Below are 72089 nucleotides of genomic sequence, written 5' to 3'. Positions count from 1 at the left end.
GTGTGTGTGTGTCTGTGGGGAACTATTCCTTTTTTAAGGTGGGGGAGGGCGGGGAAGGCAGAGTGATCAGGGGTCGTAATCCGAGGCCTGGTCACAGTGTCCCCCTCGTCCGTCAAGGAATCAAGGAATCAGGGATGGGAAGGTGAAATCTTTTGTGGGAATCATTATTTCTTTATTTATTTTTATTTACTGTTTTTTTTAATACAAAGTTAATGTGGTTTTACTTTATACCACAACAAAAATAAATGTATCTAGCCCCGCATTGTGCTCTGAGTAAAAAAAACCTCGGCACGTTCCTACACCGAGGTAATGTATACGGGGAAAACGAAAAAAAGAGTGCTTCATACAGGATGTAGAAGGGTGTGTCGCTACTCTCCTTACGCTTCATTATCCAGGTACGTCTTCATGTATATCATGTTATTCCACCGAGAATCGAACTTAGTCTTGTCAGCTCACTCAATGGGTGTCTTCTCCTACCTCTTGATGATCCAGCTGCGTGGAGGGTCGCGTAGGGCACTCCTTAAGTAATTAGAAAAATACTGTCTGTATTTTGGGTTCCGTACGATCTTGCAATGACGTTCTTGTAGGTAGTTCCAAAAGTCGAATACATCTTTAGGTCCATCGTGAAATACGTAGTGTACCGCATGCGCACGGATCCACGTAACAGCGTTGGTCTTGGCGCGCGGGAAATACTGTTGATCCGGAAATAGTAGAAACCGAGGTGTAATGTGTTCCGGAGTCACTCATTGAAAATACGACAAAATTTATCGCACCAAGTGCCATACGTCTTCTGACGCGCCACATGTGAGACGGTGTTCGTCCGTGTCTGGTATCCCGCAGTCTACGCAGAGGCGATTCCGCCATGTTTATCTTGTGGAGGCGTGATCGGGTGATCTGTTTACCATTGACTGAGATATACCATGTGGATCGGACGGCTGTGTCCAGTGTAACCGCGTGAATCGTCTTCCACACCACCTTCCAATTAATCTGAGGGCTTTTGGTCTCCACGATGTTTGGTGGGCGCCTCTGCTGGAGGACATGATACATATCCCGCGCCGACGCCTGTTTCATCAGTGCTACTGCGATACGGACATAGCTGTGCTCAATGTAAAAGTTCCCGAAGTAATAGAAGGGTGGGGGTATGTCTTGCGTCGTCAGTGGGGGCATAAGGGAGGGCAGAGCTAAGGACTCCAACAGCAAACCTGTCAAACTTTCCGGGTGGTGGCACCACAGCTTGATGTGTGAGCTGACATACAGGGCCACAGCTCTGTCGTGGACATGGACTAGACCAAGACCTCCCCTTTCTGGGGGAAGGGTCAGTGACTCATAACTGACTTTGAAGAGCATGCCTGTACTGACGTAGGCTCCGAATGCCGCTAATAGACGTCGGGCCATGAGTAACGGTATTGGGAGAACACGCGCTATATGTGGAAGGCGCGATGCGAGGTAAACATTGACGAAGTGTGTCCTTTGGAGAATGTCTAGGGTCCGCAGACGAAGGTTCAAGATCTGGACCCGAATTTGTTGTAATAAGCGGCGGTAGTTAAGAGCCGCAGTGCGCCGTATGTCGTTGTGAAACTCTATTCCGAGACATTTGATAGTGCCACGAAGCTGTAGGGGTTCGACACACGCTGGGGTCAACCCGTCTCCTATGGCCATGGGGACGGATTTGGCGACGTTGAGACAGCTGCCGGAAGCCACACCGTACGTGGTAATCCATTCTAGTGCTCTGTTGACATCTTCGCGATTGCGGAACACGAGGACCAGGTCGTCTGCATATGCTGTGCAGCGAAATGTGACGTCATGTAGGGTAAGACCGGTGAGGCGTTGACGGAGGCCACAGAGGAGCGGTTCCAGTGTCAGAGCATATAGTAACGTCGACAAGGGGCAGCCTTGACGCACGGAGCGGTAAATCGCGAGGGACTGCGAGAGACGCCCGTTAACGAGTACTTTGGAAGTCGCCCCTCTGAGGAGGCGCATCACGACGTCTGTGAATTACTGTGGGTACTGCATATACTGGAGAACAGACGTTAGGTACGCGTGATCCACTCGATCAAAACCTTGGCTAAAATCTAGTGATGCCAGCGCTCCCGGGATGCGGCGTACCCTGGCTAGGGCTATTAAGTCACAGTATCGACACAGTGCTGTGTGGATGTTGTTGATACCCCCTAGGGAAGTCTGATCTGGCGAGATGACGTAAGGTAGTGTCGGTCGTAGACGGTTTGCTAACAGTATGGTGAATATCTCCATGTCGCAGTTGACGAGTGTTAGCGGGCGGTAATCTTGTATTCGAGACCCAACTTTAGGTTTGTGAAACTGTATAATTATTCCTTCTGCGAAGGTCGCAGGGAGCGGCACCGCGGGGGACATAAGTTCCCGACAAATGTCTGTTAACTTGGAAGCCAGTAAATAATGGAAACTTCTATAAAACTCCACAGGGAGCCTGTCCGGGCAAGGAGATTTATTCGCCGCTCCTTTACCGATGGCGTCGATAACTTCGTCTTCCGTAATGTCGTTCAATAATTCAGTTTGTAAATCCTGTGGGACAACGCCGTAAACCAATTGTGAGACTGCTGTCACCGTCGTTGGGTCGGAACATTGAGCAGAATAAAGTCGTGCCTAATGGTCGAAGAAGGCTGCAGCAATATCGCGTTGTGTGGTGTGACGACGGCCGTCCTCAGTGGTGACGGCATGTATCAGCGCCCGTCTTCGCAGTGTACGTTCTCGGATGACGTGGAACATGGTGGGTCGTTCCGTTGCGAGTCTGTCTTGTGTTCGCGCTCGGACGATCGTCCCTTCGAGGTGGCGGCGCATATGGGCTATGATCTGTGCTTTCGCACGCTAAACGGTCAACTGTCGTTCCGGTGTGGGTGGCAAGGAGGCGCATTCGCGAAGGACGGTGAAATAAAAATCAAGGGTCTGCCGCCTCCAAGCTGCAGTCTCACGACCATACGTAATAAAGGTTCGCCGTAGGGCCGGCTTGGCGCTGGTTAACCACCAACTAATTGACGTAGGATACGTTGGGAGGCGGCGGACGCACAAACTCCACGTGTCTTCGATGGCGCGTCGACAATCCGGAGAAGCGAGGTGAGCAAGGTTTAATTTCCAGGGATGTCGGCTACGCCACACCCGTTGGCGACGAAGGGTGACGGCACATATATAGGCCTCGTGATCAGAAAAGGCTACTGGTCACACCTCCGCGTCACTCACCGTTGCCGCGTGAGAACGGGAGACGTAAATCCTATCGATGCGACTAGACGAGTGACTCGTAAAATTGGTGTATCCAGGTCCATTTCCTCGAACATGTTCCCATGTATCTACCAGCTGGAGATCGTCGATGAGTGTCCCAAGTTCGGGGCACGGTGAATGGCGTGGCAGCTGATCTTTAGGTGCTTGGGTGCAATTGAAATCGCTCCCTAATATCAAGTCATCGTGCCTGCCCTGAAAAAGGGGTGCTATTCCTTCTGCGAAGAATAGCGATCGGTCACGACGGCGATTCGTTCCGGAAGGGCGTATGCATTGATAAAGCGGACGCCTTGCACCGTTACGGCCATTCCTCTAGCGTCGGGGAGATATCGGACTTCGTCCGCCTCGAGGCCCTCTCTGAGGAGAATTGCGACTCCACTGTTAGTTGGCGAGGCGTGGGACACATGAGCCGTATAACCATACATCCCCGGGAAATCGGCGACGAAGACTTCTTGGAGAAAGACAATGTCAACGTCTGCTGCATTGAGCATGTCTTGGAGCAGCGACAACTTCGTACGTGTCCGAATGGTGTTAATGTTGATGGTCGTTAAGCGATAGGTCTGTAGATCGTCTCCTGCAGTGGGGGCCGCCGTCAGTGTCGCCGTTAAAGGTGGGGCCTGTGATCTGCTGGCCGCGTCCGCGCCGTCATCTGTTGCTACTCGGGAGGGGCCGAGTTGTGGGAGGAGAGACCCCTCTCCTCATCCACCACAGCGGCCGTAGAATCGTCTTCAATGTCATCCGCCCAAGGTCCGTAAGTTAACGGTGGCTGCGGTGGAACACTTGTGGGCTGAGTGACTAAGGGTGAATTCGCAGTTGTTTCCGGTTGTGTACCAACGGCGGGTAATGTGTTGGCCATCCGTTTGCCCGAGAGAGCGGAATCGGGTTTGTCAAAATCAGACAAAGTGACCAGTGAGGGCGATCTCGTGTCATCCATTTTCCTCGTCGTTTCGTCGGCCGTCCGGTCGTTAACTGGAGAAGACGTTCGCTGGAGGCAATCGTCTGAGGGTGTGCGACGTCGCTTTTTATGTTTTCTCGGTGACCTTTGTTTGCGGACGTGGGTTTCTGTGTCCGAAAGAGCTTGTGGCTCCCGTATAGCATCCCCCTCAGGTAGAAAGGCAGAGGTTGGTACAACCCTAGCGCCGAGTTCCATCCTCTCGTCCGAATCTTCATGTGGAGTCGATGGGCGGCGTTCTGCAACCTCTGCAGACACCGTAATGGTGTTGGTCAATCCAGGACCGGCGACAGGCGCGCATTCTAACGCTTCCTGTCTTCCTGGGGGGTTGTCGTCTGTCATGACAGTCGATCGTGTCACCTCTGCGTAATTGAGGGGGAGGGCCGTGAGCGTAGGAGGTGGTGTCGTGTCATGCAATGGAAGTTGTGTAACCCGACGTTGAATACACGCCGAGCGCACATGACCCTCCTGGCCACAACCAGAACAAGTACGAGGTTGTTCGTCGTACATTACTATTGCTCGACAGCCACCTATGACTAAGTAGGACGGCACATGTTTCTTTAATTCAATTTTCACTTGACGGACGCCGTTGAGGACCTGGTACGTCTCGAAGGTGTTCCATTTTTCGGCCACGTGACTAATTACCGTCCCATAAGGGCGGAAAGCTGAGGTAACGACGTCCGGTGGTACTTCGAAAGGGAGTTCGAAGACTCTTAGTGTGCGTAATCCTAGTCCAGCATGGTCAACAGTAACCTCTCCGATGTGACCATCGGAGTGTTTGAACTTGAGAGTATTCGCTCATCTGTTCACAACTGCGTGACATAACTCGTCATCGACCATCTTGACGTAAACGACTCTACTTGTGATGGATAGATGGATACCGATGATGTGCTGTGTTGGTATTTGAACTTCGTCACGGATGAATCGTTCGACTTCAAAGGCTCGTGGTCGTGCGTAGTCGGGCTGGAAGGTGATCTTGATGGTAGCTTTTCTGTACGAATGAGCCATGGCGACTCAGTGTTACCGGACGCGAGTATTAGCTGCGGCGACGAAGTAAACAAACTAGGCGCGCTCGCGACTCTGCGGACGGGACGTAAACAAGGCGTCCTCGCCGCTCACCGGTCGAAAGCAGACTGGTTACCTTCCAAACTTTACAGAAGCTCTTCTGCGAAACCTTGCAGAACTGGCACTCCTGAAAGAAAGGATATAGTGGAGACATGGCTTAGCCACAGCCTGGGGGATGTTTCCAGAATGAGATTTTCACTCTGCAGCGGAGTGTGTGCTGATATGAAACTTCCTGGCAGATTAAAACTGTGTGCCCGACCGAGACACGAACTCGGGACCTTGGCCTTTCGCAGGCAAGTGCTCTACCATCTGAGCTACCGAAGAACGACTCACGCCCGGTACTCACAGCTTTACTTCTGCCTGTATCTCGTCTCCTACCTTCCAAACTTTACAGAAGCTCTTCTGCGAACCTTGCAGAACTAGCACTCCTGAAAGAAAGGATATAGCGGAGACATGGCTTAGCCACATCCTGGGGGATGTTTCCAGAATGGGATTTTCACTCTGCAGCGGAGTGTGCGCTGATATGAAACTTCCTGGGAGATTAAAACTGTGTGCCCGACCGAGACTCGAACTCGGGACCTGGCAGAAGTAAAGCTGTGAGTAGCAGGCGTGAGTCGTGCTTCGGTAGCTCAGTTGGTAGAGCACTTGCCCGCGAAAGGCAAAGGTCCCGAGTTCGAGTCTCGGTCGGGCACACAGTTTTAATCTGCCAGGAAGTTTCATATCAGCGCACACTCCGCTTCAGAGTGAAAATCTCATTCTAGATATTATAACAGTTTGCTGTCAACTTCAAAGTTAAAAGTTCTTAAAACTGAGGCTAATAAAGTTTTGCTTAGTTAATGATCATAGTGCTGCCTGTTGTAAATTTTAAAAGGTGAGTCAGTTTCTTACAAATTTGTCAATGTGGTGTTTCACTCCAGTAAAAGTCGTGAACTGCATTTGTGGAAAGCTATATACTCATGTTTGCTAAGTGCTTGTCTCTCTTGTGTATTGGAAGTGAATATTAATAGTGTAACAGGATCCACAGTTTGTCTATTGTGCTTATGCTAGGCAACAAGTAACAGAAAGGCCACTATCTATGAAAACAGTAACTTCTTTTATTCAGAAGACAGTGAGAAATAGTTTGGTAATGAAATAGTTTTTTTCATCTCAGACAGAAAAGTAATTGGTAAAAGAGAAACTAAACCTATGCACAATTTATAAATTTATAGTAAATATTAATCGTGATAATATTGAAACTATTCAGTTTGAAGAACCCCTGAAGGTAACAGTGTGTATCGTTATCTGTTATATTTATGCAAATAGTTTGTTCTGCTCTGTCAGCTCCTACCTTAAAGTGAACATATGCACGTGCCAGAGTTCATTGCACTTTCGTGTGAAAAAGTATAGGCTATGTTTGCTTATTGAAGTTATTTATTTTCAGTTCTTGAACAATAATATTACTCATTCTCTTGCCTAATTAGGTTGGCGACCGTTTTTATTATCATTTGGACGCTGTGAATAAGTAAATTATTGTTTGTTACTGTTCCAATAAGCCACCTCCGTTAGGTACAACACGGTCAACATAACAAAATTCCTTTCAGAGGGTGACACTGCTCTGTTGCTTTATACAATAATTGTTTTAACAAGATGGTTTCATTATTTGATCTGCCTCCAACTTTAAGTTTGTGGTATAGCAGTAGCAGACGGTAGTGTTATAATCTGGCCTCATGACATCAGATGTGCTTTTACCAGTCGGCGTTTTTCGCGCCCAGCAGGTAGCATCACTTCCTAGTCCTGGGACAGTTAAAAAGCTTTGCCTGAGGCTATCTGCTAATTCCTCGCCCTTTTCGTGTTTTTTTCGAAAGGTGGAGATTGTTTTCCCATGAAGGCACCATTCGTAATATGGCAAGATGAAGACCTTCTCCTGATACAAGTTCTGTCTTTTATCCCATGGCTCTGCTTCCCTCGGCCAGAATGGAGACATGCCAAAAGTCAAACATAAACTTCCATACACTAGGGGCCACCCGGCGATGCAGCTTCCAACCTGACAACACATGGCTCCCTACCTGTGGCCCAGCCTAGAGAGCCTGTAGACAGAGAGAGTGGCCACAGGTGAAGTGACCCGTGATTGGTTGATTAGCTTTGGCGCCATTTTTCTGCCAAACGTCTCTCGCTCTTCCAATGTTTGCCGTGCTTTTGAGTTGAATTGAAATTCAGAGGACATTTGGAAACGATTAAAAGGTATTTGAATTATTGAGAGACTGGTCATGCGTTGTGCATGCATGTTAGATTTAGTTGTATATCGATTTTAGTACGTAATTAGCGTTTGCGATCTTAAATACGAGCTGAAATAACGAAGCGTATTGGGATGAAGTCGGTAGGCCTACATGTTTGAAGTAAACACGTTAGTAATTGTACAGTATTTCTTAATGGTATATATTATCCGAAATATTTATTTCGTTACGCCAACAAAAATGTTTGGTTCTTCACTTTGCTCAGGGAACGCTGATTTTAAGGTGTCAGATTTTTTAAATATTTTTAGTCACGCAAAACAGGTAGGCCTATTACAATTTATTGCATTTTTAAGCTCCTATTTCTTTAACAGTTCATGCATACTGGTAGCATCACAAGCTTTTCTGAAGCCAGTATCTGACAGTCCTTGATGGAAACGGAAAGTTCCTGTAACTGTTGCGCCATGCTCATTCGACTTTATAGCGTCAAACTTTATTTCGTTCCGAATCAGAACACTAGGCATTATTTTGGTTTCAGTATTATTGCCTGACTTTTGACACAGGCAAGTTGTAAGCACGTTTTCCGCAGTAATCGTGGTTTCTGAAACATTATTCGTAGTAAATAATTGTAGGTACTCCTGAAGACAGTTTTCAATAGGCCTACGTACTGTGGGGTAGAAGGGAGACGGTAGTTTTCTTGTTATATTTAGTCGTTATTACAGTAGCCTACATTTAACATTACCAGATTTTTGTAATCTTTTTCGTTTGTTATCTACGATATATATATACAGGGTGAATCACCTAACGTTACCGCTGGATATATTTCGTAAACCACATCAAATACTGACGAACAAATTCCACAGACCGAACGTGAGGAGAGGGGCTAGTGTAATTGTTCAAAACAAACCATACAAAAATGCACGGAAGTACGTTTTTTTTAACACAAAGCTGCGTTTTTTTAAAAAAATGGAACCACGTTAGTTTTGTTAGCACATCTGAACATATAAACAAATACGTAATCAGTGCCGCTTGTTTCATTGTAAAATGTTAATTACACCCGGATATATTGTAACCTAAAGTTGAGGTGCAAAATGGATAAGCAGGGATAACTAGAGGACAAATGTAAGGATGTAGAGGCTTATCTCACTAGGGGTAAGATAGATACTGCATACAGGAAAATTAGACCTTTGGAGATAAGAGAACCACTTGTATGAACATCAAGAGCTCAGATGGAAACCCAGTTCTAAGCAAAGGAGGGAAAGCAGAAAGGTGGAAGGGGTATATAGAGGGTCTATACAAGGGCGATGTACTTGAGGACAACATTATGGAAATGGAAGAGGATGTAGATGAAGACGAAATGGGAGATACGATACTGCGTGAAGAGTTTGACAGACCACTGAAAGTCCTGAGTCGAAACAAGGCCCTCCATTGGAACTACTGACGGCCTTGGGAGAGCCAGTCCTGACAAAACTCTACCATCTGGTGAGCAAGATGTATGAAACAGGTGAAATACCCTCAGACTTCAAGAAAAATATAATAATTCCAATACCAAAGAAAGCAGGTGTTGACAGATGAAAATTACCGAACTATCAGTTTGATAAGCCACAGCTGCAAAATACTAACACGAATTCTTTACAGGCGAATGGAAAAACTAGTTGAAGCCGACCTAGGTGAAGATCAGTTTGGATTCTGTAGAAACACTGGAACACGTGAGGCAATACTGACCTTACGAGTTATCTTAGAAGAAATATTAAGGAAAGGCAATCCTACGTTTCTAGCATTTGTAGACTTAGAGAAAGATTTTGACAATGTTGACTGGAATACTCTCTTTCAAATTCTAAAGGTGACTGAGTAAAATACAGGGAGCGAAAGGCTATCTGCAATTTGTACAGAAACCAGAAGGCAGTTATAAGAGTCTAGGGGCATGAAAGGGAAGCAGTGGTTGGGAATGGAGTGAGACAGGGTTGTAGCCTCTCCCCGATGTTATTCAGTCTGTATATTGAGCAAGCAGTAAAGGAAACAAAAGAAAAATTCCGAGTAGGTATTAAAATCCATGGAGAAGAAATAAAAACTTTGAGGTTCGCCGATGACATTGTAACTCTGACAGAGACAGCAAAGGACTTGGAAGAGCAGTTGAATGGAATGGACAGTGGATATCAGGACAGGAGGATATAAGATGAACATCAACAAAAGCAAAACGAGGATAATGGAATGTAGTCGAATTAAGTCTGCTCATGCTGAGAGAATTAGATTAGGAAATGAGACACTTGCAGTAGTAAAGGAGTTTTGCTATTTGGGGAGCAAAATAACTGATGATAGTGCGAGTAAAGAGGATATAAAATGTAGACTGGCAATGGCAAGGACAGCGTTTCTGAAGAAGAGTAATTTGTTAACATCGAGTACAGATTTAAGTGACAGGAAGTCTTTTCTGAAAGTATTTGTATGGAGTGTAGCCATGTGTGGAAGTGAAACATGGACGATAAATAGTTTGCACAAGAAGAGAATGGAAGCTTTTGACATGTGGTGCTACAGTAGAATGCTGAAGATTAGATTGGTAGATCACATAACTAATGAGGAAGTATTGAATAGGATTGGGGAGAAGAGAAGTTTGTGGCACAACTTGTCCAGAAGAAGTGATCGGTTGGTATGACATGTTCTGAGGCATCAAGGGATCACCAATTTAGTATTGGAGGGAAGCGTGGAGGGTAAAAATCGTAGAGGGAGATCGAGAGATGAATACACTAAGCAGATTCAGAAGGATGTAGGTTGCAGTAGGTACTGGGAGATGAAGAAGCATGCACAGGATAGAGTAGCATGGAGTGCTGCATGAAACCAGTCTCTGGACTGAAGACCACAATAACAACAACATCTGTGTACTAGGCAGCTCACCCTGAAGATTGGGGTAAGAGGACAAAATAAAACTGACAGAAATATATACACTCCTGGAAATGGAAAAAAGAACACATTGACACCGGTGTGTCAGACCCACCATACTTGCTCCGGACACTGCGAGAGGGCTGTACAAGCAATGATCACACGCACGGCACAGCGGACACACCAGGAACCGCGGTGTTGGCCGTCGAATGGCGCTAGCTGCGCAGCATTTGTGCACCGCCGCCGTCAGTGTCAGCCAGTTTGGCGAGGCATACGGAGCTCCATCGCAGTCTTTAACACTGGTAGCATGCCGCGACAGCGTGGACGTGAACCGTATGTGCAGTTGACGGACTTTGAGCGAGGGCGTATAGTGGGCATGCGGGAGGCCGGGTGGACGTACCGCCGAATTGCTCAACACGTGGGGCGTGAGGTCACCGCCGTACATCGATGTTGTCGCCAGTGGTCGGCGGAAGGTGCACGTGCCCGTCGACCTTTGACCGGACCGCAGCGACGCACGGATGCACGCCAAGACCGTAGGATCCTACGCAGTGCCTTAGGGGACCGCACCGCAACTTCCCAGCAAAGTAGGGACACTGTTGCTCCTGGGGTATCGACGAGGACCATTCGCAACCGTCTCCATGAAGCTGGCCTACGGTCCCGCACACCGTTAGGCCGTCTTCCGCTCACGCCCCAACATCGTGCAGCCCGCCTCCAATGGTGTCGCGACAGGCGTGAATGGAGGGACGAATGGAGACGTGTCGTCTTCAGCGATGAGAGTCGCTTCTGCCTTGGTGCCAATGATGGTCGTATGCGTGTTTGGCGCCGTGCAGGTGAGCGCCACAATTAGGACTGCATACGACCGAGGCACACAGGGCCAACACCCGGCATCATGGTGTGGGGAGCGATCTCCTACACTGGCCGTACACCTCTGGTGATCGTCGAGGGGACACTGAATAGTGCACGGTACATCCAAACCGTCATCGAACCCATCGTTCTACCATTCCTAGACCGGCAAGGGAACTTGCTGTTCCAACAGGACAATGCACGTCCGCATGTATCCCGTGCCACCCAACGTGCTCTAGAAGGTGTAAGTCAACTACCCTGGCCAGCAAGATCTCCGGATCTGTCCCCCATTGAGCATGTTTGGGACTGGATGAAGCGTCGTCTCACGCGGTCTGCACGTCCAGCACGAACGCTGGTCCAACTGAGGCGCCAGGTGGAAATGGCATGGCAAGCCGTTCCACAGGACTACATCCAGCATCTCTACGATCGTCTCCATGGGAGAATAGCAGCCTGCATTGCTGCGAAAAGTGCATATACACTGTACTAGTGCCGACATTGTGCATGCTCTGTTGCCTGTGTCTATGTGCCTGTGGTTCTGTCAGTGTGATCATGTGATGTATCTGACCCCAGGAATGTGTCAATAAAGTTTCCCCTTCCTGGGACAAGGAATTCACGGTGTTCTTATTTCAATTTCCAGGAGTGTATGTTTTCTGTTGATAATATATGATCTCTTGAACAACAATACAATGTACCAGTTTCACTATAATTTCCGCCTCTACGGAGGCTGATATTTACTGTTTTTCAGCACTGCCCTTACATATATATCTGCTTCATCTGTGTACGTTTCATGAAGTCATATTTGCCAATGAATACAACGGATCCAGTCCACTTGTGGTCCATTGGGATTGTAGTGTTTGCTAACTGGTGATGTTTTTTCCGTGCTATTGTTTTTCTCTTGCTTGGATTTCATGATGTTCAGGTTTTCGAAAATGATTCTAATTGTTCAAATGGCGCTGAGCACTATGGGACTTAACATCTAAGGTCATCAGTTTCCTAGAACTTAGAACTACTTAAACCTAACTAACCTAAGGACATCACACTCATACATGCCCGATGCAGGATTCGAGCCTGCGACCGTAGCGGTCGCGCGGTTCCAAACTGAAGCGCCCAGAACCTCTCGGCCACAGCGACCGGCTATGTTCAGGTTTTCCTCGCTTGTCAATACCACTGCTCATTTCTTCCTTCTTTTTTCAGGTAATTGCAAAACCGGCATTGGGACAATATCTTCAAATTATATTCCTGGTTTAGCTGCAATATGTGAGTTAGATACATGTCCTGAATCTTTGCCAACTCCCAATTCAGTAGATTCATTTGCTACATTGTTTCGTGTGGATGGTCCCATGGTTACAGAAACAACAGCTTCAAGAGGGGTTTCTTCACTTGCAGTTTCTGCTCTAACAGCAACGTCAGTTTCGTTGAGCTTCATCTTCGCCATCTCAGGACCAGAAATAGAAAATGCCTCCTCTGGTATTTTCTGGGCAGTCAGTGGAAAGGCACCGCAGGTTGCAAATGCACTGCTGGCAATTGATGGCGTTGCATTTTTTACTATTGCCTCCCTTAGCAATGGTCCAAACTAGGTTTGTGACATCTTCATTCCCGGATGAGAGATCGCCCAAATATGCATCGCCTTGTAGAAGAACTGCTTCGGCGACTTAAAGAAGCATCGATCTAGTGACTGTAGGAAATATATTGAAAGAGGGGGCAAGCATACCAAGAAATCATCATGTCTGTTTAGAAGTTTCATCATCTCAACATCAGACCTGCGCGACGTACTACCATCAAGGAGTAACAGAATCTTTCCTTGTGGTTTCCTTGGAATGAAATGTTCCTTTAACCACAACATGAATATCGCCAAACTGACATACCCAGAGGTTTCATTCATGAAAACTCTCAAACCATATGGAAGAGAATCATCCCATTCAAATTTTCTTGTTTCCCCTTGAAAATACAAGCTGGAGGCAAAAAAAAATGCCCTTCAGCATTACAGTAACTCTGTCCCCCTTTTCTGCACAGGTCATTTCATGTATCATTGGGGAATCTTTTACAGCAATGGCTGATTCAACTCTGGGATACATCCGGAAATCAAGATTCGTCCATATTAAATATGTGGCCTGGTTTTTCAATTAAATTATTCTATAAAAGAACATCATCTAGCAATTTGAAATAATTTCCAACGTCTTCCCTGTTAAGAGCCATTGCCATGTCAATGTCGAGACCCCGGGGTTTTCTCGCAACAGAATCAGGAAGACGTCTCGAGAATGATCGTCACCAATCCCACGCTGCCGTGCCACAATCCTTGTTGCAGCGATGAGCAACACCACTGGTAAATGACAGTTTTCGCACTCCTTCTCCAGTAGCTGGAAATCTGGAAGCCTCCACCCTCTTAATGTGTAACCGAAGCTGTTTCTCATTTTCTGCACCAAGACAACCTAAAAACACACCACTATATTCTTTGTTAAAAGTGGTATTATTATTTATGACACTTATCACTATTATTAATTGCAATGTATTATTACAATATCTATTTTAACATGAACCATCTTTAGTTTGTTATTGTCTTAGTAGATTAATAATTAATTAATTACATTTTGTGCTGGTTGCAAGTCAAAAGCAAAAGAAATGGTTTTTCTAAGCTTCCCACTTTGAGGTCCCCATTCTTCTTTCGTCTTTTTAAAGTCTGATCTGGAATCCCATAGACCTCAGAAGCTCGAAAGCAGTTCATGCCACCAGTTTTCACTTATTCCACCACTAATTGGAGCCTTTCTTCACTCCACTGTCCTTTATTGGTTGTGCTTTAATAGTGTCTAGCATTATCTTTAAAGAAAGATATGAATTACCTTCATACGCAGAAAAAAAACATGGCGTCATCACCAGCTTTTGGAGTGAGATGCCGGTTGAAATAATCCAACATGGGAACACGGTGCATGTAACTACATGCAAAACATACAGAATGGTAAACACACAGTCATACGTAGCACATATGGACACAAAGCACTATTATTGCTTTAATATACGTCTAAAATTATTTTACAGCCTAAATTGGAACAAGTACCACAGATTTTAAGCTTACAAGTGCGAAAACTATTCGTTAGGACCACTTTCAACGCTTCCCACTCAAGACACTGCGCCCTCTTGGCAGAGTGAAGCACTGTAAGTGCTGCACTCTCTTGGCACAGCAAAGCACTATGAACAAGTACGCCGACTGCCACATACCCCGATCACTCTACATGACAGTAAAAACTTATAATGCTAATGGTATCATATATTCCACAAATCAGTGTGCAGGAAGCATACAGCCCATTAAAATACGTTACTGTAGCTATTTAGAACTAAAATAATATCGCATTGTCAGCCCCCTATTGTCGCAAAATTAGCTGATCGCTAATTAAACAAAGATGTCATTTCAAATTAAAACAATAGCGTACGAAGGAAAATTACTTCCCTCAAGAATTTCACAAAGGCTCTGCCGCATTACATGGAAAGAATACTGAATACAAGTGCAATGTGCTTCGAATACATAGAAAGAAAGATCCTTTATTATTCAGCTACAATACAGCAGGTCAGCAACTGGAAGCAGTTAATTTTATAGATTATCTAGGAGTAGGAATTAGGAGTAACTCAAAATGGCATGACCATATAAAATTAATTGTCGGTAAAGCAGATGCCAGACTGAGAGTCATTGGAAGAATCCTAAGGAAATGTAGTCCGGAAACAAAGGAAGCAGGTTACAGTACACTTGTTCCCCCACTGCTTGAATACTGCTCACCGGTGTGGGATCCGTACTAGATAGAGTTGATAGAAGAGATAGAAAAGATCCAACGGAGAGCACCCCGCTTCGGTACAGGATCATTTAGTAATCGCGAAAGCGTTACAGAGATGACAGATAAACTCCAGTGGAAGACTCTGCAAGAGAGACCCTCAGTAGCTCGGTACGGGCGTTTGTTGAAGTTTCGAGAACATTCCTTCACCAAAGAGTCAAGCAGTACATTGCTCCCTTCTACGTATATCTCGCGAAGAGACCATGACGATAAAATCAGAGAGATTAGAGCCCAAAAAGAGGCATACCAACAATCTCTCTTTCCACGAACAATACGAGACTGGAACAGAAGGGAGAACTGATAGAGGTACTCAAGGTACCCTCCACCACACACCGTCAGGGGGCTTGCGGAGTATGTAGATAATCGATGAATGAATGAATGGTGTTGCGAATAGTGTTCCCTGTGTTTGCTCCGCTTTTATTAAAACCTACAATTATTAAATTAAATGCCTATGTACTGTGAATGGAATAAAAATCCGGATTATGTTAATACTCACTATTTCTTCACATAAACCGTTTATTATATTGAAATGTTATATTTTACATGAGGAGCAAAATTTCATCTGAATCGGATAGCCTACTGGAAAAATGGTTCAAATGGCTCTGAGCACTATGGGACTTAATTTCTGTGGTCATCAGTCCCCTAGAACTTAGAACTGCTTACACCTAACTAATCTAAGGACATCACACACATCCATGTCCGAGGAAGGATTCGAACCTGCGACCATAGCGGTCACGCGGTTCCAGACTGTAGTGCCTAGAACCGCTCGGCCACCTCGGCCGGTGCCTACTTGAAGACCTCTTATAGGCTTAGCGGTTAAGCAAAAACAGAAAATAATTCTTATGATAACAAGAAGAATGAAGGCTATGCATATGCTTAGCAAAAATTTAAATGTCTTCCTCTACACCCATAGCCCTTTGCCTTGCGGATATGTAAGAGTTAGCCGGCGCTTCAGTCTGGAACCGCGCAACCCCTACGGTCGCAGTTTCGAATCCTGCCTTGTTATGTCGTACATGCATTTGTGGTGAGTGGACAAGTGTAATGGATGTGTGTGTGACAATATGACGATAAAGATGACAATGATGATGAAAGAAGGGAGGGAGTTGCACCTAGTGACGGCCTATAGGCTACTCCTCTCGAATAGCACGGAGGGAGCCAGCGAGCTTTACGTCCCCATGTGATGGATGGCTCACCATCAACAGTGTCACGCGCCCTCTTACTTCTTGAGACACTGCGGAGACGTCTGGAATGAAACCAAGACATTGGCGCAAAGACTGGTGATCAGAAACTGTACACCACCATCTCCCTTCCCCTTGGCGGCCAAATACTGTCAGTGAAAGTTACACCCACCACCAGGATTCGAACCGGCTTACCTCAAGTCGAGCACCACCGAACGCACATGTTTGAGTTACGTCGGCTATGGTAGCGAATCACGTTCTTCTTTGCAACTAGATTCGTTCACGTAAAGAGAGTTGGACACAAGTAAAGAAATGTACTGTATGCGCACAATTCACGAAGCCAGCGAAATATGGGTCTGCAGCTGATCTTATTCAACCACGAAAATGCAGGAACAGGCAGCAATGGCAAAGCAAAAGCTGAAACTGTATAGGATGCGGGTATCTGGGAGCGGTAAGCGAGTGAGCCCAGAGTCAGAAGAAAAACTGACAAATTTATTGCATCACAAAATAGTCTACAGAAAGCAGACACTGGTAATTCGAATGCATTTACTCTTTACATCACACACTTACTACAACTGCGTAAGCTCAAAAAATATAAATTAAAAGTGCCAGCTAAATGAGTGAATGGTTATGAACTTCCAAAAGAATTTAAAGGTGCTAAAGATTCGATGAAAGTATGTTGCATCAAGGCACTTAGAAACGCCACCAAAAACAGGTGAAAGACAATGCACTTACAAAAAACTTAAAGGCGCTAAGGATTAAATTAAAGGACACTGAACTTCAAAACTTTAAAGGCACCAATAATTAATCTACACAGTTCAAAGGGGTCGTTGAGAACTAAACGAAGTATTTAGTTTAAAGATACTGAGAATAATTCAAAATAGTTTATCATGAGAAAACTACTTAAAATCATCAAGGACCAACTTTATTCCGACAGGTTGTGAATTACAAAGCCTGGTTTATACCTAAACCCTCAGACACTGCCGAGTGACGTGACGCAGTGGTTAGCACACTACACTTTTATTCTGGAGGACGACGGTTCAAACACGCGTTCAGACATCCAGAATTTGGTTTTCCGTGATTTCTCTAAATCGCTCCTGGCAAATACCGGCATGGTTCCTTTCAAAGGGCACGCCGATTTCCTTCCACATCCATGACGCAATGTATGCCTATGCTTCGTCTCTAATGATCTTGATGCCGACGGGACGTTAAACCCATTCCTCCCCAGACAATAACCGACGAACGGTAAGGCCTGTTCGTGAGAAACTTGCCCCAGCTAAATCGGTCCCAGCAGGCCAAATCGACAATTTTTACACAGATGGTATAAATAAAATAAGTTTTGAGCTCCAAACCACGCACACACACAAGTACCTTAAACACAATGACAAGTCATTTAAGGTAAAGAATCAGCTTTGAAACCTTCGCATCGCTAAATGGCATGAATAAATTTTGCAGTGAATAATTAGTTATTACATGGCCCGTCTTGCCACGCAGCACACTTATAAGCGAGTGCCAATTCAGGCGGTTGAAAGAGGACGCCGTTTATGGGGAAATTTCGTTGGGTTCATGCAATGGTCTGATTCATTTAAGTCACTCACGGTACACGTTAGATAGCGGTGACACCCCCTTAGAACTTTGGATAAAATTACACATCAATGATGCGGCACTGAAGATCCACACGGGTTGCTTAATTCACTCGCCTTGGCCACAGCTCAGTTATTCTTCCATACAGCAGACACAACCTCACCATTAACTCGTTGTGTGAGGGCAGTAACGACCGCGAAGCCTCCCAGCAGCAGCCCCGTGGTGAAATGACCTTGCTTCGGTGCACTGAATAATTCACACCAGCAGAGGAGATGGCGCGAAGGAAACACAACTCTGCCCATGGCTACCCTTCACGCAAGCACCTCTAAAGAGGACGCTGCCCTTCCAAATCAACACTCCCCACTGTCCAGGACAACCTTCGCGTGCTCCGGCTGCTAGCGAAGTAAACACCACTCTCCGACGTAGCCACACATTTCACTTTCGCGCTTGCGCATAGTCTCTCAACCGCCCGCCCAAAAGTAACATACTCTCGCGGCGTGCGAAGAACTCAAAGTGAAAGCACCGCCGCTGGCTTGCCCAAAACATCGCTACGAACGAATCAAAAACATCTTTAATCTAGTGGCTTCCTCACCCACACTTGAGGACATTTCTCGGTCTTTTTGTAATCCTTCTAAATGGATTTTGGTTGTTTCCTACTAGACTGATCGAAGGAGAGTGATTTTTCCCATAACAGCAAGTGTTTTCCAGTTCTTCTTGGAAATAACAAGTGAAAACCTCTATATGGTATCACTGCCTTCCAAAGAAGTGCTATTAGCGGCAGTAAGAAATGGCCTAAGGAAATGCCTGCATTCTGCTTCCGAGGCTGCTTCGCTGAAAGGTATGGATGTTAAAACAATTTAGTGGAGTGATTTTGGAACTCGCAAAATTGGGAGCCAGCTGTTACGCTAGGACACACGTTTTGTGTGATCAGCGCCGGAGATTGTGTTTCGAAGAGTAATTCTGGGATAGGTGAACAGCCATCACGGCTGAAGGAAGGAAGTCGTGAAATATGCGTGGCGGAGGTGATGTTTCAAGATTGTTGAGAGTATCAACCAGCAGTGACTGATCCTCAGTGACCAATGAAGTTGTTGTGTTTGCGCAAATCGAGGCCGAATATCAGAGCGTGAAACTCTCGTCGAAAGATCCGTGCCAAAAGACTGGAAATTTGCACAGGTAACACCAATATTCAAGAAAAGTAGTAGGAGTAATCCACTAAATTACAGGCCCATATCGTTAACGTCGATATGCAGCAGGATTTTAGGACATATATTGTGTTCGAACATTATGAATTACCTAGAAGGAAACGGTCTATTGACCCACAGTCAACGTTGGTTTAGAAATAGCGTTCCTGTGAAACACAACTAGCTCTTTATTCACATGAAGTGCTGAGTGCTATTGACAAGGGATTTCACATCGGCTCCGTATTCCTGGATTTCAGGAAGGCTTTTGACACTGCACCACACAAGCGGCTCGTAGTGAAATTGAGTGCTTATGGAATATCGTCTTAGTTATGTGACTGCATTTGGCATTTCTTGTCAGAGAGGTCACAGTTCGTAGTAACTGACCGAAAGTCATCGAGTAAAACAGAAGTGATTTCAGGCGGTCCCCAAGGAAGTTTTATAGGCCCTTTGCTGTTCCTTATCTATATAAACGATTTGGGAGACTAACTGAGCAGCCGTCTTAGGTTGTCTGCAGATGACGCTGTCGTTTATAGACTAATAAAGTCATCAGAAGATCAAATGAAACCTCAGAACGATTTAGAAGAAATATCTGAATGGAGCGAAAATTTGCAGTTGACCCTAAATAACGAAAAGTGTGAGGTCATCTTTATGAGCGCTAAAAGGACCTCATTAAACTTCGTTTATACGATAAATCAGTCTAATCTAAAAGCCGTAAATTCAACTAAGTACCCAGGTATTACAGTTACGAACAACTTAAAGTGGAAGGAACACATAGAAAATGTTGTGAGACAGGCTAACCAAAGGCTGAGTTTTATTGGCAGGGCACGTAGAAAATGTAACAGACCTACTAAGGAGACTGCCTACACTAACCCTGTGCGTCCACTTTTCGAATACTGCTGCGCGGTGTGGGGTCCTTACCAGATAGGACTGACGGAGTATATCAAAAAAGTTCAAAGAAAGGCAGCACGTTTTGTATTATCGCGAAATATGGGAGAGAGTGTAACAGAAATGATACAGGATTTGGGCTGAAAATCATTAAAAGAAAGGCGTTTTTCACGGTGACGAAATCTTCTCACGAAATTCCAATCACCAACTTTCTCCTCCGAATGCGAAAATATTTTGTTGACACCGACCTACATAGGGCGGAAAGATCACCACGATAAAATAAGGGAAATCAGAGCACGTACGGAAAGATATAGGTGTTCATCCCTTCCGCGCGCTATGCAAGATTGGAATAATAGAGAATAGTGAAGGTGTTCGATGAACCATCTAATGTGATTTGCAGAGTATCCATGTAGATGTAGATGCCATTAGCTGCCTGCAAGAGGGTTTAATGAATGAGGATCACTTTCTAAGGCCTAAGAGAAGGAAATAAATTCCGTTTTATGTTGTGAAAGCTCGAGGAGAGTGATATTGCGTGCGTCCTGCTTCTTTTTGTTCGCCGAGATTTCCTAAAAGCCAGATGGAAAAGATATAGTGACTATTCGTGGTGTTCGCCTTCCAGTCTTGTAGTCGAAAGTGAGAGTCTTTTGGAAGTGGCTGGGATGCTACGCTGTAAGAGTGGTCACAATTTCAAACTTTCGCGGCCCAAAACGAGACTGGCTAAGCTTATTCAGAGCAAGTGTCTGTCCGAGAACTTCGTGTAATTCACAGAAAACTGGGAGTGATACTAAAGGATTCCCAGTTGGGAATTTTAGGAGGGGATGTCCAATTCCAGTATCGACCTCCCGAAAATATTGGTCGGAATCACAGGATTGGAACTGTTTTTAATTGATTTCTGGGACAGTGTTGTGCAGTGTTTCAGACAAAACTGAAAATTTTTACTCAGGTACCTTTGGAGGAGTCTTTATTGCTAATTAGTCAGCTCTTGGATGACAAAACTAGTGATCTGTGTCGCCATGTACTGACATCGACGTATTTTTTACTTAATGAAGCAATTTTTGAGCAAACTGACGGTGTTGCTATGGGAAGTCCTCTTTCCCCTATTGTCGCCAATCTCTTTATGGAAGATTTTGAGCATATGGCACTTAGGACATTTTCTCTTAAACCAACATGTTTCTTGAGATACGTGGACGATATTTTCAACGTTTGGCCACATGGACTGGAATCTCTTCATCGAGTTTTAGATCATTTTAACTGCCTTCATCCACGAATCAAGTTGACGATGGAAATTGAAAAAGATGGCAAATTACCTTTTTTGGATGTCTTAGTACATAAGAAAGAAAATGGGACTTTGGGACACAGTGTATACCGAAAACCTACGCTTACCGACCGCTACCTCCATGCCACAAGTTGTCATTCACAACATCAACACTTGGGAGTTTTACACACACTGGTTAAGAGGGCTTATGCTGTTTCGGATTCTGATAACTTCAAACAGGAGTTGGATCACCTTAAGGTTGTTTTCAGGCAGAATGGGTATTCTGTTCACCAAATTACTCGTGCTTTTCAATTTGGACCCCCACGAGAACCAAAGGTGGACAATTCCAAATCAGTTGCTTTTTTACCCTTCGTGGGAAGTATTTCTTAGAAAATTTCAAGAAATCTTAAGGAAATACGATATTAAAAGCGTCCTTATGCCTTTGGCCAAAACTAGATCCCTTCTTGGATCTGTTAAAGATGATTTGGAACTGAGGACGCCTGGGGTATACAAGATTCCCTGTCACTGCGGAAAGGCCTACATTGGACAGACTATTCGTACAGTTCAAGATCGATGTGTGGAACACCAACGGCATACAAGTTTGCTCCAGCCGGAAAAATCAGGCGTTGCTGAACACTGTCTTAATGAAGGGCACAATACGTCGTATAATGAGACGCAAATTATTGCCTCGGCTTCCCGTTAGTGGGATTGTGTATTGAAAGAATCAATTGAAATACGTCTGTCTGATGATATTATTAATAAAAAATGGCTCTGAGCACTATGGGGCTGAACTGCTGTGGTCATAAGTCCCCTGGAACTTAGAACTACTTAAACCTAACTAACCTAAGGACATCACACACTTCCATGCCCGAGGCAGGATTCGAACCTGCGACCGTAGCAGTCGCACGGTTCCGGACTGCGCGCCTAGAACCGCGAGATCACCGCGGCCCGCAGATATTATTAATAGAGATGAAGGTTTTCCTATTTTACCACAGATAAAAGAACAACGGTCTGGTTTCCGACCGGCTGTGTTTTAATTTTGCGATTCCTCGCTTTTGACAGTTTTCACCGCTGGCGCCGCTGCAATTCTTCGCCTCACAGAGGGCAGCTCTTCCGTTGCTAGCGCACGCGCAACGGCCGGTACCCGCGGTATAAAGCAGCCGCCGAATCTGAGGTCTCTTCAGTTCCGGCGTGATTATGGTCCGCCGAAATATTGTGTTGTCGTCAGGACGATGGAACCCAGCTGCAAACCCGTGAAAATCATCAAAACTGAAAGTTGTCTGTGGGTTTCGCGTGTGTGTTTGTGTGTATGTATGTGTGTGTGTGTGTGTGTGTGTGTGTGTGTGTGACGGGGGCGGGGGTTGTTTATAACTCCCGTGCTTCGGTATTGTTGTGGATGGAAAGTCGCCAGCCTTTTGATAAAAGCACGGACACCTGTGACCAATAAAAGTAGATCGTTTTCTCTCTCTCTCTCTCTCTCTCTCTCTCTCTTAAAGCGTAATTTAGTCGTGCAACTAGAGCATAAAATCACTCATTTTGTTAAGAGCAACGAGGTGCGCGGCTGCTAGGTGCGCTATTGGCGGTTCTGGCCCGCGATGCAGACGAGATACGGCCGGCGGGCTGGACTCGTTGCAGGGGGCATTAAGGCTCTCGCCGAACGCGTTGAGAGCGCCGTAAATCAATTACACCGGGGGCGGCTCGCGCGGGTAGCCCCGGCTTACCCTGGCGGCGGGCTGTTTGCTCGACGCCGGGCGCATTAACCTGGATACAGCTCTGGCAATTACGTGCTGTATCCCACGCCAGCCGCGGCCCACCGCCGTAATTTTCCCCGGCGTTCTTGTGCGTTTTAATGGACGGGAGTACCTCGAGATTACAGCTCCAGATTAAACGAGAATGAATCATTCCCCTAATATGAAAATAATGCGCAAAAGCCGTGAGTCGTTGTTACGGTTCTTTGCTTTCGTATCTCGGAAATCGCGGGCGTGGCTTTCATGGTCGGTACGGAGAGGTGCAGCCGGTGGCGTCTACAGGGGAGAGAGAGAGAATCACCTGCCGCTTACCCCGGAAGGGCAAGACGTAAGGTGCACCGACTGCGTAACAGATCGCGTTTTCACGTCTCGGCCACGTTGGACGTAACGGCTTCAACACAGAAAACGAGGATGTAATCCACTTCTTTCTGCTTCATTCCTTCATAATTATTTACGCATCATGTCATTAAGGAAAATTCTTCTGCCAAATTATGTAGTAGGTATGTCTTCTAGGCCCGTCGCTGGTTGCAAGTTAACTAGCTACCAACCTGATCTTCTACCCGGCTTTAATACGCTACTGGCCATTAAAATTGCTACACCAAGAATAAATGCAGATGATAAACGGGTATTCATTGGACAAATATATTATACTAGAACTGACATGTAATTAAATTTTCACGCAATTTCGACGCATAGATCCTGAGATATCAGCACCCAGAACAACAACCTCTGGCCGTAATAACGGCCTTGATACGCCTGGGCCTTGAGTCAAACAGAGCTTGAGTGGCGTGTACAGGTACAGTTGCCCATGCAGCTTCAACACGATACCACAGTTCATCAAGAGTACTGACTGGCGTATTGTGACGAGCCAGTTGCTCGCCCACCATTGACCAGACGTTTTCAGTTGGTGAGAAATCTGAAGAGTGTGCTGGCCATGGCAGCAGTCGAACATTTTCTGTATCCAGAAAGGTCCGCACAGGACCTGCAACATGTGGTCGTGCATTATCCAGCTGAAATGTAGAGTTTCGCAGGGATCGAATGAAGGGTAGAGCCACAGGTCGTAACACATCTGGAATGTAACGTCCACTGTTCAAAGTGCCGTCAATGCGAACAAGAGGTGACCGAGACATGTAACCAATCACGCCGGGTGATACGCCAGTATGGCGATGACGAATACACACTTCCGATGTGCGTACATCGCGATGTCGCCAAACACGGATGCGACTATCATGATGCTGTAAACACAGAACCTGGACTCATCTGAAAAAATGACGTTTGGCCAGTCGTGCATCCAGGTTCGTCGTTGTGTACACCATTCTGTCTGTGATATAGCGTCAAGGGTAACCGCAGCCATGGGCTCCGAGCTGATAGTCCATGCTGCTGAAAACGTCGTCGAACTGCTCGTGCAGATGGTTGTTGTCTTGCAAACGCCTCCATCTGTTGACTCAGGGATTGAGACGTGGCTGCACGATCCGTTACAGCCATGCGGATAAGATGCCACTCATCTCGAGTGCTAGTGATACGAGGCCTTTGGGATCCAGCACGGCGTTCCGTATTACCCTCCTGAACCCACCGATTCCATATTCTGCTAACAGTCGTTGGATATCGACCAACGCGAGCATCAGTGTCGCGATACGATAAACCGCAATCGCAATAGGCTACAATCCGACATTTACCAAAGTCGGAAACGTGATGTTACGCATTTCTCCTCCTTACGCGAGGCATCACAACAACGTTTCACTAGGCAACGCCGGTCAGCTGCTGTTTGTGTATGAGAAATCGGTTGGTAACTTTCCTCATGTGAGCACGTTTTAGGTGTCGCCACTGGCTCCAACCTTGTGTTAATGCTCTGAAAAGCTAATCATTTGCATATCACAGCATCATCTTCCTGTCAGTTAAATTTCGCGTCTGTAGCACGTCATCTTCGTGGTGTATCATTTTTAATGGCCAGAGGTGTAATTGTACTGAAGCAAACCGAAATGATCCAATTTATAGGGCTGAAAATAGATTACACGAAAGAAAATCCGATAAGGGGAAAGTATGTAATTATTGGAAATCACAAAATGCATTATTAATTTGTAATTACGAAGAAACACAGCAATTAAATATTTTATTGTTACCTCTCAGAGCACTTAGTCGGGATGAAATTTTATTTGTATGTTAAGATATTGAGTTATATTACACCAATATTTACCGAGAAGCTTAGTGAAGACTTCTGTTGACCCCAGCGAAAGGTTTAAGTTTGTTGTCAGCTACTCCACGATTAGCCGGCCATTCTGGACAGAGGTGGGCAGTTCAGCTGCAGGAAGACTCCTGGCAGTGTGTCTGTGAGCGGGCTTCCAGCCATCGTCGTCTTGATGCAGAGCATGTCTGTCGGTAAATAACCATCAGTGGACAAAGACGCATGCCTACATCACGAAAATCTCTTCAGATTAGCAGTGAATAAATCAGACGAAAAATTATCTTTTCATCTTCTCTGTGCTGTTGATCATCCAGTCTCGCCACTTCTGAGCGTTCTGGGACACCACTTTTCGTTCATTTTATACCACTGGTCAGAATTAATATGTTATTCTGCCAATGGTGGATGCTGTTGCCGCTCTTAGCAAATTCGTACTTCCTCCTAATTGATAGGCGAATATCTCCGACGTCGAGAGTTCGTTAGATTTCACCTGGACATCTAAACAAACGAACACTAGGCCATTGGATCACAACCTTTCTGAGACTATCACTCACAACGAAATTAGATCTCAGTCAATACTATCAACAAAATTTACAACCTACCCTCTGAGGTTTCACCGTAGCACGCTTCTATAAAATCTCCTTGCCTTACGAGCCGCCTCACTTCGAAAAAATTACACGAACTTTGGATAGCTCCTTTCGTCATCCTCACCAGGAGTTAAAATCACTGACTTCTGGGGTTGGAACGGTGTTCTGTTTATATGAGAGCGATAGCAGCGTCTGGAAACATCCAGAGAGGTGCGGAGTGACGCGTATGCGGCAGGCGAGCTGGACAGCTGACAGAAGCTGCAGTCAGCCGCGGGACCCGGTGAACTCAGGTGTGGCGAGGAGCCGGCGCCGTGGTTAAATTGTCGCTCCCGTCTTCCTACAAGATTATATTGGGGGACCACATTGAGTACTTTGCCAACCGAGCACGCGTGAGGCTCAAACAGCTCTACCCAATGCTCAACAGGGACAGCACACTGAATAGGAGGGTGCCGAGGTCCATATACGTGACACCGATTAGATCTCTTATGACGTACGCAACTCCCGTCTGGTGATATGTAGCTACTACACAAGTGCACCGCCTGCAGATCATACAGAACAAGGTGCTACGAATCGTTAGCAACGTTCCACGCTACACACGCACCGTGGATCTCCACCACGAATACCGCCTTGATTCTCTCGAGGAAGTATTCAAAAATCACGCCACACGACTATACAGAAACTCGAGAACTCGAACAATCCTTTCATCCTCACTCTGGGAAACTACGATCACAACCATAGGTGGAAGCACAAGCGGCCAAAGACACTGGTAGCTAGGGCATAGCCGCCTATGGTAAACTAACATACGCAAAAAAGCGACAAACGTCGGCAAGCCCCTGCATATCAGCAACACTGACTGGTGATTACCAGCTGCTACTGGAGCCGAGCAACAGGCCACAGCAGGGACACCGACGATCTCGCCCACTGACGCACAAACAAACCGCCAGCGTTACCTTACGCTGTGCATCCGACATATGACCTATCGGACACAAAAACGATAATAAACCTAACTGTTGCAGGTTGCGGGCGCTGAACGAGGACTCTGTACCAGCACCCAGCGCCAGCCGCCGAGCAGCACAAAGGCACAACGTCAAGGTATCGACATGCATGATACCCACTACTAACAAAGCCTACCCTTGCAGGACATATCGCAGGCAAGACATCCGCTACTGCTTTTACCACCCGACCTAACTATCGCAGAGGCTCTTTTCCCTTGGCTCTTGCCTTAGCACTTTTCTTCCTCTAGCCGAGCGGTTCTAGGCGCTACAGTATGGAACCGCTCGACCGATTTGGACTCAGGTTCGAATCCTGCCTCGGGAATGGATGTGTGTGATGTCCTTAGGTTAGTTAGGTTTAAGTAGTTCTCAGTTCTAGGGGACTGATGACCTTAGAAGTTAAGTCCCATACTGCTCAGAGCCATTTGAACCTTTTTTTTTTTCCTCTGCCCTTCAAACCGCTACCCTTCGTTCGTCTTCAACCCTACCTATCTCCAGGTGAGCGCGTATTAATGGTTAACCTTAACCAGACGTACGCAACCACGCAGTACCCACATCCTGCGACACCTCACTTTAGTGAATACTAACCCTTATGCAGAGATGGCAGTAGACCTGTTGAGTTGGCCATCATGCTGGTGTGGGCGTGTAGTGGCTCCACCTCTACTAAAAAAAAAGATCCTACAAGCGTCAAGGGTAAGTCTTTGCTTTGGCTCGATGCTTAGTAGGGAGACAGAAACTGTAATTTAAAACGTGGCGCCGCCCGTCCCCCCTCCCCCCCCCCCCACCCCCCACCGTTCAACCCCTTCCCTCCCTTGTCCCGCACCGCGTGGCTTGACTCGTTTCCGCTTCTGATCGGAGTTGCAGCTGTCAAATTCGCCTTCCGTGCATCCGTCGCATGGGCCCTCTCTGGAAAATTGCAGACAGGCATAAGAAAATACCGTGCCAGCCCCGGCAATCAGTGATTTTAACTCCTGATAACGATGGCAGAGACAGGTGTCGAAAGCTCGAGTATTTTATTCAAAGTGACGCACCTCACAAGCCAAGAAGACATTGACAGTGTCGATCCTAATAAAACTTCAGAGGGAAAAAATTAATACTCGTAATTTTAGTATCATAAATAATAAATAATATTTAGTTAACATTCAAATAATTGAAACTCCCATGGAATGACATTTCTTACTACATCAATAAATAAGAAGTCAGTAAGAGAGTTGGTCATATCTGTACTAGATTTAATTTCAGCTACTGATTATCATAAGCCATACTCGGAGTTAATTCGATTTCTAGTGTCCATTTTCATAGTTTCTGCTGCCACATATTGACGTTCACATCTAAAATTTATGCTACATGTAATCAATTTTTATTTCAAAAAAATTCTGTTTTATCTAAATCTTTTTGTGTGTTGTCTTTATGGGATCTGATAAATTTTACTTTGCCTCAAATTTCACCACAAGTAATTATTTCATCATTCACTGAAAACGCTCTTAGAAGTCAGGCATTCCCCAAATAAGAAAAGTAATTCCCAATATTATGTTTCACTCTCATAGTTGCTGATTGCTTCGATTGGATGTTGTAACACTTTATACATGGTATCGATAATTTCACTTTGTAAACAAATCGGTTACTGGGGAACAAAACCAAACAAAGAAAAAACAAAGAATATTACGGATGATGACACTCGACATCAGGAAAGATCAGGATTCCCCAACACCATGAGCATTGAAAATCCGATGACGCCGAGGGAAAGTCAGGGATTTCGTACTTCAAGAGAAACAACCTGGAAAACATCCTGTAAACTTCGTTTATTTTTTTAAAAATCAGTCGGCACAATGCAATTTCATATTCTGACACGTTTCTCCATAAAAAATTCTAATTTTTAAAGCCAACTAATACATTTAGTTTTTTTATATTACATCCCACGCTTTGTAATTTCATTACACAATCTACACATTATTAATATTTGAGTACATTTGACATTGTCTCAAATACACACAACTTTGAGAAAAAAATTACCAGTTTTAAGTAACATTGTTAGAATTCCAGCTATAGTGAAATATTAATGGAATCCTGAGGACGTGCTGTAACCCTTTGCGCATGGTACTGATCATTTCAGCTTACAACTAGATCGTTTACGGAGTACCAAAACATATGAGACTGGGTATCTGACAGTCCCGTAGATAATTTTTCGCTGTAGGTTAACGATAAACATTTGTAACTGGGATAACAATATTTTATGGGCTTACCAGGGCGCTGATATGTACTGACGGGCATTACAGATGAATTAACTTTGTTCCGATTAGTGATGTTTGGTGGCAAGCCAAAATCCTACAGTGATTTAAGTTACATAATCAAATAACACTTGTCAGTAATGAAACTCTTCAATCCGCAGTGATTCTCATTGTATTCTGTTATTGACCAAAACTCGCAAACAGCTTCAAAGTTGCAACAAAGTGGAAGCAAGACAGCAATTTATGGAAAAATTTACGTAATTTCGTATTACTAAAATCATTTACCGTTTATGAAATTTATACCTCAATAGAAAGCTCAGGTGACAGAGAATGCAGAAAACCTGACACATTTCGTCAAGCTTGCTGGACTGAGGATTTACTGAAACAATTAAGAATTAAATTCCGTCGAAAATGACACCCGCAGAACACAACTGATTCGTCTTAATGTTAATAGCAAACATCTACTTATATTTTTACGCCATTAAATTAATTGAACAGTACTGAAACAGATACAGCCTTACGAAAACTAACCTAGTATCGAGGTTCACCCACTAATCATATTACGTATTTCAATGATTAAGCACCGATACAACAATACTTAATTTATTTGAAAGAATCGATAATATTTGTCTGTTTTAAACGCTAATATTGTTTTTTTATAAACGCCTGTGTAATAAAGGATAGATTGCAGGAGATCGTTGACACTGCTAGTTAGTCGGAGACCTGAAACTTTTCTGAGGCAAGTGATGTGGATGTCCTAAAGTACTGACATAGGCGCAAAGTGCTCTGTAATTGCGCAATACAAATAAATGAAACTCTTTAATAAATCAACGCCTTCTTTATTTAAGAGATGTCTGAGAATATTAAAATAAAATTTAGGTGGAACGTAGAATTTGTAAATGCGTTGGTTCTGCTACCGGAGAAGAGCAACGCAATGAAAAATAACTCTTTGAAACATACAAAATACATTGCAGAAAAACAGGCGTTTTTTGTTTACAAAGAGAATACTAAAATTTCTGTATATCTTTTTATTAATAAAAAACTCCTTTTCCTGGCTGCAATTATTTTATTTGTCCCAGAGGCATTTAGCCTTTTACTTTAAGGCGTCGTCAGTGGAATCTAGAATGATACAGTTTTGTTTTGAAATGCGATATTAGTTGATTATAAAACCGTTCATGTCTCATTTTTATGTAAATAAGTGATTACTTACAGTTATTCTCGTTTTTGGTTGGCATCTGCGTTTCTTCTCGTCTGGTCATGTGCTGGAGGTCGCACTACAACTTCGCTTACGAAACATATGTGCACGTTTTCAGGTTACGAACATTTTTCTTCGCAATTTTCATGTATTTTGCGCTAATTGCTGTGAAACAATACTATTCTTCTGTCACTATCTGTAGATATTTTACCGAAACCTGTGTGTTCACTTGATGTCTCTGTTTGGTTTCTTTATGTATGTGTTGCCAGCACAACGAAGTTTATGCTGAAAACTAACGTCTGTTCATTTCTGTACTCCTTATGCCTGCGTGTGTGTTTGAGAGAGAGAGAGAGAGAGAGAGAGAGAGAGAGAGAGAGGGGGGGGGGGGGGGGGAGGGAAGGAGAGGGAGAGAGTCTCCTGAGTCCATTGAGGCAACCTTGCAGCAATGGCATTTGTTGTGTGTGCGTCATGACGTATGAGAGTACATACAAGTCTCAGAGAAGAAAGCTGAATGATTTCAATGTGCAGCGAAAAAAAGTTCTAAAAAGGAGACTAGAGTTTGTTGTTTGTTGTTGTGGCCTTAAGTTTAGAGACTGGTTTGATGCAGCTCTCCATGGTACTCTATCTTGTGCAAGCTTCTTCATCTCCCAGTACCTACTGCAACCTAAATCCTTCTGAATCTGCTTAGTGTATTCATCTCTTCGTCTCCCTCTACGATTTTTTTCCCTCCGCGCTGCCCTCCAATACTAAATTGGTGATCCCTTGATGTCTTAGAATATGTCCTACCAACCGATCCCTTCTTCTAGTCAAGTTGTGCCACAAAATTCTCTTCTCCCTAATTCAATTCAATACCTCCTCGTTAGTTACGTGATCTACCCATCTAATCTTCAGCATTCTTCTGTAGCACCACATTTCGAAAGCTTCTATTCTCTTCTTGTCCAAACTATTTATCGTCCAAGTTTCACTTCCATACATGGCTACACTCCATACAAATACTTTCAGAAATGACTTCCTGACACTTAAATCTATACTCGATGTCAACAAATTTCTCTTCTTCAGAAACGCTTTCCTTGCCATTGCCAGTCTACATTTTATATCCTCTCTACTTCGACCATCATCAGTTATTTTGCTCCCCAAATAGCAAAATTCTTTTACTACTTTAAGCGTCTCATTTCCTAATCTAATTCCCTCATCATCACCTGATTTAATTCGACTACATTCCATTATCATAGTTTTGTTTTTGTTGATGTTCATCTTATATCCTCCTTTCAAGACACTCTCCATTCCGTTCAGCTGCTGCTCTTCCAGGTCCTTTGCTGTCTCTGACAGAGTTACGTCATCGGCGAACCTCAAAGTTTTTATTTCTTCTCCATGGATTTTAATTCCTACTCTGAATTTTTCTTTTGTTTCCTTTACTGCTTGCTGAATATACAGATTGAATAACATCGGGAATAGGCTACAACCCTGTCTCACTCCCTTCCCAATCACTGCTTCCCTTTCATGCCCCTCGACTTTTATAACTGCCATCTTGTTTTCTGTACAAATTGTAAATAGCCTTTTGTTCCCTGTATTTTACCCCTGCCACCTTCAGAATTTGAAGGAGAGTATTCCAGTCAACATTGTCAAAAGCTTTCTCTAAGTCTACAAATGCTAGAAACGCAGGTTTGCCTTTCCTTCATCTATTTTCTAAGATTAGTCGTAGGGTCAGTATTGCCTCACGTGTTCTAACATTTCTACGGAATCCAAACTTATCTTCCCCGCGGTCGGTTTCTACCAGTTTTTCCATTCGTCGGTAAAGAATTATCGTTAGTATTTTGCAGCTGTGACTCATTAAACTGATAGTTCTGTCAACACCTGCTTTCTTTGTGTTTTTGGTAAAAGGCTTCGAAAGCATCCAAAACTTCAGTTTCATATTCAGTGTGTATTAGCACTGGGACAGGGTTTCTCAGTGTGGCAAGCACTGAACAGCCCACTTTCTCAGAATGAACAATACAGCAAGACCTGTTGGCAATTACTAAGCCAGACGTAGAAGGACTGGGATGAAGATTACTGTGCGCCCTACAGTGGCTGGTGTCCTTCCACGACGAGCTCACACTAAAAGCACATATAAGAGGATGTGCAAATGCAGCGAGATGCGACATCATTCCCTCCAAAAAATCATGGGATTTGGCTGGAAGGAACTTTGGCACATGATGATTTTATGGCTACCCTGCCACAAGCAGACCACGTACAACAAGGCAGACGTCACAGAAAATATATACCTGAGGATCCAGCGGAGTTGGAGATTCCACCCTGCCATATATTTCAACTCAAAGACAGCCTAGCCTAGCCTCGGGTCTGTACTATTTCTTCCTTTATAGAAGGGTTTTTAATATGCAAATTTTCTGCACTGCGCAAATCTTTCTTTAGTGAATTTAATAAAAGTGTTAAATTAAAAAGTTAATTATTTCGCATTTTATAGTCTCATACAGTTGCCAGATATTGGTTATACAGTATTTAGTGTGATGCTTCGAAACTAAGTAATCCATCGAACATAATTCCTCGAGTTTACATTTAAAAACTCAGTCTCAACTTTCGAGAAAGTTATCGATATAGATTCTCTCACTCTTAGATCGAATCGTACAGTTGGCTGCAAATAACGAACAATGTGCTTCCGATGAAGCAATTTGTAGCTCGTGACCTAGGTCAGTCGTGGGTGTGCTCGTATAGACAGCAGTATTAAAAGTTCCAAGAAGACCAGTAATCTTGCGGTATATTTCAGTAGAGACGGTATTTGTATCTGATCTCGCATCTTTGCGAAAGTTACCACGTTTATTGTATTTCAGTTACTTATGGACGGCTATAAGGTCACGAGTACACACAGATGATTAGACCACAGAAGTGAGCGTGACTGTCTCGCTCTAAGTGAAAATCCTCTTTTGAAATTTAGTAACACTGAAACTCGGTACACTAAATTAAATACGCGATTGTGAAAATGTCGGCAGTTTCAGCTTGTGTAATAGGAACATTATACTGAGGATAGTAACGTCACTAGGATCAGTTAACGGGCGCTCTGTAACACGAGTATGCTGAATAAATTCGATGCACTTTCCGAACGCGACACTACGTTATAGCACGCAGAGGCTGTTCTCTGCAGTCGTGAACTAGTCCTGCAGTGATTAAAAGCTTTTATCTTCTAACGGTAGCAGCACAGACGACTGCAGACAATTACAAAGGACTATCAACTAAACACGGATTTTGTTGACATTGACAATCGCTACCTCGGAGTATTGTGTCAGATTTTCATAGGGGGCATACTTTCTGTTCAGTTTCTCTTGTTGCAAACGCAACCTTTCGTAAATACTTCTGCATAATGTTGGCACAACATTTGTAAACTTATTTATGAAATAATTCACGTATTACTTGTTGAAGACTCCTGTAGCGAAAGAAATTAACATATTAGTGTAAAAACGTTGTAAGAACGCTGTCATGAGAGAGCACCAGGTCAAAAAAAGGAGAGAATAAATTAGCTCGACATTGTCTTCCATGGCGGCTGCACAGATCATCGAATGTATGAAGATGCAAATTTTAGGGGTACAAAACCAACAGTTTGTGAAAATTCGTAAAAAATTATGTACGACTGTGTGGTATCAAGTATTTAAAGTTGCTGACATTAAGTTGGCGAATTTCGAGTATAGAAGCGCTGTTTGTATGAACTGTACGTAATGGAGGCGTAGTAGCGGTATCCTTTATTGAATAACGATGGGAGTTTTTTTAATATTACGCAATACTTTTGTGAGAACACAGAATATGTAATCGTTTTTGTTTTCATAAACTATCGTTCCACTACAGTTATATATGGGGCTTTATAATGAAATAATACTAGCAATCGAGGATTATGAGTAAATTGAAAATATTCCTAGATGTAGGCCATGCTCCTCTGAACATATTTGTACTATTCTGAAAAACGAACGGCACATAGTCAGCACGGCTTCAGAATATATCGTTCTTGTTAAACACAACTAGGTCTTTACACTCATGAAGTAATACGTGCTATCGACAGGGGATGTCAAATGGATTCCATATTTTTAGATTTTCTTTCGACACCGTTCCTCATAAGCGTCTGCTAACCAAACTGCGTGCCTACGGAGTGTCGCCTCAGTTGTGCAACTGGATCGTGATTTCCTGTCAGAAAGGTCACAGTATGTACACTCCTGAAAATTGAAATAAGAACACCGTGAATTCATTGTCCCAGGAAGGGCAAACTTTATTGACACATTCCTGGGGTCGGATACATCAAATGATCACACTGACAGAACCACAGGCACATAGACACAGGCAACAGAGCATGCACAATGTCGGCACTAGTACAGTGTATATCCACCTTTCGCAGCAATGCAGGCTGCTATTCTCCCATGGAGACGATCATAGAGATGCTGGATGTAGTCCTGTGGAAGGGCTTGCCATGCAATTTCCACCTGGCGCCTCAGTTGGACCAGCGTTCGTGCTGGACGTGCAAACCGCGTGAGACGACGCTTCATCCAGTCCCAAACGTGCTCAATAGGGGACAGATCCGGAGATCTTGCTGGTCAGGGTAGTTGACTTACACCTTCTAGAGCACGTTGGGTGGCACGGGATACACGCGGACGTGCATTGTCCTGTTGGAATAGCAAGTTCCCTTGCCGGTCTAGGAATGGTAGAACGATGGGTTCGATGACGGTTTGGATGTACCATGCACTATTCAGTGTCCCCTCGACGATCACCAGAGGTGTACGGCCAGTGTAGGAGATCGCTCCCCACACCATGATGCCGGGTGTTGGCCCTGTGTGCCTCGGTCGTATGCACTCCTGATTGTGGCGCTAACCTGCACGGCGCCAAACACGCATACGACCATCATTGGCACCAAGGCAGAAGCGACTCTCATCGCTGAAGACGACACGTCTCCATGCGTCCCTCCATTCACGCCTGTCGCGACACCATTGGAGGCGGGCTGCACGATGTTGGGGCGTGAGCGAAAGACGGCCTAACGGTGTGCGGGACAGTAGCCCAGCTTCATGGAGACGGTTGCGAATGGTCCTCGCCGATACCCCAGGAACAACAGTGTCCCTAATTTGCTGGGAAGTGGCGGTGCGGTCCCCTACGGCACTGCGTAGGATCCTAAGGTCTTGGAGTGCATCCGTGCGTCGCTGCGGTCCAGTCCCAGGTCGACGGGCACGTGCACCTTCCGCCGACCACTGGCGACAACATCGATGTACTGTGGAGACCTCACGCCCCACGTGTTGAGCAATTCGGCGGTACGTCCACCCGGCCTCCCGCATGCCCATTATACGCCCTCGCTCAAAGTCCGTCAACTGCACATACGGTTCACGTCCACGCTGTCGCGGCATGCTACCAGTGTTAAAGACTGCGATGGAGCTCCGTATGCCACGGCAAACTGGCTGACACTGACGGTGGCGGTGCACAAATGCTGCGCAGCTAGCGCCATTCGACGGCCAACACCGCGGTTCCTGGTGTGTCCGCTGTGCCGTGCGTGTGATCATTGCTTGTACAGCCCTCTCGCAGTGTCCGGAGCAAGTATGGTGGGTCTGACACACCGGTGTCAATGTGTTCTTTTTTCCATTTCCAGGAGTGTAGTAATAGACGGAACGTCATCGAGTGAAACAGAAGTAATATCCGGCGTTCCCCAAGGATGTGTTATGGGGCTTCTATTGTTCCTGGTCTGATTAACAACATAGGAGGCTATCTGAGTAGCCGTCTTAGATTATTTGCAGATGATACTGTCATGATTTAGATAAGATATCTGTATGGTGCGATAAGTAGCAATTGATACTGAATAAGAAAAAGTGTGAAGTTATTCAGGATTAGCCAAGCGGTCTGAGGGGCTGCAGTCATGGACTGTGCGGCTGATCCCGGCGGAGGTTCGAGTCCTCCCTCGGGCATGGATGTGTGTGTTTGTCCTTAGGATAATTTGGGTTAAGTAGTGTGTAAACTTAGGGACTGATGACCTTAGCAGTTAAGTCCCCTAAGATTTCACACACATTTGCACATTTTTGGAACTTATTCACGCGAGTACTAAAAGAAATGAGTTAAATTTCGATTACGCGGTAAGTCACATAAATCTGAAGGCTCTACATTCAACTAAATACTTAGGGATTACAATTACAAATAACTCTAAATTGGAACGATCACATAGATAATATTGTGGGTAGAGCAAACCAAAGAATGCGATTCATTGGCAGATTACTTAGAAGGTGCAACAGGTCTATTAAAGAGACTGCTTGCACCACGCTTGTCCGCCCTATTCTGGAGTATTGCTGTGCGGTGTGGGATCCGCATCAGATGGGACTGACGGATGACAGCGAAAACGTACAAAGAAGGGCAGCTCGTTTTTTTTATTATCGCGAAATAGGGAAGATAGTGTCACAGACATGATACTTGAATTGAAGTGGCAATCATGAAAACAAAGGCGTTTTTCGTTGCGACGGGATCTTCTCATGAATTTTCAATGACCAGTTTTCTCCTCCGATTGTGAAAACATTCTGCTGGCATCCACCTACATAGGGAGAAATGATCATCATAATAAATTGACATAAATGAGGGCCCGCACAGAAAAATTTAAATGCTCGTTTTTCCCGCGTACCATTCTAGAGTGGAATGGTAGAGAGACAACTTGAAGGTGGTTCATTGAATCCTCTGCCAGGCAATTTATTGTGAATAGCAGAGTAATCACGTAACTGTAGATGTAGATGTAGAAACAAACGCGCAAAACGATAACAGCAGCTTCGTCACGCGTAGAGTAGCAGTATCTGTGGAGTGTGCATAGCTTACTGCACATGGCGTAGTATAAAGTAATATACGCTGAAGCGCCAAAGAAACTGGTATATGAATGCCTATTCAAAAACAGAGATACGTAAACAGGCACAACACGGCACTGCACTCGGCAATGCCTACATGAGACAACAAGTGTCTGGCGAAGTTGTCAGATCGGTTACTGTATCTACAATCGGATGTTATCAAGATTTAAGTGAGTTTTAGCGTGGTCTTATAGTCGGCACATGAGAGTATCTTTAACTGAATATGAAAAGAAGTAACACACTAGAACATTTCGGTGTAGTTGTCAGTGGACATTGTGTGAGTTGTCCCAGAGTCTGTTGTACCTAAAACAAGTGTTTATGCCCCTGGTTCTCTACTGTTAGATGGTTTTTACTCTACTGAATAACTATAAATAACATTTTGTTATTTTGTCAAATGAACTACGGCCAATGTCATGCAGATACGAGTGATTACCTGCTCAATGATACACGTATATTTGTTTTTTTTTTCTTTTTGCCGTTCTATGTAATATTTGTATCTATGTAACTGAAGGACATTTTTACACTCTTGGAGAACTATATAACGTTTTGTTATCCTGTCGTATGAAGTGCTATCATCTTACGAGGATGTGAGTGCTCTCATGCACAAGATGATACTTATATATTATTTTTCCTGACTACATTTTACAGCTCATCAGGTTTCCTATTATGTACATAACTTATGTAATCTATGCTAATGTTTATGTATTTTATCATTTTTGGAAGACATCTGATTATATTATTCTCAGCTTTATTGTGTAAGAAATTTGCGTTTTCTCCTTCCCAACATGTTAGGCAAGAAGCACCTCACAAAATTCTTAAAATTGAGGATGGAGGTTATGAAAGTTAGATGTTGATACTCTTTTTTTTTAAGTTGGCTTCTGAATCTGCTGGTTGTGTGCATACATAAACTCTGAGTCTGAGGTATTATTATTGCGAGTGGTAGAGAGCAGACGAACAGTTGTCGGCAGTAGTCATAACCAGAGTGGCCACGTCGGGAGAGGCTGCAGCTTGCGCTGACTGTGCTAGTAACGACAGAGAATATCGTTGTGGATGGGTGCCAGGAGGTGCCGTATTAAAACTCGTCCGAGCTTTTCAAATGATTTATTTTTTCCACTACAGAGCTTCGTTGACCTCGGTCCGCAACACAGGCAACGCATTGCTGAGGTAGCACCCCAGCAGCCTGCGCAACGCACTGTGTCGAGCCAGCCTTGTACGCCAGCTGTAGAGTTCCAATTACGTCAAGATGGCTGCGCTAGCAGATGACTCAGCAGGCACCATCCTCCCTGACTCCACGCTGCTCCGCTGGGAGCTGTAGGCCGGCCGCGCTGCTGCTTCTTCCTCGGCTGGCATAGCTGGGAATGTGGCGGCAATGACCGCCCCTGTTCCAGCGTCCGAAACTGCGGCCCTCGCCTTGTAAGTCTCCGACGTGTTTCGGGAGCCAAGACGACTGCCCGCGGTAGCAAGGCGAAGACTGGCCCGCTCTGGCTGCCTGCAGACCTCGCTTCGGCCTCAGAGGGTTGAACCGACGACCCGCCGTGGACTGGGACGCTGTCGCCCCATCTGTTGCCGTGTGTCGCCGGGAGTGTGACACGCCCCGCCGTCCAGGAGAGCTGCCACACTTGAAATGAATATCGTTAGAAAACCACACCTATTTATACTCGGCTGCGCACCTCTGTTTCGCTAATGCATCGCTCCGAGTCACATACGCCCCACACCCCGGTTGCGCAAGTGTGCCCCTTCTGCCTAAAGCTTGCGACATGCAAACGACTGCATTTACTCTCTTCAATGGTTCGATGGCCCCTGTGGCCTTCATTCCACTTTGCAACCGGTGGTCAGCATAACTTACTACAATCCGACCCGCACCCAGTTGTAACTTGTGCACTCTGAAATACTGCACCAAATCTAACTTCCCTATCTTAAACTGTGGTGACGCTACAATATTTTGGCATTCATCGAGAATTTTTGGTAATTTGCCTTTTTTGTTGCATGCAGCCGTTGCTTGCTTATGTACTGGAGGGATTTTGTCAGGTTTGTGTATACATGTACTGAAAGTAATCTTTATATCATTGTTGGGACCACATACATGATTATTGATTATGGACATTATGGAATAATTAAAGTTTTTGTTCATCAAACTGTCTAAGGGAAAGAAAGGTCTGTGTAAAGTTCGTCAGTGCACGAATCTTAAATTTTCAGAACATAGTAAATTAAAAGTTTTTATTGATTCCTGTCATTTTGTACAGCACTAACGCTTGTTGACTAAATCCCTTCTCATCATTTAATTTCTATAAAAATAAAACAAAGGAATAGTTGCATCAGTAAATTGTGACTCTGCATTGTATTCTGCATAGACCACAATATTTCCTTTGAATTATTTTACCACATTTCTGGATACAACATATTTATGCAGTTTATATGCAATATAATAGTTAGGAGGCGTTAGAGACTATTTCAGAAAACTCTGTCAGATAGTAGAGAATTGATTTTCCTCGTGATTTATATGAAAAGTAATTAATTTCTGTGTTTTTTCTCTATCAGAATACTGACATGTCCATTAGTAGGAGCTTCCAGGAAATGTTTGAGCTCTGACATGTCGGAATAAGAGTTTTCTTAATACAAGTGTATGGCTAAATATAATATATTACATATAATAAAGTTTCATTAGATTGCCTTGGACTTTTTGAGTAAAAGTATTGGTAACGATAATATTGTCAGATATAGAGGTTTACATGGTTCCATACGTCAATAAATACAGTTTTTTGATAGGAAAACTTCCAATGTACTATTTGATAAACATGTAAAAAAATTATCTCATTCATTATATGTTGTAAGGAATGTTAATTTATAGCAAAAGTGAGGTCTTCGGCAAGCAAGTAATAATCATACTATTTTAGTCGTAATTGAATTAATATTGTAATGGTGAATGTTCGCTGCAGAGTTTAGTTTTCATTTGACAAAAGCTACAGGTATATGTTCGACATTTGTGACAGGTTGTCAAGGCGTCACTCTTAATTTTGTGACAGTATCTTCTTTGGAAGAAATTCTGCAAATAATATGGAGTAACAACCCTATAATTCACGGTAACGGATAGGTGTAACTGCGACAATGAATGTCGTACAAGACGCCAAACTAAAATGTTTGTACAGAAATATCTGCCAGTGACGTGATACAGGCGACTGAGCAGTTCTCACCAAGACCGTGCATTAGCCAGAATCTTTCCAGAGCATGCCACTAACTGACTGAGATTTGTTTGACAGCAACAACATAGTTAGTACCATGCAACAAAGATTTCAGCTCAAGGTGAACTTTTTTGGGTGCACCTCAGATTCTATGAAGCCATCGACATAACAGTATTGTACTTCATTCTGCTCGTGTTTCTCTGTCCCATTTACGTTCTCATACATGTAAATGTGTCATTGTCCGTTGTAGTTTCTGTTTCACGGCATGAATACTCCTCAGTAGCTTTATTAATAATTCATACACTCTCACAGTCATTTATTATCCTTAGATTATCTTGATTCACTGAAAATATCTTAGCTCCTTGATTTTATTGTACATCATCAACTTACAGCTGTAGACAGAATGTTTAAGCCCAGAATATCTAATTATTTACGACTATAATAGCTAGGATGTAATATGTTAGAGACGAAAGCCAAGAAATGATTCACAAATACAGTATATTCCTGGAGGAATGGTCAACGACAGGATATGACAGGAACCACAGTACCAAGCAAAAAAGCGTAGCACATGTATGCTCTAAAATGCGTACCTTAACAGCTAACAGTATCTTCGATACTGAGAAACACATCTGTTCTGCTGAACAAGTTCTCATAGATCTTAAGGAATGCATTCTAGAGCCCATGTTTAGCAAACTTTTTGCTTCGAACGATCAGCCCAAGTGTGTGATTCGATTGAAGAGTTCCTATATAACAGAACACAGCACGTCATTCTCAATGGAGAGAAGTCTTCCGAAGTAAGAGTGATTTCAGGTGTGCCACAGGGGAGTGTCGTAGGACCGTTGCTATTCACAATATATATAAATGACCTTGTGGATAACATCGGAAGTTCACTGAGGCTTTTTGCGGAATATGCTGTAGCATATCAAGAGGTCGTAATAATGGAAAAATGTACTGAAATGCAGGAGGATCTGCAACGAATTGACACATGGTGCAGGAAATGAAAATTGAATCTCAATGCTGACAAGTGTAATGTGCTGCGAATACATAGAAATAAATATCCTTTCTCATTTAGCTACAGTATAGCAGGTCAGTAACTGGAAGCAGTTAATTCCATAAAGTAGGTTACAGTACGCTTGTACGCCCACTGCTTGAATACTGCTCACCGGTGTAGGAACCGTACCAGATAGGATTGATAGAAGAGAGAGAGAGAGAGAGAGAGAGAGAGAGAGAAGATCCAACGGAGAGAAGCGCGCTTCGTTACAGTAGTCCAGTGAAACTGTCAGAAATAAAGCCTGTACCTTGCAAAAGGTGGGGGTAGAAGATTTTTTTTTTACTCGTTCATATTGTTGGAAAGGTTAGAAAACTGAGTTTTGCCAACAAAATTTCTCTCGGGAAAACTTTCTGCAGTCAAACAATTTCGTAAATTACGGACTTTTTTTCAGTTTTTTCTAAATGTCTCAGTTTTATTTGCTCCTATCACTTTGACGTCTATTTTCATTTTTAAAGATCACAGAATTCTCTACAAATTAGATTCTTACCATTTTTTCTACTCCCAGTATCTAAGCGCGTCAAAAATTACCAATGTTTCAAATTTCGAGCAAAGTGGCAAATTACTTAATTTTTGAACGCTGTTATTTCAGTGTCCGTTTGTGTAGTATAAACATATTACTCATCATGTTATTCATTGGAATTTACCATCTCACACTGCTGCAGGGCCAGGACAAACAGCATCATATTCAGTAACTACGAACGCATTCACGTCGGATTGCGTGAAGTTTATTTGTGTTACAATGTGTAATACGATTGCATGCAGGTGCCGTACATTTTCTACAGTTGATTGACTTTAATAATCAGTTATAAGAAAACGTATGTAGGAATTGTTCTTTAGCGGACAAAAGCGTATTTATTCTTTGGCTGGCGGAAGGCGATTATCTGTGATGATTGTTCACAGCGCGCTGACAGGTATTAGCACACAACAATATGGGTCCTACAGTTTGGAGTTGCTTCCATTCAGTATATGTTTTGGTGCCGAAAATGAGTATGTCTGACACGAATTTGTGTTTCATTTTCGAAAAAACTGTGGTGAGTGGTGGACGCAATGTGAAAAAGAAAGGACTGAGCACACTTATCGATTGTAGTGCTAAACGCAGGGAGTCTGCTCACACCCGTTTTATTGAAGCGGATCGATCAGGCAATTGGAAACTTCATCTTGAAAGTGTGCGAAAAATGCTTCCCTACTTCCATTCAGCTGGACATTTTATGTACGCTAAAAGTGGCCACCTCTACTTACAGGATATGTTGAGACTCTAGGAAAAAATGGATTTGTCAGAATATGAGAAGTTCACAACTAAAGGTCATTTTACAATCCGGCGATCAGAAAAGTATTGGTCAGGGGTTCCTTCTGACATGACTATAGAACAAACATTGATGAGAACCATGAAGAGTTCTGGAGCACTTACTTCTGGCCGAGGAATTGTGGATAGTGTGTTAACCAAATGGACATTGAGTATGATTCACATGCAGAACATTTGTGAAGAAATTGAGTCGTATTCTGAAGTGAGCGCAGTAACATCAGAACAGCATGTATATGCAAAAAGTCGTAGCATCGAACGAGATGGCATAGACTTGCGTACGCTGCGAGATTGGTTTTCAGTGCACCCTCCCTTCCCTGAAAGTGATTTTATAATGTCTATCAGCAGAGGTGTTGTCGGAACGGAGGATGTAAACTGTCATGTGTGTCACGAAGAGGGGAAAAAAGGCATAAAAAGAATAGTTGGTGACAATTTCCACGATGTAAAGTTCCGTAGATAAAGTTGTGACTCTCCTTTCTGCGTTCAATTCTGTAAAAGCTGGGAGCACTAAAATTACTCCTGTTGATCCTTTAACTCTTTTCCAAGGGATTTGTTTAAAGAAACAAAGTGAAGAAGAGTTAAAAGCCTTCCTGATATAAGAACTTGCTCCTTACCCAATGTCCCTATTCTCAGAAAAAGGCATCTTCATTCTACAATGCCTTCGTTCCAGTGGAAGATGTGAAGTCAGGTGGACCGAGTAATTTTTTTGTCCTTCATGGAGGGTACCTTATCCACAAAGTGACTTGGACTCGAAATGTTTGCTTCAAGTCAATAGCCCAAAGCTATGTTTCTTAACTGCAACGTCATTTTGGACCTCAATTTGCTATTGTATTTCATGGGTATCCATGTGAGGGAGACAAATGTAGCACAAAGAATGCTGAGAGGATTCGTAGATCCAAAAAACATTCTTCGGTTGACGTTGTGGTTGAACATATAACATAATGTATAATGTATTTATACTACACAAACAGAAACTGAAAAAAATGTGTTCAAAAATAAGATATCTTGACACTATGCTCAAAATGTGAAAAATTGGTATTTTTTAGGCGCTGTAGCGCCTTAGATATTGGGAGTAGAAAAAAATGACAAGGTTCAGAGAGAATTTTGTGCTCTTTAAAAAAGAAAATAGACTTTAAAGCTGTAAGAGGAAAAAAACTGACATATTTTTAAAAACTGAATAAAGGCCGATATTTTCCATGTTTTTCGACTGCAGAAAGTTTTAGCAAGCGAAATTTTGTTGGCAAAACTCGGTTTTCTAATCTTTCCAACCGTATGAACGAGTTAAAAAAAACTCTTCTACTCCTCCTTTTGCAAGGTATATCTGCTATTTGACTGGACTACAGGATCATTTAGTAATCGCGAAAGCGTTACGGAGATGATAGATAAACTCCAGTGGAAGACTCTGCAAAAGAGACGCTCAGTAGCTCTGTACGGGCTTTTGTTGAAGTTTCGAGAACATACCTTCACCGAGGAGTCAAGTTGTATATTGCTCCCTCCTACGTATATCTCGCGAAGAGACCACGAGGATAAAATCACAGAGATTAGAGCCCACACAGAGGCATACCGACAATCTTTCTTTCCACGAACAATACGAGACTGGAATAGAAGGGAGAACCGATAGAGGTACTCATGGTACCCTCCGCCACACACCGTCAGGTGGCTTAAGGAGTATGGATGTAGATGTAGATCGTTCTTGCCATATCTTCGAATGCTGACCATTCCTTCTGGGACTTGCTATAAAACTGAATAAAGAATTACACTGGTTCATAAACGATCCATATTTCATTTGAATTTTTACTTATTTTCAGCGTACATAAAATCACACTTCATATGTTACAGCATGTACAGAACATTTCATATTATTTTGCGAGTGTTCACTGTCTGTAATAGCTGCCCTGTTTTTATTAGCGTCGTGGCTTTTTCCGCTTCCAGAGTTTTTGATTACTGCTCGCCATCAAGCTCAATGGCACATTTTTGCTTTTTCTGTACTACACAGTTTTGTGAACTGATTGTACTTCTCGAGACACTTAAATATTCTACGGACATTTTACAATGCAAACTACCACTTGAAACAAGCTATAGAAAAGCCTTCATTTGTTAGCGACGTCCGCACCTCGTGGTCGTGCGGCAGCGTTCTCGCTTCCCACGCCCGGGTTCCCGGGTTTAATTCCCGGCGGGGTCATGGATTTTCTCTGCCTCGTGATGACTGGGTGTTGTGTGATGTCCTTAGGTTACTTAGGTTTAAGTAGCTCTAAGTTCTAGGGGACTGATGACCATAGGTGTTAAGTCTCATAGTGCTCAGAGCCATTTGAACCATTTGTTAGTGACATTTACTTCGTGCATGGACCCGAAATGAATTTGAGACTGCAGCTTTAGTATATGATGACCATTCGACAGTCTTCACCTTGAAAGTGACAATTGGTAAACACATAGTTACGAATAATGTGGCTTTATAATTTACAAGTGTAGAAAGAGGTATCAGAGACTTTATACGTTTTATTGTTTTTGCAGGTATGAATTTCAGTATCACATAAATATTCGATGGATGATGTGAGCCTAAATTGTAAAATTTTTAGACACATCAGTCATACGAAATTAGTTAAATGGCCCACACTGGTAGAATCAATGTTATACTTCACCAAAAAGTGTTCTGACCTCCGTTACGCACTTTTCTTCTGTGCTATACACAGCTGATAGTGCCACTGCGATAATTTTAACGTGGGGAAGAATTGTAGGGGTTAAGGAGTCGTCAGTTACTCTCAGCACAGCGAATAATTTTCCATTCAATGCACTGTTCAAACTAGTCGTCACCATAATGTTATACGTAAGCTTAATATCGAAGAACGTCGCTCGTGCTGCAATGACAATGACACTTCTGATTGTTTCACGTATTCTTTCTAGAGCAGCGTAGCAGAAATAAGACTAAAGATAAACTTCGCATCAAAAATGGGGAACGTATGGTAGATGAAATGAAGGAAGACTGCAAAGTGCGTCATTTTTATCTTCCCGAAGTGCCAGTAACTGCTTACAGTTGAAATTATACCACTTCACGGAGTAACAAAAATTATGTTTTCAGTCAATCGGTTTCGACCATCGTAATCGGCAATCCTCCAATCAGCGTGCTACACAAGGCGACTATGCGTTGTCGCAACTTATAGCACGTTGGTTCATCGTCACAATTTTTATCTACATCTACCTCTGCATCGATACTTTGCATACCACACTTAAGTACCTAGCAGAGAGTTCATCGAACCGCGTTCACAGTTATTCTCTATTACTCCATTCACGAACAGCGCGCGGAAAAAATAAAACACTGATTTCTTTCATGTGAGCTCTGATGTAGATTATTTTATTATGATCCCATTGAAGGTCGGCGTCAGCAAAATATTTCCGCAGTCGGAGGAGAATGTTAGTCATTGAAATTACTTGAGAAGATCCCGCTGCAACCAGAAGCGACTTATTTTCAGTGATGTCCAGCCCAAAACCGTATCATGTCCGTGACACTCTCTCCCCCATTTCTCGATGATACAAGATGTGCTGCCCTTCACTGAACTTTCTCGATGCGCTCCGTTAACTCTATCTGATAAGAAACCCACACCGCGCAGCAGTACTCCAAAAGCGAACGGACAAGCGTAGTGAAGGCAGTCTCTTTAGCAGATGTGTCGCATCTTCTGTGTACTCTACCAATAAAACGCAGACTTTGTTTCACCTTTCCCACAAAATTATCTGTGTTCTTTCCAATTTAATTTGTTATTAATTGTAATTCCTAGGTATGTAGTTGAATTTACGGATTTTAGATTTGATCGATTTATCGTGTAATGAAATTTTGACGGTTTCCTTACAGTTCTGACGTGTATGACCACACATTTTTCGTTATTTAGGGTCCATTGCCAATTTTCGCACCATACAGATGCCTTTTATAAATTTTACTTGACGATAAACTACACTATCATCTGCAAACAACTTAATACGGCTGCTCACATTGTCTGCTAAATCGCCTATAGACTGGGTAATCAAAAAGTCAGTATAAATTTGAGAACTTAATAAACTACGGAATAATGTAGATAGAGAGGTAAAAATTGACACACATGCTTGGAATAACATGGGGTTTTATTAGAACGACCCCATATTGCTAGACGCATGAAAGATCTCTTGCACGCGTCATTTCGTGATGGTCGTGTGCTCAGCCGCCACTTTCGTCATGCTTGTCCTCCCAGGTCCCCAGACCTCAATCCGTGCGATTATTGGCTTTGGAGTTACCTGAAGTAGCAAGTGTATCGTGTACGAGTGACATCTCTAGGGATGCTGAAAGACAACATCCGACGCCAATGCCTCACCGTAACTCCGGACTTGCTTTGAGGTGCTGTTCACAACATTATTCCTCCACTACAGCTATTGTTGAGGAATGATGGTGGACATATTGAGCATTTCGTGTAAAGAACATCATCTTTGCTTTGTCTTACTTTGTTATGCTAATTATTGCTATTCTGATCAGATGAAGCGCCATCTGCCGGACATTTTTTGAACTTTTTTATTTTTTTGGTTCTAATAAAACCCCATGTCATTCCAAGCATGTGTTAGATTAGATTAGATTTAGATTAGATTAATACTTGTTCCATAGATCATGAATACGACACTTCGTAATGATGTGGAACGTGTCAGGTTAATAAAAGATGTCTGTACAAGAAATTACATTACACAAAATATTGCATGACACTAATGATTAAGTTTTTTTTTTACTTAGTTTATATCTAAAAATTCAGCCAATGAGTAGAAGGAGTTGTCATCTAGAAATTCTTTTAATTTATTTTTAAATGTTAGTTGGCTATCTGTCAGGCTTTTGATGCTGTTTGGTAGGTGCCCAAAGACTTTTGTGGCAGCATAATTTACCCCTTTCTGTGCCAAAGTCAGATTTAACCCTGCATAGTGAAGATCATCCTTTCTCCTGGTGTTATAGGTATGCACACTGCTATTACTTTTGAATTGGGTTGGATTACTATCAACAAATTTCATAAGGGAATATATATACTGTGAGGTTACTGTGAGGATCCCTAGATCCTTAAATAGATGTCTGCAGGATGACCGTGGGTGGGCTCCAGCAATTATTCTGATTACACGTTTTTGTGCAATGAATACTTTTCTACTCAACGATGAATTACCCAAGAATATGATGCCATACGAAAGCAGTGAATGAAAGTAGGCATAGTAAGCTAATTTACTGAGATTCTTATCACCAAAATTTGCAATAACCCTAATAGCATACGTAGCTGAACTCAGACGTTTCAGCAGACCATCAATGTGTTGCTTCCAGTTTAACCTCTCATCAATGGACACACCTAAAAATTTTGAAAATTCTACCTTAGCTACAGACTTCTGTTCAAATTCTATATTTATTACTGGAGTTGTGCCATTTACTGTACGGAACTGTATATACTGTGTTTTATCAAAATTTAAAGAGAGTCCGTTTGCTGAGAACCACTTAATAATTTTGTGAAAAACATCATTTACAATTACATCACTTAGTTCTTGGTTTTTGGATGTTATTACTATACTTGTATCATCAGCAAAAAGAACTAACTTTGCATCTTCATCAATGTGGAATGGTAAGTCATTAATGTATATCAAGAACAGTAAAGGACCTAAGACCGAACCCTGTGGGACCCCGTGCTTGGTAGCACCCCAGTTTGAGGAATCAGCTGTTGTTTTAACATTACACGAACCACTTATTTCAACTTTCTGCATTCTTCCAGTTAAGTATGAATTAAACCATTTGTGCACTGCCCCACTCAAACCATAATGATTTAGCTTATCTAAAAGAATTCCATGATTTACACAATCAAAGGCCTTTGAGAGATCACAAAAAATACCAATGGGTGATGTCCGGTTATTCAGAGCATTTAATATTTGATCAGTGAAAGCATATATAGCATTTTCTGTTTAAAAGCCTTTCTGAAAACCAAACTGACATTTTGTTAGTACTTTATTTTTACAAATATGGGAGGCTACTCTTGAATACATTACTTTCTCAAAAATTTTTGATAGAGCTGTCAGAAGAGAGATTGGGCGGTAGTTGTTGACATCTGACGTTTCCCCCTTTTTATGCAATGGTTTTACAATGGCATATTTCAGTCTATCAGGGAAAACACCCTGCTCCAAAGAGCTATTACATACGTGGCTGAGAATCCTACTTATCTGTGGGGAACAAGCTTTAAGTACTTTGCTGGAAATGCCATCAATTCCGTAAGAGCTTTTACTTTTCAGTGAGTTTATTATTTTACTGATTTCAGAGGGATAGGTTGGTGGAATTACAGTTGTTTCAAACTGCGCAGGTATGGCCTCTTCTATTAATAGCCTTGCCTTTTCTAGTGAAGATCTAGATCCTATTTTCTCCACAACATTTAAAAAATGATTATTCAAAATATTTTCAATTTCTGATTGTTTGTTAGTGCACTTGTCATTCAGTTTTATTGCACTAAAGTCTTCCTGTGCTCTTGGTTGCCCTGTTTCCCTTTCAATAATATTCCAAATTGCTTTAATTTTATTATCAGAGTTACTGATCTCAGACATGATACACGTGCTTCTGGACTTTTTAATAACTTTTCTTAGTACCGCACAATAGTTTTTATAATATTGAACAATTTCGGGGTCAGTACTCCCTCTTGCTGTTAGATACAGTTCTCTTTTACGGTTGCAAGATATTCTTATTCCTTTAGTTAGCCAAGGTTTTTTATATGTTTTCTTGGAATTATGTTTAACTATTTTCTTGGGAAAACAATTTTCAAATACCCTTAAAAATGTATTGTGAAATAAGTTATATTTCAAGTTTGCGTCGGTTTCCTTATACAGTTCATCCCAGTCTAGCTGCTGTAGGCATTCCCTAAAGTTTGCAATATTTATATTGTTAATTGAACGCACTGCTTTGAAAGTCTGATTTATTATACTGCATGGAGCTATGTCATGTACTGTAACAAGCTGTGCACTATGATCCGAAAGACCATTCTCAACAGGATAAGCATTTATGTCCTTAAACTTATCTTGGTCTATAAAAAAGTTATCTATCAATGTACTGCTGTTCTTTGTTATCCGAGTAGGAAAATCAATGACGGAGCTCAAATTGAAAGAACTGAGTAATACTAAAAGGTCATTCTTCCTATTACACTCTTTCAGGGAATCAACATTGAAATCCCCACAAATGATAATTTGCTTCCCCCTGTCTGACAGATAGCACAACAAAGCATCCAAGTTTTCTAGAAATAGCTGGAAATTCCCTGAGGCGGACCTATACACTGTTACAATTATGAAAGTGCCATCATTTAGTTTAAGTTCAGTGGCACATGCTTCCATATGTTGCTCTACACAAAATTTTTTAGTTTCTAAATTTTTTGCACTGTGGAAGCTTTTGACATATATGTGTCAATTTGTACCTCTCTATCTGCATTATTCCGTGATTTATTCAGTTTTCAAATTTACACTGACTTTTTGATCACCCTGTAGATAAGGAAAAGCAGAAGCCCCTTAACACGATCTTGGGGAACGCCAGAAATCACATATGTTTTACTCGATAGCTTTCCGCGAGTTACTACGAACTCTGACCTCTCTGACAGGAAATCACGAATCCAGTCACATAACTGGGACGATATTCTATAGTCACGCAATTTGATTACAAGTCACTTTTGAGGTACGGTGTCAAAAGCCTTCTGTAAATTTAGAAATACAGAATCAATTTGAAATCCTTTATCGGTAGTGTTCAGCACTTCATGTGAGTAAAGAGCTGGTTGTGTTTCGCAACAACGATCGGATTAGGGAAGGATGGGGAAGGAAGTTGGCCGTGCCGTTTAGAAGGACCCATCCCGACATTTGCCTGAAGCGATTTAGGGAAATCAAGGAAAACCTAAATCAGGATGGACGGACGCGGGATTGGACCGTCCTCCCGTATGCGAGACAAATAAGGGGAAAAAAGGAAATGAAAGTACACTCCTGGAAATTGAGATAAGAACACCGTGAATTCATTGTCCCAGGAAGGGGAAACTTTATTGACACATTCCTGGGGTCAGATACATCACATGATCACACTGACAGAACCACAGGCACATAGACACAGGCAACAGAGCATGCACAATGTCGGCACTAGTACAGTGTATATCCACCTTTCGCAGCAATGCAGGCTGCTATTCTCCCATGGAGATGATCGTAGAGATGCTGGATGTAGTCCTGTGGAACGGCTTGCCATGCCATTTCCACCTGGCGCCTCAGTTGGACTAGCGTTCGTGCTGGACGTGCAGACCGCGTGAGACGACGCTTCATCCAGTCCCAAACATGCTCAATGGGGGACAGATCCGGAGATCTTGCTGGCCAGGGTAGTTGACTTACACCTTCTAGAGCAAGTTGGATGGCACGGGATACATGCGGACGTGCATTGTCCTGTTGGAACAGCAAGTTCCCTTGCCGGTCTAGGAATGGTTGAACGATGGGTTCGATGACGGTTTGGATGTACCGTGCACTATTCAGTGTCCCCTCGACGATCACCAGATGTGTACGGCCAGTGTAGGAGATCGCTCCCCACACCATGATGCCGGGTGTTGGCCCTGTGTGCCACGGTCGTATGCAGTCCTGATTGTGGCGCTCACCTGCACGGCGCCAAACACGCATACGACCATCATTGGCACCAAGGCAGAAGCGACTCTCATCGCTGAAGACGACAGGTCTCCATTCGTCCCTCCATTCACGCCTGTCGCGACACCACTGGAGGCGGGCTGCACGATGTTGGGGCGTGAGCGGAAGACGGCCTAACGGAGTGCGGGACAGTAGCCCAGCTTCATGGAGACGGTTGCGAATGGTCCTCGCCGATACCCCCGGAGCAACAGTGTCCCTAATTTGCTGGGAAGTGGCGGTGCGGTCCCCTACGACACTGCGTAGGATCCTACGGTCTTGGCGTGCATCCGTGCGTCGCTGCGTTCCGGTCCCAGGTCGACGGGCACGTGCACCTTCCGCCGACCACTGGCGACAACATCGATGTACTGTGGAGACCTCACGCCCCACGTGTTGAGCAATTCGGCGGTACGTCCACCCGGCCTCCCGCATGCCCACTATACGCCCTCGCTCAAAGTCCGTCAACTGCACATACGGTTCACGTCCACGCTGTCGCGGCATGCTATCAGTGTTAAAGACTGCGATGGAGCTCCGTATGCCACGGCAAACTGGCTGACACTGACGGCGGCGGTGCACAAATGCTGCGCAGCTAGCGCCATTCGACGGCCAACACCGCGGTTCCTGGTGTGTCCCCTGTGCCGTGCGTGTGATCATTGCTTGTACAGCCCTCTCGCAGTGTCCGGAGCAAGTATGGTGGGTCTGACACACCGGTGTCAATGTGTTCTTTTTTCCATTTCCAGGAGTGTCTACAAAACAGATCTCACAACACACAATCCACACGCATACGCATAAAAAAGCAAACAAATCAACGAATATCAAACTACACACATACAGCAAAACATAAACAAAAGGTGACCGAAAAATAGACAGTGACGCTGACAACAGTGTACACAGCAAACACACATGACCATTATCCAGTAAAGAAATGAAGCGATAAATTGAAATGTTTCAAAAAATGTTGAAAAGCGGATGTCTTGGTCTATCCACACCAAATAAGTAAAATTCCAGGACGACCCACATAGAATAATAAGATCACTAAATCGTAAGCAGAATCAAACTAATTTAATCTCTTGGAACTCACACTCCAAAAAGTTGTTTCTTGCTTAACAATAAAAGAACCACAATAAACTATGATACAGTAACTTATCTGGAATAGCCACATAACGTAATTGTAATACACAAGTACATAAAGCAAACATGTTTTATAGGCCACTGAAGAGGATTCGTAAATAAAAAGAAGCAAAATGCGTGTGGCAAAAAGCAAATAGCCTTTTATTTAGTGGCACAGACGGACTACGTCGCGAAGAAACTAAGAAACGAGGGAAAATATAAAAAATGACAAGTATATTAAACGCTTTAACTGATTTCCAGCGTGTCTGTGCAACGCACTAAATTCACGCCTAACTCTGGATAGCTTCTCCCGTTCAAGGTAACTTGTTATAGCGCCTAAGTACTCTAATTCCAATTATGTGCCTGGTGCATCTCTGTCCAGCTCTTAAGAAGGCTATTTCACGAAGTGGTGTAATTAGTAGCGTACGCCGATTTACGTGTATCATTTTTACACATAAATGTCTCGAGAAAGCTATTTCTTATTAGACATAGGCTCCATAATAACTTGAAACAGGTAACTGGAATGTATTTTAATCATTACATCTATTGCCCAAGGACCATTATCTGCGTTCTGAAGATATATAGTAAAACATCGATACTTAGATAATTTTTAATGAGGTAACTGTGTAAAACGTAGCTTAACAAAACGGAAAGCGTATGATAAAGAGAAAAACACTGAGTAATTCCCGCTATGTTCTTGTGGTGTATTATTTGCGATTCGTTTTCTGGCTTTTTAATAACAGCTGCTGCTCAAAGTTATTGAAAATAACCACGGTTTAATGGTGCATTACGTATCAGCTCTTTCTCCATACCCGAGATAACTGGCTTTTTTTTAATCACATGCTGTAACGCTAGAGATGTTTTAAATACATAGTATAACAATAATGGCACCGACTGTCGATCAGAACACATTGCCTGCAACACTTCTTGCTTTACAAATTCAGCTAAATAAATACTTTTTGTGGTGCCACATTTTCAGGGCGATTTTTTTCTAGTGGCTTTGAAATGTTTCTAGTAAACTGCTTGATTGACGCGAGAGACATGTATGAGTATGTTTCAGCGAAATAGAAAGTAATCATCGTCAGTTCGAAAGAGTCTCTTCAAACATTTGAACTGTGAGTGTAGGTCCTGTTCAGCTAAAGTTGGGTTCTTTTTATGTACGGATAAACTGAATATTTCACTTATTGCTTATCATAACCTAACATGCACTTAGTGATTTTAGTAGATCCTTTCCAGTTGAAACGTTCCCTTAGAAAAATCTAAAAATGACAGTGCTGGAAAACCTATTACATTATTTGATTTTCAAACAGCTGAGCAAAACAGAACATACTCAGACATTTCTCTCTTTACTTATCCTGATCATCACTGAACTGACACACAATATTTTTAGCGCAACGCTATACGACTTTCAATAATCCCCATAAAAGAATGGCCCTGACTAACAACAACCTATCCTTTCATGAATCACTTATCTCACAAAAATCTTCGTTACTGGAACTATTGCAGTACAGCGAGCGCCAATACTGCCACCTAAATAAAAGATTCTAACTAATGAAGGCACTAACTACTAATAGGCATAGTTAGCAAATGAAAGATTTTGATAGAGGACAAACAATGTATTTACCTTAATAATGTTCAAAAGTCATCAAATATATATATCTATCAGTTCATGACATCCACCTTCACAAATTTCCTTTTTCTGGCGGACATACATCCAGATCGTCTGCTCATAGTAACCTCTCAAAACTCTGGCATCTCTCTCTCCACATCCGCCACTGCTGGCGGCTCACCTCCAACTGCGCAATGCTACGCGCTGTTTCCAGCGCTCTGCCCAACACTACACAAGCCAATATTCCAACAATGAGTCCTGCCAGCCACAGACTGCACAGCACAGTCAGTGATTTTCATACGGGCGCTACGTAGCGTTACCAACATAAAAACCTAAACAGTCTACTTACACAGTGTTAAAATATCACCAAGTATACTTCAGTCTGTTTTAAGAAGAAACGGCTACTCTGACAAAGAGATAAATACGGCATTAATCTCTAAAAGATCTGGAGCTTCTAAAGAAAAAGAACCTATAAGACATGGTACTACCACAACGTTTAGGCCAACAAGTAAAGTGCACGAATATTTGGACATTGCGCTATCCTCTTGCCAGATCCGCAGCATTTGGAGGGTGATTCTAAAAGGACTTTACAACGGGCGCGACAGCTCCGGGACAGTTATGATGAACATTTTCTTTGACTATTAGAGCCTGCTTTTAAATGTCTTTCTGGAACACGGCGCCACCCTTAATGCACTGTGGTACGTGGAAACTTCCCAAAAATTGAAGCACGTCATCAAATCCAAACGCCCAAGAATGTTGACGGAGGGAATCATTCTGCTGCAGTATAATTCCCGCCCACATACTGACGACTTCACTGCAGAAGTTTCGCTAGGAAGCCCTTACAAATCCTCCATGCACTCCCGATCTCTTCCAGTGCGATTTCCATATTTTTGGATCGCGGAAGAAAAACATTGGTGGTCGTCGATTTGCTTCGGACGAAGCAATGCATACCTGACTGCAGTCATGGTTCCGAAGGCAACTACAAACATTTTTCCATGAAGGCACTGACCTTCTCGTCTGACAGTGGGATAAATGTATTAACAGTTATGATGATTACTTTTTAGGTAATAAAAATTTTACTTACTTTTCTTTCGTCAATCACGATTTCATTCGACTGCGTCCTATAAAATCTATTCGCACGTGGCCATGTGTTCATGAGCACTACAAAAAGAAGCTCTAACATCTATCTTAAGGAACACATGATTAGTTGTCGTCAGGGCAACACGGATATATCGGCAGCTGAATAACATGAATTGGGAGCAAGGGACCACCAAATTCTTTACTCTGATATCATGGCTTTATCAAGATCGAACCACTACTTTACTAGGGTGTATAGAGAGGCCACAGGAATTCCGTAACAGAAAAACAACTTTTTACAGAAGTGAAGAAGGATGGAAATTAGACATGCTGTAGGCCTTATTACTTAATAAAGCCGCATAACACACGCCGGCACGACTCTGCCATCTAAGGAAGCGGTTCGATGAAGTCACGAACTGATCGTTGCCCGGTTATGAACGAACAGTTCTGCTTTCTGGGCACGTTTGTGATTATTGCTGCTTTTTGAATTGATATAGCCTCTAATGATGCCTCCAGCGTTTGAAGACAAACATTAGACCGATGTAATGATTTGGACAACGGCCTAATTCCCATAAAACAAATATATCAGAAGACGCCTGCATTGTATGACTAGCATATATTATTATTTATTTACACCCTATAACAGTATGTGGAATTGGACAGCGATCACGTAAGGAGAAATCATTGTGTATGTCTTTCTGCTTTCCCGTATGAGGGTCCAGCGATGATGCAGACAACAGCGTTACAAGCACACACCTAATAGTGTTGCTGACTTTATCTAATAAACCGTTTGCGTAGTTCTGCAGGGGTTTAGCAGGTATTTTTATTGGTAAATGAGGATAGTTTACTGAACAACATTACGTCAGTATTCATCTGCAGAGTTGGTTGGTTAGTAATTCCAAGCACATGTGGCAAGAACAAGTCAATAAGAGCGGAAACCACATTAGGAGGTCCAAAAAAATCCGTTTTTTTATTGCATAAATCGTTAGCTTAACTATCCAAGAATACGCTGTCAAAATTTCAAAGCGAAATTCGCATTCGTTCAGATTCTCAGGTAGGCTTGCCCGGTTCAACCCCACAGTCGTTTGGTACACTAATATAGCCTTGAAACGGAACCCCGCCTTTGTATCATTCTTTTCAAATTACCGTACAGAAGGCACTAGAAGCATCAACACATGGAATTATTTCGGTTATATTACGTTAGAGCGTCGCTGTAGCTTACCTGGAGTCAGTTCTCCCTGAGCCTTGTACTACGAGTCTGTTTGTAATTGAGACTGAGACATGTCTTCGCATCCGAAAGACGACCATGAGACTAAAGAGCGCCGCAGTCGGCCGCTTAAAAGAAAGTTCCGCGGGAACCGGCACGGCGATAAACAGAGTGATAACAACGAAGCTCGAATACTGGTGCGGAAAAACTCCACAGTTCTACGAGTGAAAATGTGACTGTGAATCCAATGCATTTTTATCGGGTCATCGAGTTCTACACTTTGTTTACAGCATTATCGGAGATATTAATTGGTTGCATGATGTTAAATTTGAAAAAACTGGAATCCGAGGCCTTTTTTCCAAATTCATTGTCAAGTGTAAGTGTGGATCTAGACCCATCAATTCAAGTCCTCTAATAAATACTGAATTCGAGACAAACCGCATAATAGCTTTAGTCATGCGGCTCTTAGGCACTGGTAGACAAGGGCTGAATTTATTGTGCAATTATATGGACATCGGCACCGGCATAGCTGAAGAAACATATGATAGAATTGTAAAGTCACATCCACGTAAGCATGTTACATTATTGTCAACTTCCTTGAATTTGTAGTTTCCGAGAATTTATTTTTCAAACTCATTTATCTCGAAATGACTTTTTTCACATTTGCTCGTGATGGCTGGGTGTTGTGTGATGTCCGTAGGTTAGTTAGGTTTAAGTAGTTCTAAGTTCTAGGGGACTGATGACCATAGATGTTAAGTCCCATAGTGCTCAGAGCCATTTGAACCATCACATTTGCTTGCAAAATGGTTCAAATGGCTCTGAGCACTATGGGACTCAACTGCTGTGGTCATCAGTCCCCTAGAACTTAGAAGTACTTAAACCTAACTAACCTAAGGACGTCACACACATCCATGCCCGAGGCAGGATTCGAACCTGCGACCGTAGCAGTAGCACGGTTCCGGAATGCGCGTCTAGAACCGCGAGACCACCGCGGCCGGCATTTGTTTGCAGTCTAACTCAAAAAGTACAGAACCGATGATTATGAGAACTGATGGTATGATTCTTTATAAAATTACGAAGTATATGCACCAACATGTGTGATGATATCATGATTTTAAGGGTATTTTTCTTGGCGTAATTAGAGAAAAAAATCGTGAAAATGTTGTAAATTGTTCCAACGCCTGCAAAATTTTGAATTTTCATTATTTTCACATGCAATGAGATTCATATTCTTAGAAAATAAGTTATTAATGTGAAATCGAAACCTTTTTGATTTCAGATGAAAATCGGAATGGCTACACTGCACGCAATTGGAGAAATATAGCCACAACCTTCAGCGGGCATCACTGAGTAAGTTTGTTATTTTTGGCTGAAATTATTCAAAAAAATTCGCAAAAAAATTAAATGATGTCAAAATTTGATTAAATTCTAATTAATTCTTCTCACCCCCAAAAAAACCCAAAAAATTAATGTCAAACAGCCTCCTAATGTGGTTTCCCCCCTTCATTCTTATTATCCCTTGGACAACAGGTCAGGTGTTGAAATGTGGACGTGTGGAATCAAAATGGTTAGTCTATAGTATAGACTCTACTGAAACGTGTAGTCCACTTACTGGTGCAGTTACGACCTTGCAGAAACGTTAGGTAGTAACTTATGTGACATGCTTGCGCGAAGATCGTTAGAAACAGAGAAAGAACTACTAACACTCTGAATTGGGTACGTTCACCGGTGGAAAAAAAATCGTAACACCAAGGCGATGTATAACGTAAACGGAAGTTGGTGGTCTTGTTTCTACATATGAAAGATGATATTTGTTCACATTTGTTGTAATTTATGCAGATTAACAAAGCTAAATGACAGGTAACAACTATTTAAGGGACAAAATAAACTTATGCTTTATTAGCACAACACATATTAATACATTTGACTACCAAATTATATTACGTTTCCCCATAAACAAACACGGAACATGTATATTCCATAGTGTCTAACGCACTCTGCACATCATATCTTGTGCGCCACTATGCACGCTGGAAAATGTTTGTTCACATATCCCCAACAATATTTCGTGCCAATAGCATAACAGTGCCACTATGTAGCGCCACTATGAGGATGCGAATCGAGTTTGCTTTAAAGACACGCTTTTGAGGTAGTGAGCGTTAGTTATCTTTGAGACTGGAAGTGATTAGTTGATGTTAGTCTAGAACGCCTTTAAGGCTACCAAGACGCCGTAATCAACACCTCACTGAGTATAATGTAATAGGAAATAGGGCTTAGAGAAGATGGATGTTGCTTCTACGATATTGCAGAAAGACTTCACAGGAAGATAGCAACTGTACATGACTGCTGGCAGCGGCGGCCGGTTTGGCCGACCGGTTCTAGCCACTTAAGTCTGGAACCACACAACCGCTACGGTCGCAAGTTCGATTCCTGCCTCGGGCATGGATGTGTGTGCTGTCGTTAGGTTAGTTAGGTTTAAGTAGTTCTAAGTTCTAGGGGACTGATGACCACAGATGTTAAGTCCCGTAGTGCTCAGAGCCATTTGAACCTTTTTTTTCTGGCAGCGGTGGCCACGAATGTGTACGGTCTCAAAAAGACCAGCACCGGACGACCACATGGCACAACCGAGAGGGAAGACCACCGTGTTCGGCGTATGGCCCTGTCGCATGGTACTGCATCCGCAGCCACAAGCGCTTGGCACCTCAGTGACACAACGAAATGTTATAAATTGGTTACTTCAAGGATAGCTCGGAACCAAACGCCCTGTAGCGTGAATTCCGCTGACCCCAAACCGTCGCCAGTTGCGACTTCAGTGGCGTCAACTGAGAGGTCATTTGAGGGCGGGAGGTCCGTTGTGTTTTCTGATGAAAGTTGGTTCTGCCTCGGTGCCATTGATGGAAATGTGTTGGTTAGGAGGAGGTCAGGCGAGGGTTTGCAAATAACCTGCCTGTGTGCGAGACGCACTGTACCTGCACCTGGAGCATATAGGCTGGAGTGCGGTTTCGTATGACACGAGTGGTGTCCAACGCTCCCTGGCTGCAAATTTTTACGTCTGTCTAATGACTCGACCTGTTGTGCTGCCATTCATGAGCAGCATTCCAGGAGGATTTTTCCTACCATGCACCGCTGTTGTAACCCAACATGTGCTACGGAGTGTCGACATGATGCCCTGATCTCCTCGATCACAAGATCTGTCTCCAGTCGAGGACATATGAAGGGCCTATTTCAATAGTGGTACAAGTCCATTTTCGTTCATATTGAGATACAGAGTCTTAAAGTTAAATGAGCGCTGAAAAGTCTGCAGTTGAGATGCCAAAATTATTCGAGCATATGGCTTCTTTCTAGAAATGAACCTTTCTTTCTGTTTGTTCTGCTCACTAATTTCAGAAGCGTTATAGACAGAAAAGTGTAAGTAATGGACTTACACGACTATTGAAATAATCCCTTCATATGGACATCATCAGACGACAACTTCAGCGTTATGCACCATCAGCCTTAACCGTCCCTGCATTCGCCGACCAACTGCAACAGGCATGGAACTCCATCCCACAAACTGACAAATGGCACCTGTATAATGCAACGCATGCATGACTGCGTATGTGCATTCAGTATTCTGTCGGTTACGCCGGGTATTAATGTACCAATATTTCACTTTTGCGAAGGTTACTTCGTCCTTACGTTAAAATGTGATCTTTCTGTGTTAATCACTTGAAGCGGATACCTAGAAAAATGTGTTAATGAAATTTCTTTACTTTACATTAATTATTTTTGACGTTGTGATTTTTCTTTCTGACAGCATATTAACCTTGCCGCAGTGGCTACACCGGTTCCCGTGAGATCACCGAAGTTAAGCGCTGTCGGCCGTAGTCGACACTTTGATGGGTGACCATCCAGGCCGCCATGTGCTATTGCCATTTTTCGGGGTGCACTCAGCCTCGTGATGCCAATTGAGGAGCTACTCGACCGAACAGTTGCTGCTTCGGTCAAGAATACTATCATAACGACCGGGAGAGCGGTGTGCTGACCCAATGTCCCTCCTATCCGCATCCTCCTCGGAGGATGACGCGGCGGTCGGATGGTCGCGATGGGCCACTTGTTGCCTGTAGACGGAGTGCTAAACATATTAAGGTACCAATTATCAGAAGATCTGCTGTTATACCCCTAATATCATGTACTGTACTTCCCTATCGCGCAGTAAGTGCTGTTTTCTCCTCAGTATAACGTACTGGGTTCCGTTAGTCAAAAGTTCATCGAGACTGTCTCACATCTACAAAGATTCTCGCAATGATTGATTATTAGTTTACGACTGTCAAACGACTTTAAGAAAACTAGGAATCTAATTGTTCACTTGCACAGCCGGAAAAATGTAGATCTGGATGACTGGATTGATATTTGAACGCAAACCCTCTGGAAAGAGTGTCCTCACCCCAGAAGCACAGGTTCTTCTTCTTCATCAGTAACAACACAAAGGATAACAATAAATTAGAGTCACACGACGTTTACAGGTCTTAACTGAATAACGGACTGCAGACCCTCCCTCATCTCCCACCACACCTTGATCCGTGTCTTGCCCGCGTAACTCGGCATTAGTCGTAATTTTTCCATTCCGCAGCTATTTCGGCAACTCACAATGCACTTTGTTTCACGCGTTCTAACTTTCGGATATGGTGATAATAAACACTTTTATTAAACGACTTTCGGAATTCTAGCAGTTAGTAATATACCTGTTCATCTGCATCGATAAGAAAAATGTAAATATATGTGTTCTAAAACATGTTACTAACGCAATGAACAAAAAATATTTAAACCAGATGTTATTCTCAGCAAAATATATTCTTCAGTTTACTCATATTGTGTCGCTAGGGGTGATCTGTGATAAGAGCTTACAGAAGGTGAACATCTTTACCACGATCTCTAATAACAATCTTAATTCTCGAAAACCGGTTTAGGAAATCAATGTTCCTATCTTCATATCAGGTTGTAAGTAGGCTGTTTACGTTTTTTTATTGGTAACGCCACGTAGCGCTCTGAAAATCACTGTCTGTGCCGTGTGCAGTCTGTGGCTGGTTTGCATTGTTGTCTGCCATTGTAGTGTTGAGCAGCGGCAGCTGGATGCTAACAGCGCGTAGCGTTGCGCAGTTGGAGGTGAGCCGCCAGCAGTGGTGGACGTGGGGAGAGAGATGGTGGAGTTTTGAAATTTGTAAGAATTGGTGTCATGAACTGCTATATATATTATGACTAGTGAGGTAAATACATTGTTTGTTCTGTATTAAAATCTTTCATTTGCTAACTATACCTATCAGTAGTTAGTGCCTTCAGTAGTTTGAATCTTTTATTTAGCTGGCAGTAGAAGCGCTCGCTGTATTGCAGTAACTTGAGTAACGAAGATTTTTGTGAGGTAAGTGATTTGTGAAACGTATAGGTTAATGTTAGTCACGGCCATTATTTCGTAGGGATTTTTGGAAGTCAGATTGCATTGCGCTAAAAATATTGTGTGTCAGTTTAAGCACAGTCGTGTATAAATATTTCAAAGGGGACGTTTCAAGGTACAGGGTGTTTCAAAAATGACCGGTATGTTTGAAACGGCAATACAAACTAAACGAGCAGCAATAGAAATACACCGTTTGTTGCAATATGCTTAGGACAACAGTACATTTTCAGGCAGACAAATTTTCGAAATTACAGTAGTTACAATTGTCAACAACAGATGGCGCTGCGGTCTGGGAAACTCTATAGTACGATATTTTCCACATATCCACCATGTGTAGCAATAATATGGCGTAGTCTCTGAATGAAATTACCCGAAACCTTTGAGAACGTGTCTGGCGGAATGGCTTCACATGCAGATGAGATGTACTGCTTCAGCTGTTCAATTGTTTCTGGATTCTGGCGGTACACCTGGTCTTTCAAGTGTCCCCACAGAAAGAAGTCACAGGGGTTCATGTCTGGCGAATAGGGAGGCCAATCCACCCCGCCTCCTGTATGTTTCGGATAGTCCAAAGCAATCACACGATCATCGAAATATTCATTCAGGAAATTAAAGACGTCGGCCGTGCGATGTGGCCGGGCACCATCTTGCATAAACCACGAGGTGTTCGCAGTGTCGTCTAAGGCAGTTTGTACCGCCACAAATTCACGAAGAATGTCCAGATAGCGTGATGCATTAATCGTTTCGGATCTGAAAAATGGACCAATGATTCCTAAGGAAGAAATGGCGGCCCAGACCAGTACTTTTTGAGGATGCAGGGACGATGGGACTGCAACATGGGGCTTTTCGGTTCCCCATATGCGCCAGTTCTGTTTATTGACGAAGCCGTCCAGGTAAAAATAAGCTTCGTCAGTAAACCAAGTGCTGCCCACATGCATATCGCCGTCATCAATCCTGTGCACTATATCGTTAGCGAATGTCTCTCGTGCAGCAATGGTAGCGGCGCTGAGGGGTTGCCGCGTTTGAACTTTGTATGGATAGAGGTGTAAACTCTGGCGCATGAGACGATACGTGGACGTTGGCGTCATTTGGACCGCAGCTGCAACACAGCGAACGGAAACCCGAGGCCGCTGTTGGATCACCTGCTGCACTAGCTGCGCGTTGGCCTCTGTGTTGCCTACCTTTCCAGCATGTTCATCCATCACGTTCCCAGTCTGTTGAAATTTTTCAAACAGATCCTTTATTGTAACGCTTTTCGGTCCTTTGGTTACATTAAACCTCCGTTGAAAACTTCGTCTTGTTGCAACAACACTGTGTTCTAGGCCGTGGAATTCCAACACCAGAAAAATCCTCTGTTCTAAGGAATAAACCATGTTGTCCACAGCACACTTGCACGTTGTGAACAGCACACGCTTACAGCAGAAAGACGACGTACAGAATGGCGCACCCACAGACTGCGTTGTCTTCTGTATCTTTCACATCACTTGCAGCGCCATCTGTTGTTGAAAATTGTAACTACTGTAATTTCGAAAGTTTGTCCGCCTGAAAATGTACTGTTGTCCCAAGCATATTGCAACAAACGGTGTATTTCTATCGCTGCTCGTTTAGTTTTTATTACCGTTTCAAATATACCGGTCATTTTTGAAACACCCTGCATATGCCAATTGATGAGAAAGAGTACTCTTCCTTCTGTTTTAAGAAATTCGCAATAACATGTCTGTCGATATCTGAAGACGGTAATACCGAAACCCTTTACTCAGTAATGTTTCGAGGCGTGTTTTTTAATTAAGTACCGTTCTGAAATTTAAAAAAGATGTGCTAAGAAGTCTCAATAATTTTATTTTTACGTGAAAGCCTGTACCTTAATCTAAGCACTGACGCCATTACAGTCTGATTCCTCCTTGTTTACGTTGTGTACTGAGTGTTTAGTATGCCTCCGGTAATCGTGAGTCCCCCGGACTTTGAAGTACGGGCTGGTATAAGATTTCTTAGTTCTAAAGGCCTAAAAGCGATCGATATTCATCGTGAGATCAGTGCAGTTTACGGAGAAAACATTATGAGTGATAGAATGGTATGAAAGTGGGTGAGAGCATTTAAAGATGGCCGCAAAAATGTGCATGATGAATAACGGAGTGGGCGTCCTTCAGTCATTAATGAAAGTTTGGTGCAGGAAGTGGACAATATGGTGAGAGAAAACAGACGCTTTACCATTTCCTCTTTGCGGGATGATTTTCCTAATGTTTATCTTAGTGTTTTGTATGGCATTGTGAGCGAGCACTTAAATTACGGAAAAGTATGTGCACGTTGGGTACCGAAAATGTTGACGGATGTGCACAAAACTAAACGTTTAGGCAAAACGTTCAAATGTGTGTGAAATCTTATGGGACTTAGCTGCTAAGTTCATCAGTCACTAAGCTTACACACTACTTAACCTAAATTATTCTAGGGACAAACACACACAACCATGGGCGAGGGAGGATTCGAACCCCCGCCAGTACAAACGTTTAGACAGTGCACTGACTTTCTTTGAGCGGTACCATAACGACGGTGATGATTTCTTAAGCCAAATTTTTACGGGCGATGACACATTGGTGGCCTACGTCACACCATAATCAAAGCAGCAGTCCATGGAAGTTGAGCAAGGACGTCGTTTTGCTGCAAGACAATGCCCGTCCGCATGTAGCGAATCAGACTAAAGAGCTCATCACATCTTTTCGATGAGAAACGTAGATCATCCTCCGTACAGCCCCTATCTTGCGCCCCGTGGCTACCATCTGCTCCTGCACTGCCGGCCGGAGTGACCGAGCGGTTCTAGGCGCTACAGTCTGGAACCGCACGAACGCTACGGTCGCATGTTCGAACCCTGTCTCGGGCATGGATGTGTATGATGTCCTTAGGTTAGTAGTTCTAAGTTCTAGGGGACTGGTGACTTCAGAAGTTAAGTCCCATAGTGCTCAGAGACATTTGAACCATTTTTTGTTCCTGCAGTTGAAGAAACACCTGGCCGGTGTCTTCAAGACGATGACGAAGTCAAAACAGTGGTGATGCAATGGTTAGCAAGTCAGGCGGCAGACTTCTACGAGGATGGTATCCAAAAACTGGTACAACATTACAAGTTCCTCAATATTGACGGAAAATATGTAGAAAAGTAGATTAAGGTACAGGCTTTCATGTAAAAATAAAATTATTGAGATATCTTAGCACGTCTTTTTTTAATTTGAATACGGTACGTACTTAAAAAAACACGCCTCGTGTTATTAGCGATCTTGGTAAAGACTTTTATCTTCTCTAATCCAAAAAAATATTCTCGTCGTTGGACTGGAATAAACACTTCTGTCCCATAACCGGGACGATCCCAGATCGCAGTCCTTAGGATATTTTCCTATGGGGTTAAACGAATTTGTACGTTTATAAAGCCCCAGTAGTGTCCTGTCCGTCAATCTCGCTCCGTCATGGGCGTCAGGGATATCTGAGAGGCGAGGGCACATTTTACGCGCCGTCGTAACGAACTAACTGGGACCAGAGGTGGCCACAACAGTTTTATGAGCTCACCTAGCTACTAGTCTGTGGCAATAAAACTTAATTATTTATTTCCGTCAATTACTTCCTGGTCTCAAAGTGCGCAGTTTAGTATGCTCTACCTTCTGTGTAATTTTTGCCCCTTCGGCTGTCGGCAGTGCAGTATTTTCTGTACGATTACATCTCGTACTTCTACTACGTTCACTGCCGCGGCTGCGAGGACTGGCGTTAGTTACCCAGTGGCACTTGTTACCTGGGTGGACAACACTGGACCGCTAATGGGGTCCTCCGTACGTTTAAAGGTAGTGCCCGCTGCCGGCGAGCAAACGGCGGTGGCTCAATGGGCTAAACGACCCGAGGTGGACCGCAACTCGGCGCGTGTGAGGAATGCATACGTGCCGTTAATACGTGCGCCGCGCCGCTGCCAGTACGTGGGAATGCACGCCACGTGCGTGCTCCGAATGCGAGAACGCGGGGCAAGGCAGGCCGCTCGTGAATTACGAAACCGCTGCAACATTGAATCCGTGCGGCGTTTCCTCGGAGAAAGTAATACTGCCGGTGCACACGTCGTCGAAGTATTTTCCCCTTCCTGCTGATTATGATTTACGGTGCAGCCCGTGGAGACCTGTGACATAATTCCTTCTATAGTAACATTTCTATTTGTAGTACTTGCCATACCTCTGAGGTAGAAAGCACGCGGTAGAAACCGCGAGACTGCTAAATAGGCCATAACTTTGTTCTGGACTACAAGCGCTTACTAAAAGAAAGAGATCCAGCAGGTTTGTAAGAGAACACTTTCTCGCGTGTGTTTTTCACGCAAATTCATTTCGAAAGCAGAGTGGTTTCGTCTCCAGAAAAATGCAGATAATTTCTTTTCATAATATGAAATATGCTGAACGTAAAATGTTATTTTAAAGTAAGTGTAGGATGAAGGGGTAGAATTTAATTGTTGTTTTTTCGTTTTTTATTCCGCAAACAATATTGGTATGCGTTCGGGAGGGAGCAATAAATAATCAGAGGTAGCAGAGGCAAGTGCCTTCTGTTATGGATCACAAGAGCTTAACTAACAGTTTCGATATTAAGAATTGTTTTTCTGGACATTCCTGACATGAGGGGCTGTTAATGTAGGTTGATTCTTACAAAGGAGAAGACTGCAAGCAGTCACTATTAATAATGCTATTTATTTAAGTAAATAGCGCCGTAACCGATTTCGAACTGACAAGTTCATCATCAGACGGCTATTCTACATCTACCTCTACATACATACTCCGCAATCCACCATGCGGTGCGTGGCGGAGTGTAGCTCGTAAACTAGCGTCTTCTCTCCCTGTTCCACTCCCAAACAGAACGAGGGAAAAATGACTGCCTATATGCCTCTGTACGAGCCCTAACATCTCTTATGTTATCTTTGTGCTCTTTCCGCGAAATTTAAGTTGGCGGCAGTAAAATTGTACTGCAGTTAGCCTCAAATGCTTGTTGTTTCCTGAAGCATTTCCGTAACACTCGCGTGATGATCAAACCTGCCAGTAACAAATCTAGCAGTCGGCCTCTGAATTGCTTCTATGTCCTCCCTCAATCCGATCTCATAGGGATCCCATAAGCTCGAGCAGTTCTCAAGAATAGGTCGTATTAGTGTTTTATAAGCGGTCTAATTTACAGATGAAACACATCTCCCCAAAATTCTACCAATGAACCGGAGATGACTATCCGCCTTCCCCACAACTGCCTTTACATGCTTGTCCCATTTCATATCGTTCTGCAATGTTACGCCCACATATTTAATCGACGTGGAGTTAGCTGCCATTCTTTACACCAATCACAAATCCTGTCCAAGTCATCTTGTATCCTCCTACAGTCACTCAACGACGACACCTTCCCGTACACCACAGCATCACCAGCAAACAGCCGCACATTGCTATCCACCCTATCCAAAAGATCATTTATGTAGATAGAGAACAACAGCGGACCTACCACACTTCCCTGGGGCACTCCACATGATACCCTCACCTCCGATGAACACTCACCATCGAGGACAACATACTGGGTTCTATTACCTAAGAAGTCTTCGAGCCACCCACATACTTGGGAACCAATCCCATACGCTCATTCCTTAATTAGGAGTCTGCAGTGGGGCACCGAGTCAAACGCTTTCCGGAAGTCAAGGAATATGGCATCCGTCTGATACCCTTCATGCTTGGTTCGCGAGATACCATGTGGAAAAAGGGCGAGTTGCGTTGCGCAGGAGCGATGCTTTCTAAACCCCTGCTGATGCATGGACCGCAACCTCTGTCTCAAGGAAATTTGTGGTGTCACCGCCAGACATCACACTTGCTAGGTGGTAGCCTTTAAATCGGCCGCGGTCCGTTGGTATACGTCGGACCCGCGTGTCGCCACTATCAGTGATTGCAGACCGAGCGCCGCCACACGGCAGGTCTAGAGAGACTTCCTAGCACTCGCCCAGTTGTATAACCGACTTAGTAGTAGTAGTAGTAGTTTTATTCATCCGTAGATCTCTTTTTACAAGGATATAGGACATGTCAAAGTATTTACAAGCTTAGATCAATTTACAATAAGCTAATTCGTATACACATATATTTACAGACTTATAGTTAGAGACAATCATTAGATTTTACTCCTGGTATACAATAATTTATTTACAAATAACTCATTAAATAATGTAATGCCACACTATTCACTCATATTTCACTATCAGTCACTGCACACACTATACACACATTGTTTCATAACACTTCACTTACTACATACACACACACACACACACACACACACACACACACACACACACACACAGGTGATCCTTTGGCCATTTTCTGTACTGCAAGCTCCCATTTGCTATCCTGAAAAACTGAGTCAGCATCCCTTCATAATGAGTGAGATGTTGAGCTCAGAAAGAGGAAGAGGTGTTAGTATTGTGCTATGCATAGCTTGAGGGGAGAGTGTCTCTAGAAAGGAAAAAAGAAGAAAAATAATAAAGTGAAGGTGTTATGTGGAATATTGGATGTTTTATAATCATCATTATTATTATTATTTGTTTGTATAACATTTTTTTATCAAACCCCTACTCTGCTTTATCTAAGTAATCCTTCAATGTATAAAATGTATTGCATAACAGGTACTTTTTAGCTGCCTTCTTAAATAAGTGTATTTTTGAAATTTCTTTAATCTCTTTTGGTAATTTATTGTACAGTTTTATTCCTTGGTAGAAAATGCTGTTTTGAGTTTTATGTTTATTTTTTCTTGGTAAATGTAAGTTGAGTCTATCTCTTGTTGCATGGTCATGGACAGAGCTGTTTGTGCAGTAATTGCCAATGTTACTTTTGATGTGTACAACTGACTGGTAAATGTGTTCACATGGAGCAGTTAAAATTCCCAGTGTTTTGAACAGATCTTTACAATGAGCTCGACTACTATTTCTGGTTATTATTCTTATGGCTCTTTTCTTTACTAGCGATGGTTCACTGACAAAATACGCTGTCATTTGCCGAGACGATAGTTTAGCAAAGCCTTCAGCTAGGTCATTTGCTACGACCTAGCAAGGCGTCATATTCAGTTACTATTGATATTGTGAATCATGTACCGTCTAGACCGACGTTCATCATTAATGGATTAAAGTTAAGTATTCCACCAGCTACGTCCGTTTTTCTAAATTCTAATTTCCTTCTAACGTTCCAGACCTCACGCCAGCCTGCGTGAGCTAAAACGCGTGCATTTCGGCCTCCCCTAGTAACACGGTGTATGCTCTCCTGCCAACCACAACAAAATTCATTATTTTCGAACTGATAATATGTTCGAGAATCCTGCAACAAACCGATGTTAAGGATATTGGTCTGTAATTTTGAGGATCCGTTGTTCTACCCTTCTTATATACAGGCGTCACCTGCGCTTTTTGCCAGTCGCTCGGGACTTTACGTTGGGCGAGAGATTCGCGATAAATGCAAGGTAAGTAAGGAGCCAATGCGGTAGAGTACTCTCTGTAAAACCGAATTGGAATCCCATCAGGACCTGCCGATTTATTTATTTTCAACCCATTCAGCTGCTTCACAACCCCAGGGATATCTATCACTATGTCCTCCCTACGGGAATCTGTACGAGACTCAAACGGCCGTATGTTTGTACTATCTTTCTGCGTAAAAGATTTATCAAATGCTACATTTAAAATTTCAGCTTTCGTTTTGTTGTCTTCCGTTGCCAGGCCAGGGTGATTAGTGAGTGACTGGATGGAAGCCTTCGACCCGCTTACCGATTTTACGCAAGACAACAAATTTTCCTTGGGTTTTCAGCAAGATCTTTTGCTAAGGTATGACGGTGGTACTGGTTGAATGCTTCGCACATTGCTCTTCTTACAGCAGCACGAATCTCTACTAACTTTTGCCTGTCCTCATTCTCCAGATCTTTCTTGTACCGCGAGTGCAACTGTCTTTGCTTCCTGAGCATTCTCCGAATGGTGCTGTTAAACCACGGTGGGTCTTTTCCGACCGCAACCCAATTTTTTGGCACATGCTTGTTCAATGCGTGATTTGCAATGTGTTTAAAATTTGCCCATAATTCTTCCACGTCCATAGTACCGGAAGTAAATGAAGTCGATTCATTTACTAAGTGGGATGCTAACAACTGCTTGTCTGCCCTTTCTAGTAAGAATACTCTCCTAGCCTTCTTGACCGACTTTTTAACTTTAGTAACCATAATCGTGATGACAACATCCTGATCACTAATACCTGTCTCAACACTGACACCGTCGATGAGGTCTGGTCTATTCGTCGCTACCAGATCTAAAATATTTCCATTACGAGTTGGCTGTCGATTTAGCTGCTCAAGACAGTTTTCGGATAATGTGTTCAAAAGTAATTCACACGACGGCTTGTTTGTACCACCTGTAACAATTAACTTTATTTCTCCCAGCCCCGTTAACGTGTCAAGATAACTTCACAATCACACTATACTTCAACCTCAGTAGACACAACATTTTTGTCAACTGCAATGAGGACACCACCTCCTACGGTGTCCAATCTGTCTTTCCGATACACGTTCCAACCCTCACTAAATATTGTAGAACTTCCTATCTCAGGGTTCAGCCAGGTCTCAGTCCCGAGAGTAATTTGCGCGCCACACGATTCCTGGAGAGCAGTAAATTCAGGAACTTTATTCCGATCACTCTGAAAATTTATTGATAATATCTTGATAGCTGAAGTGTCTTTACACTGAGCGCGTCCTGATTTCCCTGCCTGCACGTCGACTGGTGAGTGTTTATTAGGACACCTCGCACTACTGCCTAGCCTAAGAAACCCCCATGTGCACGCCACAAGTACTAAGCTACCCGAGTAGCCGCTTCCTTTCTGTAGTGCACCCCTGACCTATCTAGGGGCCTCCTACAATTCCACACCCAATAGCGCAAATCTAGAAATCTGCAGCCAAGACCGCCACAGAGTCGACGAAGCCTCTGGTTGAGACCCTCCACTCGGCTCCAAACCAAAGGACCCCGATCCACTCTGGGAACGATGCTGCAAATAGAGAGCTCTGCCTGCACCCCGCGTGCGAGGCCAGCGGTCTTCACCAAATCCGCTAGCCGCCTGTACGAACTGAGGGTCGCCTCAGAACCCAAGCGACAGGCATCATTGGTGCCGACGTGAGCAACTACTTGCAGACGACTGCACCCCGTACGCTCGATAGCCGCAGGCAAGGCCGCCTCCACATCTCGGATGAGGCTCCTCGGCAGACAAACCGAGTGCACGTTGGATTTCTTTCCAGCCCTGTACGCTATTTCCCTAAGGGGCTCTATCACCCGCCTAACGTTGGAGCTCCCAATAACTAGCAACCAGGATGAACGGGCGAGGCCAGCCGGCCAGCCTCCACATTAGCCCTCCGCCTCGAGCGACGCGAACGCTCTGCAGTCCGCCACTCACCCTGAGGTGAGGGCGGCCCCAACGCGCCGGGTACAGTAGAAGGTGCCTCGGCGTCTGTGTCAGCGGACGCAGCAAGCGACATCTGGGGTGTCTCAAGCGACGCGCCAGACCCTCCGCCGTCGCTGCACCTCGAGGCAGCAGCCTGAAGGCGGCTGGCCGTGGCCAACAGCACGCTCAGCTGCTCGCGAACTGAGACCAGTTCCTCCTGCGCCCGCACACAGCACGCACGCACCCTGTCCATCCTACTGCTAATATCTGGACGTATAGAGTTCTGAGAAATAAAACAGCAATATGCGACTGCACAGTTGCGTCACCAGCGCCAGATTGAACTGCGATATATGAACAATTACTTACGAACCGAGCAATCAAATGACCACGACTAAAGCACTATACAGATAATTACAATGCGATCCTGCCCCTGTCTTAGTACAAATGACAAACGCCTACGCGATGTTACACTCTACCGTTATTAAAATTTGATACTACCCCTTTCTAATTCGAAAATAAGCAAAGATCCGAAAAATTTCACCACGCAAGCACACAAACACACAAAATAATTTGAATTAAACCTGCGGAACTAATACGAAAAAATATACGACTAGTTTCTGCTACTGCTGCTCGCACACGTCACTCTGCAAGCACAGATGAAACTGCACTGGCCTCTGTCTGCTGCTGACTGACTCTACGAAATAAACAGAAAGCACTGGCTGTCCAAAACAAACAACTGACTAAAGACTCCGAGGAATTGTACTTTACAGCTATCAATAAGCAATATTACTCCTCTCAAATACGAGAATACGCAAGGATTTTATGTAATTAAATATGCAAGCGCACAAACACTCGGAAAGAAATTAAGAATCAAACTACAAAACAAATATGAAAGCTAAATATGCGACTCGCTACTACACTGCTGCTGCACTACCGCTGCACTGATGCTTCACCAGCGGCTGGTCAAGGCTCAAGGCAGTGCACTGTTCACAAGATTCGCAAAATACACTTTACATAATCGTCAGTTTTCGATTTTTATTCTTCCACTGTGGCGTGCAAGCGATAAGTCCCTGCAGTCACCCTATTTATCTGTGTCCTCGGTGGCTCAGCTGGATAAAGTGTCTGCCATGTAAGCAGGAGATCCCGGGTTCGAGTCCCGGACGGGGCACACATTTTCAGCCGTCCCCATCGAGGAATA

The 72089-nt window shown here is 43.5% G+C and overlaps 1 protein-coding gene across 2 annotated transcripts; it reads right to left on the bottom strand.

The window, feature by feature from the left end:
* Window positions 1–37946: 37946 nt before the first annotated feature.
* LOC126335569 (uncharacterized) lies at window positions 37947–56145 on the bottom strand. 2 transcript variants are annotated; one of them, XR_007564892.1, is made up of 2 exons: window positions 56051–56145; window positions 37947–38471 (listed from the first exon to the last, which is right to left on the bottom strand). XR_007564892.1 is itself a non-coding variant. In XM_049998998.1 (2 exons), the coding sequence occupies exons 1-2, from the start codon at window positions 56134–56136 to the stop codon at window positions 38118–38120; spliced, it is 432 nt and encodes a 143-aa protein (XP_049854955.1). In that variant the 5' UTR covers window positions 56137–56145; the 3' UTR covers window positions 37947–38117. The 2 variants fall into 2 exon arrangements, 1 of the variants encoding a protein (XP_049854955.1); XM_049998998.1 differs by having other exon boundaries at window positions 37947–38463.
* Between the last annotated feature and the right edge of the window lie 15944 nt (window positions 56146–72089).

This window comes from Schistocerca gregaria, chromosome 2 (assembly GCF_023897955.1).
Source record: "Schistocerca gregaria isolate iqSchGreg1 chromosome 2, iqSchGreg1.2, whole genome shotgun sequence".
NCBI classification, from domain to species: domain Eukaryota; kingdom Metazoa; phylum Arthropoda; class Insecta; order Orthoptera; family Acrididae; genus Schistocerca; species Schistocerca gregaria.
This window is presented reverse-complemented; position numbering and strand designations above follow the sequence as displayed.

Bases quoted from the DNA above. Each gene is read 5' to 3' on its own strand.
- LOC126335569 (XM_049998998.1), bottom strand. From the start codon at position 56,136: ATGGTCGTCTTTCGGATGCGAAGACATGTCTCAGTCTCAATTACAAAC. The intron at 38,464-56,050 runs GTAAGCTACAGC...CAAGTGTGGCAG, and splicing joins TCAGGGAGAACTGACTCCAG to CTCTCCTGGACGGCGGGGCG.